This window comes from Malus domestica, chromosome 07 (assembly GCF_042453785.1).
Source record: "Malus domestica chromosome 07, GDT2T_hap1".
Taxonomy (NCBI): Eukaryota; Viridiplantae; Streptophyta; class Magnoliopsida; order Rosales; family Rosaceae; genus Malus; species Malus domestica.
Window position 1 is genome coordinate 22,929,869 of NC_091667.1, and position 72,089 is coordinate 23,001,957.

Consider the following 72,089-nt stretch of genomic DNA (forward strand, 5'->3'; position numbering starts at 1 on the left):
ATGAACTTGCAGAAGCTGTTTAGCAACCCTTTCTCTCACAAAATGTATGTCAATCTCTATAAATTTTGTCTGTTGATGTTGAACAAGATTCAATGTTAAGGCTATAGCTGAAAGATTATCACAGTACAAAGTTGGCTTATCAGATACCTGCAGAAAATTCAATAACTATTTAATCCAATCAATCTCAGCTGTAGTAAAAGATAATGCCATATACTTGACCTCTGTGGATGACCGAGAGACTGTTTGTTGTTTCTTGGATGACCATGATATCGGATTCGACCCTAGAAAAACAACCAAACCAGTAGTGGATCACCTATCATTAGAATCCCCTGCCCAATCTGCATTACTAAAAGCTTTAAGATCCAAGTTTCCCTGAACATATTGAATACCACAGCTCTGTGTTGCCTAAAAGTATATAAGAATTCTCTTGACTACCAAAAAATGAGATTCCATTGGTGCCTGCATGAATTGACTCACTTGATGTACTGCAAAATTAATATCAAGTCGTGTGAAAGTAAGATACTGAAGAACACCCACTAGACTTCTATACAATGTTGGTTTGTTATACGGTTTCCCATCATCCTTCAATAACCTATTGTAAGGTAAATAGGGAGTGGCACATGGCTTGGAAGACAACATGTCAGACTTGGTGAGAAGATATGTGACATTCTTATCTTGAGACAAAAATATCCCATTTGGTTGCATCACAATTTGTTTGCCCAGAAAATAATCCAATGGTCCTAAATCCTTGATATCAAACTCATTTGCCAAGGCATGAATAACCTTACCAACACATTGACTTGCATTGTCTATGATGATGATATCATCAACATACAATAAAATGATCATAATAGAACCACCAGCATGCTTAACAAACAGTGAATAATCAGAATAAGTGGACTGAAACCCCAATGAAGGTAGAAACTTGGTAAATATGTCATTCCATGCCCTAGAGGCTTGTTTCAAACCATATAAGGACTTATGAAGCTTGCAAACATAATCACCATGTTTAGAATCAAGGAATCTAGGAGGTTGGGACATAGATACATCTTCTTGAAGAATGCCATGTAAAAGGGCATTTTTCACATCCAATTGTCTTAAAGGCCAGCCATAGTGTGCAACCAAAGCAATAACTAGTCTCACAATGGTTGGTTTTATCACTGGATTGAAAGTCTCCCCATAGTCTATTCCTTTTTCTTGATTAAATCCCTTTACAACTAATCTGGCCTTATATCTCCCTATAGATCCATCAGCATTTTTCTTTATTTTGAACACCCATTTGCAGCCCACTAAGTTTTTGTGAGGAGGAAGAGGTACCAAGGACCAAGTACCTTGATTATATAGTGTTGTGAGTTCTTCTTTCATTGCATCACACCACACAGGAGATTTCAAAGAAGATTTATAGGTAGCAAGTTCCACTTTGGTGAGATTAGCCCTTCCATGTTCACGTATCACAGACATGAATGCAATTTTTTTATAAATGCCACTCTTCGATCTAGTTTGCATGGGATGCAAATTGAATGTTGGAACAAGTATGGCTACTTAGAGTTCGTTAGGCTGGAATTCAGGTACCACAAGGATAGAAGAGGATAAGGACTAATCTGCAGTGTCAGTAATGGGTGCAGCTTTATTGAAATCACCAGTGAAGGAATTGCTAACTGATGTGGCAGATGGCATAGACAGACTAGATTCATTTGACAGACTGTTTGTAGGTATAGGGTGACTCCTAGTGTCCATTGAACTATTTGAATCAAACTATGAGGAACTAGACTGAATAAGGCTAGGAGAAAAAGCAGAAGGCACAACCATCACATTATCATTGTTTGGCACCAAAACAGGATGAGAAACCGTTGAGGTAATTACTGGAGAAGTGACTGGTTTAACAGAAGACACTAGGGTGGAATAAGGAAAGTCAAATTCATCAAAGATCACAGGCCTTGATATATAAACCTTTTTCTTAGTCACCTCAAAACATATGTACCCTTTAAACTTAGAAGCATACCCTAAGAAAATACACTTTGTAGTTCTAGGTTGGAGTTTGGTACTGTTATAAGGTCTCAGTAGTGGGTAACAAGAGCAACAAAAAATTCTAAGATGTTGAATTTCTGGATTTGCATGAAAGAGTAGCTCAAATGGAGATTTGTTATTCAATGTAGAAGATGGCATACTATTGATAAGATAAACAAAGGTTTAAGCTGCATATGACCAAAATAAAGGTGGTAAGGAAGCTGTTTGTAACAGTGTGATAAAGGTCTCAATGATGTGCCTATGTTTTCACTCGGCTAAGCCATTTTGCTCAAGGGTATGAGGACAAGACATATGATGAAGAATCCCTTTATTCAAAAGAAAAGCTTGAAAGGATTTCCTTATATACTCCCATCCCCCATCTATTTGTAATATTTTCACAGAGATGTCAAATTGATTTGTAATGTATTGATAAAAGAAACAAAAGTAGGGTAAACATCACTTTTATTACGTATTGGAAAAATCCAAGTATAACGTGTACACTCATCAATAAAGGTTACATAATATTTGAACCCTTCAATGGAAAAACAAGGAACTGGGCCTAACACATCACTATGAACTATCTCAAAAGGTTTTACAGACTTAAACTGAGACACAAGGAAAGGAAGTTTTGTAAAGTTTCCTTCCAAACAGGTAGAACACAATATAGGCAGTGAATCAGTACTACAAAACACTTTGGACTTTCTTAAAATTTGAGCTACTATAGGATTAGAAGGGTGACCTAGTCTGTTATGCCATAATCTTGAATTGACTTGTTGTCCAAGGTAAGCAGCAGCATAGGCACATTTTGAAGAAGCATTAGATGCTGGTGAGATAATAGGATACAACCCATTATTGCACATTGTAGATTATCCTCCCTGTGGTTTTGTCCTGAATTTAGAAACAAAATGCATCAAATATTAACCAACAATTATTATCCAAGCAGATTCGATGAACTGACAGCAGATTCGATGAACTGACAGCAGATTCTGTGTTAATTTTGGTACATATAAAACGGAATTTAATTTCAAAGAATGTATTGGAGTTTGAAGAACTTTGGAGCCAATATGAGATATGCCTAAACCTTCACCATTAACAGCTTGTATAGTCTCATTTGATGGGTAAGGTATGGCAAGAGACAAATTCTACAACTCAGTTGTCATGTCATTTGTTGCTCCCGAGTTGGTGAGCCATACTTGCTGAGATGGAGCAAATAGCTGTGGATAATGAGACTGAGGTCCAAAGTTGGTGTGAGCATACATGGCATTCATTGGAACATTAGAATTCTCTAGAAGCAAAAAGAAACAATATGATTAAGGTTCCTACAAATTTGACATCCTGAATTAACCCCAACATTTTGAAAACGACAAGTATCAGCAAAGTGATTATTTTTCCCACATATTTGGCAGCCTTAAGAAACATGAGCATTTCTAAATCTACAAGTGTCTGCAAGATGATTATGCTTGCCACATATTTGACAAGTCATTAACGAAGAAGAACCAAACTATTGTGGAGAGTTTCCCAAAATTCCAGGTCCAGAATTGGAAAAGAATGGCTTGTTATTTCCAATCCTGTTATTAGAATTAAACATGTCCCTACCTTTATTCTTGTTATTGAAGCCTCGATGACCATTATACTGATAATTGAGGTTAGTATTCTAAGATGGAAAACCACCAAAGTTCTTTGAAGGAAAAGCAGACTGTTAAGCAACCAAAATAGTAAGCATAGGGACAACATCCATACTTTCAACATTACTTCTTCAACAAGTAACTGGGAACAAAGATATTTCAATGAAATAACAGTATCTCAACCCCTAATGACTGACCGAATGGTATTGAACTCATAAGGTAGACCAGTATTGAACTCAGAAGGTAGACCATTTAATGTAAGAATTACAATATCATCATCTTTAAAATAAACACCAGCAGTTGATAAATAATCTCTAGCTTCTTTAATCCTTTGAAGATACAAAGTGATGTAATCATTACCTTTCTTGTCAGAAAATTGTTCCTTCAGACGGATCCACAAATCTAAAGAACTAATGCTCCCAATTGCACAAGAAATTGCAGGAGGCGAAAGGGTTGCAAAAATTAGCTGCATCAACGCTTTGTCATGCATTTTTCAAATCTTGTAGGCATCAGATTCCACTCGAGCAGTAGTACTATCAGAAACAACTTCAGAATCCCCATATATCACATCAGAAAATCGAGGAGGACAAGGAGTAGACCCATCAGCAAACCCCATAATTCCATAACCTTCCAACAAAAGTTGCATCTAAAAATGTCAGGTCAAGTAATTGGTATCATCCAACTTCATGATTACAAACTTAGAGACAGAGGAGATAAGAGATGTAATAGGCGGTTGCAAGATTTGCAACTGAGAGATGGTCACCATTGTTGTAAAATTGCTTCACTGAAATTGACAGAGAACAAATGTCGAACACTTGGTGTGCATAAAACCAAACACGAATTCAAGACCCCTAATTTGAGCAGAAAAACCCCAAATCAAGAAGCAAGATACAGAGAAAGAATTGCATACGTGTGCAAGCAGAAGCGGAAGCAGATACAGAATTCCCAGATCGATGAACCGTACTTTTTCCAGCGAATATACCATATAAAACAAGCTACACATATATCAGAGAAGAAGAAGATTGAGAGAGAGAGAGATGAGAGAGAATATTTAGAGAGAAAGATATATCTGAATTGTATTGAATGTTTTTCATCATCCTTAACTATTTCATTACAAGGGTATTTATACTATCTAAGGTAGCTTCCTAACTAAGCTATCCTCTAACAACCTTATAACTGCAAAACTAATCTATTGACATTTGGCAACATCTTAGCCATTCACTTAATACTCCTAACATCCATAAAAGGAGAGAAGTCAATACTTTAATTATTTATAGCCAAACCATGTGACTTGATTAAAAAATTCATTGCTGAAATTGAGCTACCACGAGAAATTCCATGACAGTAGTGTCAAAGTTTCTTTCTTGGTAAAGCCAAACTTCAGCGAGGAAATTCATGTATACATTCACTGGCTGAGATCCCGTGACGATCGTAGCGACGAAGCGATTTCCTCGCCAAACACCTCAAGCGTCGAATACGAACTTCTACTGAGGAATCATTTCGTCGCTGAAACGTTTATTTGTTGTAGTGTCCCTTCTAAAATATCAGTTGTATAAAAAAACAAATTGGCCTCTAATTCACCTCTACAAGTTGAAGGTTGAAAGGCCCACTCTGAGGCTGGGCCTGAATTTGATATGGCAAACACGAAGGCAGACCTAACATTGTTTTAAAAACCATTTGCCACTCAAAATGAGGGCATAGCCCAACCCCAACTGACTGAGAAAGGCTTGTATCTGATTGAAATACATCTTTTGCAAGAATTAGAGTTTCAATTCACCATCAAATTACAATTAAATTATAGTAATGGAGTATGAATTTGTCCACACAGAGAGCTTTGGCTATCCTTGAAAAGTTCAACACAAAAAAACAAAAACAAAAAAAAGGAGAGAGTGAATATCCTCAAGAACTGACATTCAAAGGAATTCAAAGCCGAAGAGCATGCAGTAGCATATATATTACTACTGCAGTAACCTCCAGGAAAAGCTTGTGTAATTCCCTATGAAAGCTTACATTATCTGTAGTCCCTTTAGAGATAGATTAATCAATAATATATCAGTGATTAGTACAAAGTACGTGTATGCATATGTTTTCCCAGCCTTTTTATTTTCTCGATCCAGACACCAAATTGACTTAAGTGTCAAAAAGCTTTCTCAACCTTTTCCTCTTTTTCAACTACTACCACCACCACCACCACCTTTGGTCCCTTTCTCTTTCACACAGTCATACACAGAGTCACACAGTCTCACAGTCAGTGTATGTCACACCCTAAAATACCGACACCACGTGACAAGCACGTGGATTATGCAGTGTAGTGAAGACAGTAAAACCCTAGGTCCAGGTCGTTTTTGTTATATCACCTGTCCTTTGTTATAAACATTTCAAATGCATTTGTAGTTTCTTTCTCTTCACAAGACGTCTGTTCTTTACACAGTGTCTCCATGATATTAATAAAGTATTGATAATGTTGGTAGATAGTATTTTAATAGCAAAACATATATTTTGGCGCATTATCGATACAAAATATGTCTGCACAAGAGACCGTTTCTATACATATATAAGAATCATACTGTTAATGTATATAAGCAAATTTATTATATGTATAGTACTGTTGTTTGAAGTTTGAAATGTGTGGATGGACAAGCTGGCTTTGAGAGAGGAAGCACAGGAGTAGCTAGGGGGAGGGATTTGACATTTACGTGTTGTTTCTTTCCTGCTGGGCCTTTCTGTGTTTCTCTTTCATTTTTCTCTCAGGGTCAGTCAGTCACACAGCTTCTTAATTTACACAACTTTCAAGACCTGTAATAGCTTTGAAATCTGGAGCCAGTATCGTCCTCTCCGTTTGTCAATCTGATATATACATGTACAGCAAATACACATTCAACCTTGAAAGAAAGAAGAAACAAAGACAGAGAGAGAGAAGAAAAAGAGCCAAATAAGAATAAGAGCTAGAAATTTAAAGGTAGGTCTGAGTCTCACTAGGGTTATTCTTAATCTGGTGGTGAAGTTGGGTTCACTAGGCATGGCAGCACATCTTCCGGACACCCCCTTTTAGATAAAACAAGGAGATCATCATGATTCCAAATTCTCGATTTTACTAATCAACAAATAAATTATTCTAATTACAATGTACATGATCTCATTCAACTTTTTAAGGGTAATTATTCCTCACCATGCCAAGAAACTACAAATATTATTACCAAAAGCTGAAAATAATGTCTCCCAAATTAAGGACCTTTGTCCTATGTGTTGAACTTTTTTTATTTGTATTTTCAATTTTGCATGAAAAATATTAGTTAAAAGAAATTTTGGAATAAATCGGCTCGTAAAATGAATCAGGTGAATAAACATCTCTGGATATGCAGCTAAAAGTTTCATGTTTAAGAATCCAGCTATGCAGCTGTCTGGTAATAAACATCTGGATATACAGCTCTAGTCTATATTAGACTAACTCCAATATTTAGGCCATTATTGTGTGAATTTCGTGCTTGACATTATCACTTGAATCTTACAAGAGCTAGGTAAGGTCATAGCCGCATACAGACCTAGGTATATCTATAGACTATATGTCAAATTGGTAGGTAGGGTTTCCATTTGACTTGTATTAAAACAAACCCCTTATATTATATGCAATTATTTTCTCTAGCTAGGGTTATAATTCAAATAAATTATCCAACCATGATACTGAAAAGCATGTGTGTTTAAATCAAAACTTTTACTCCAACATACAATGCTTCAATAAAGAAGTAAACATGAACATTACTAAGGACTAATTTATAAGTGTTTTATGACTGAAAAAGCTTTTAATGAGAGTGTTTTTTTATAAACTAATTCTTAGTAAAAGTACAAATGAATTCTGAAGAAAAAAAAAATACTTGAGGTACTTCATGCAAGAAACACATAACTATTATTTCTTCCAAAAGCACTTGAGTGCTTTTCGAACCCAAGAACAATTTCACCTAAGCATTTTCAATCATTTTAAAGAACTTGCAAATGAGCCCTAATACAATTATTTACAGCACTTTTAACACTGCAATGCATTTGTTTTCAGTGGTTTTTTTTTTTTACAAGTCCAACTTCTGCAGCCCCTAATTTATGTTTTTTTTTTTAATTTCCCACAGTTGTAATATAAAACATGCCACAGTGTATGGTCTATTGCCTGTATAGGCTCAGTACTTTTGCAGCTTGTGATGTAGGAAAAAAAAAACTAGGGTTCATAAATTAACCTATCTACCCATTATTCCCATCTCACCAACATGCAAATATCCTATATGCTTTCATACACCCAAATTTACGACAATTAATTAATTAATCATTCCGAAGCTATGTCAATTCCCCTTGAATGTTTGAATTGAATAGATGAATGCGACATGGAGTAAAAGAAAAAGGTAAAAGATGTAACCTAGGTGGTGGGGTGAAAAATAAAACGGCGTCGTCGAACCTAGGGCAACCATATATTCACACGCACCAAAGGGAGGAACCCAGAAAAGTCGCCGAGGAATTGGGGGTCGGCGAAAGGTAAAAACTAAAAAGGTTAAAAGGCAAAGTGAAAAATGAGAGAATGGACTCCCTCTGCCCCATCTGTCGGTCATCGCCTCGAAGTCATCGTCCTGCACTTCAGCTCTAAAGTGACACGCCAGCCGAGGGTCCCATTTTTTATTGTTTATTTTATGAATTAAAAATTAATCTTGTTCGAAACTAATTAATTAATTAATTAATTTTGTGATTTCGCATAAAAGTGACAAAAGTATTAAATGGGGTTTCCATCATCGGGCAGCTCAATCACTCAACCACTCCTCTGACTCGCTTCATAGCTCCACTGTTTGTTTTGATTCTTTTTTTTATTTATTCATATTTGTTGGAGAAATATTTTATAATAATATTAAAGAGATTAATTTTATAAATTAAATAACATAAAAATAATAAATAACTTAAATATTAATAACGTTCTTATTTTTTTATTACAGATACATTATTTAATTTATACATTTACTATTACTCAAATTTTTATATGTACCCGACTAGTCATTGTTATGTGATTGTTTTTTCACTTTTTGATCATTGTACAATGATAGTATCCTACGGTCAAAAATGGTCCATCGATCACTAGGCTTACACAGAGTATAGTCGTAGGCTCACTATTGGCTACCCTTGGTATCATGCTTGATGACACAATCAAACCCCCCCCCCCCTCCGGCCCTAAATGAAATGGTGAGTGTTTTTTTTTTTTTTTCACTTTTTGTGGTACTAATTCTCATGCTCCATGCTGTACGAGGAGGCTCATCTGCCAAATCCGACGGTGGATATCATATCATATCATTTTCATCCATCAAATCCAACCTAATAAATTGACCAAAATAAAAACCCTGGTATAAACATGTTTTTTTCTTTCTTTAATTCATTTGTGACTATACAATTTATTAGTATACTATATTTTTACTATGTTTGTAAGAAGTTTTAGGTCTGATCAATTAACAGATTTATCAAGGGGTCAACTTCGGTACTTGACTACGTGGCAGTTGAAAAAGTTTTCTAAAGAGTGCCTCTGATGACCCCTTGGTTGTTGGGGTATTCCACAAAGTGTTTGACAAAATGTTTGAGTGAAACTTAGCAACACTCGTCAGCACTTTGGTGTGTGTTGTTGTTGACATTTATCGACAGACTCACTCGAAAGTTGTCAACTTCTATTCAACATATGCTCAATATGGCTATACATATATATCACTTCAGCTCATCAACTGTTCGATAAAATGGCACCCTAAACAATTTACATGTTGTTTCCGCCTAAAAAATTTAGCACACTACCCCCTCTATTTCTCCAATGACCTCCCTTTTATGACGTGTTTGGTATCAAATTATTGTCTAACTCATTTTATCGAAAATTTGGAAAAACAATTAAATAAAATTTATGACTGTGGCTAGACACAGTAAAAGAAGAGAGAGAGAAGGAGAGATGGTGCATGGGGTCGTGGTCATTTCTGGAAGTGAGAGATGAGAACCCAGCTGGTAGGGAGTCTGCATCTATGTTTTTGTCTTTTTATAAGGCATTTATTATTCTACATATTATAAGGTTTTTTTTATATATATTTATAAGTCACCCCCTCCCACCCCATACCATACTAACCATACCATATCATCGTTCTCTACATTCTCATCATCATTATCATCCTTCATCTCTCTCTCTCTCTCTCCTCTCTCCTTCTCTCTCTGAACCCCCTTGAAGATAGGCGATACTCTTGGGGGACAAAGGGATAAAAGAGATCAGAGAAACAAACACACACATACATAAAAAGAGATACACTGACTCATGGATATATTATTGTAGCTAGGGTTTCGAAGATGTTGAAGGAGAAGAGGAGCTTTAGCTTTTGAGGGGAATGTTGTCTGGCTCGAGGACACTTTCCTTGATCTATAATCTCTAGATCAACCGTTATATACCTATACATATATCTATATATGTGTTTGTATATGTTGTGTGTATCATCTGCATACATAGATGATCAGGTTAAGTAGTGTCGTCGGACCAGGCTTCATTCCCCCCAATTCATGGCTTCCGATCCACACGGAGACCTTTTTTCCAGGGCAGATGGGTTCTTCATCAGAAGGTTTGATTTCTATTTTTTTTAATTATTTTTATTTTTATCGATTTGCTATTTTGGGTTTTATTTTTAAACTCAGTTTAGAATTCTGGGTTTTTGTTTTTAGAACAATTAAGGTTGTTAGTTATGTGCATATTGGTGTAATGAGGAGTATCTTGACTACTTTTGTTTTTCATGGACTTGCATGAAAGGTTTGATTGCTGGATCTCCTTTTCATTTATTTTTTTTCTTGTTTGAATCATCATGCTGTGATGATTGTAGCCTAATGATGCCTTCCAGTATCTGATCTGTCTGTTTCTGCCATTTTTTCAGATCTGCCCCCCTTTTTATTATTTTTGTTCATTAAAAAAAAAACTTTGGTAGACATTCTTTCCTCTCTTTCACGTTATAATTCTCTCTCTTAGGGTTTCGTGGGTTTAGATTTATTAGGCTACGATATATCTAAACAAATCTTTTAGAAAATAGCAAATTAATTTTATGCTTAGGAGAACAAGCAAAGAAATGACACCCTTTCTGACACTGTTCAAATGCCTATTTTCATCTGTCAAAAATATATAAATATAAAATTAGCTTCCCTGAACACCCATCTGTTTCTGACTCTTAATCTAATGCTATTAGTCAGTAATCCTTTTGCAGTCTTGATTATAAAGTATAATAATGCATAAATAGATTAGTGCTTTCCTATTTTCTCAGATCAGTCTATTATTCTCACACTTTTACCTATTAGCTTTGATAATGTTTCTATTAGACATCTCTTGTATCTTGAACTTGTTTCTTTACAAATGTGATGAGCATATGAAAATGTAGGTTCAGCAGAAAGTACGAATACTATAACTTTGGGAAAGTGCTTGTCCAAAAGGAAATCTGTTCACTTGCCTTTTCCTTTAGATTATTTTCTTTACCAATTGACACCAATTTGAAACCCTAATATTGTTTATCTTGGAGTTACTGTGAATGTTGTGAACTTGTGTTTCTCAAAGCATTAGTCCCCCACAATGATTTAACTCCACCTTGGTTTTTGCCCTTTATTATGGCTTTATATGACTAAACTGTGGTTGTTCAAAGAGTCAATGGAGCTTAATTAGAACCCAACCAGGGCTGAAAATTAAAGGTGAGTAGTTTGATTTTATGAACATTTCTTTTTTGTTTCAGTAATTTATATACTAGGCAAGAAAAGTTGTGCAGGTATCCAAGATGCTCCATCAAGTTACAAAGTATCATTAACTAATTTGATCAATTGTTTGTGAGAATTTTCTCAAGTTCAAGAATTCCCTTCGTATTCTTGAAGGGCAGCTGATTAATCCCAGTTTTAAAACTGTTTTTGGTTGTAGAGGAGAATTTCAAACCCTTGCTGGATTAACCCCAGTGGCTTAATCCCAGACTTAAATTGATGCGTAATCAGTCTAGTGTAATTTGTATCTCCGTTAATTGCTTTCCTTCATATTTGCATCTATAATTTGCTACTTGAGAGAACCTCCCAAATGAATAGAGAGAATTAAAAAGGTTGAATACAAGGTTCTGGAAGAAGAGTTGTCATGGTTTCTAAGAACACACATGGTAAATGCCACTGCTCTAATGTAAAATCCAAGGAAACCTCTCTCTCTCTCTCTCTCTCATGACACACTCAGAAAGGCCATCACATTCATCTTCAGATGCTTGATATTATTAATAGGGTCCTTGTTAATACATGGGGTCTGCTTGTGTCTCTCCTTTTAGAATTTCACTGTTAGTTTCCCTCTCACAAAACCCTACTTGTAAGAAAAGTCAATCCATGAAAAAAGCAGCTGGTTTGGAATCAAGGAAGCAATCTCAAATGCTAGCAATCAATTACTTTTCTTGTGGCTGCAATCACAAATCTATTTCCTTGTTTTCATTGCAGGATGCTTCTCCTTTTTCGTGACCCTTCTTAATTAGTGATAATTTCCCCGGAAAGGGATTAAGATTAACGTATGAATGCCGACTCACTGTCACAAGACTTCCTTTTGGGAAGTTGAATCTTTTTTGACCTTTGCAAACATAAAAGTAAAGCCTTTATTATTGCTTTCTTTGTGCCAAAAACTTTCCCCACACCCACAGACACAGAGAAAGAAGAAGGAGATGAGGTTGGAGTCATCAGCTGTCCTTTAGGGCGAGCTACAATGAAAGCTTTTTGTGCATGGCCACAACTTTCGATGAATAATTGGGGTGTGATTGTTCCACTTGACCAAGACTTCTTAGGTTTTAGTTAATTCAGTAATTAATTCAAGCTTTTGTATAGGAGTACTTTGGATTATTGTTCCTAGCTATATAGCTAGCTATTAGATCGATGTGCATGGGAAGTTTGGGCTATTGGTCCTAGCGGATGGGAACTTGTGGTGGACCTCGTATTCGTAATAGCGCCATACAAATATAGGTGCTGTAGTACTACTTACAGTTGTTCGAACTAAATAAATCCTCATTGAGTCATGTATTGGTAATAGGGTAATAATTGGAGACCACCTGTGTATCATGACATCACGTGTCTGTTCTCACATGTATTGTGATGTGAAAGTTATAGAATACTCCAACTTCTCTTGAATCATAAGATCCTTTCTTCTCATATATTTCTTTGTAATTTTGTACACTCACAAGGGAGTGCTAGAAACTAAACTCCGAGTGTTCTCTACTTTTGTTTTTCCTACTTTAGGGTTTCAATTTATCTTATTAGAACGGTTCCGATCATAAACACAAATATTAAGTTTTGTGCATCAATTACGAAGTGTTTTGAAGAGGCAAGTTAATACCTCTTATCGGGACCAGTTTTGAATGTCAGAGTCCAGTAAATAGTTCTGAACGCTTTTTGGGGCATAGATTAATTAATCATAATGCTAACCTGGTTAGAGGTATTCCCTTTTACATTCATGGCCGTAGATTTGTACAAGGAAAAAAAAATCCTTATTTGTTAACTAGTTTGTCGGATTTCCATTATTTGGACCGTACAAGTCCAAAACTTGAGGGTCGAGCTCAAACTAAGCTTTAGGTTCAGAGAAATGCGCATCAAGTTAAGTCTGGGCTTAGCAAATAACGTTTTGAACTAGTAGAGAGGAATGCAATATGGCCAATAATATTTAAGAATAGTTCAAGTTTCTAGTACAAAACCATCATTCATAAAAAGCCCTGCTCAAAAAATGTATTCTCATATAGCCTTGTTTGACATGACAAAAAATATTGACACATGGAAAATGGAAAATATCGATACAAAATATCAAAAACTCAATTTTTCTTCAACAAAACACACATTAATTCTCTTAACAAAATCCACGATTTCCCCACACATGCATGAAAGGGAACTGATCCATGCTTCATATAAATGTAGAATGCATTGACCTTAATGCATCCGGTGACTAGCTACATATATCATTGTTTCCCTATTTTCGGCCGGACTGGGTGGCCTAGAAGGACTTTCGGTCCTTCTTTGGTTTAAATGCACAAGCATGCTATCACATGGCCGAGATTGGCCTACTTAGAAAAATGTAAAAGTGATTGTGTTTACGCCTTAGATTTGACTTCTAATCAAATCAAGGCTTTGAACGAACAACCAATGGCGTAGCCATGAATTATTCGATGGGTGGACTAAGTAAAAATTATTACTTTGAAATCAAATTTTTAATCTTTTTTTGCGTACATAAAGCTATATAATAGTAAACTTGAAAGTAATAATTGAAGAAATTTATATTGCCACTTAGTACTACGGTCTAATGGTATTCTTCTTCACTTGTAAGTGAGAGGTCTTAAGTTCAATTCTCGCCAAAGGTGAATTTAAACCACATTATTGTTAGTTTATTGTGAAGCTTAGCTCACTTCCTCACCCCTTAGTATATATAATATCATGTGTTCCAAAAAAAAACAAAAAAAAAGGTAAGAAATTTATATTATGTTTCTAAACTTCTAACCTTCAAAACTTTTAGGTGAATAAAATAAGGAACTATTTGTGGGATGAAAGTTTTAATTTATTACTATTAAGTTATAATATAGGTTAAAGTGATGAGTTTATTTAACATTTATTAGCTCTTATTTTCCTTAAAAGCAGTCTTATAATTCAAAATTTTCAATTGCTAAGTGGAATATGACAATTAAAAATCATAAAATAGCCCAAAAGATTAATATTTTGAAGCTTACAGATCTGAAACTCTCCCTATATATGCTATAGCCTAGGGGAGCCTTGTACTTGGCTCCGGCAGTGCGAACAACCAAATGATTGTTAATAATTTTGGAGTCCTTATTTAGGTAGGATTAGGATTTGTAATCTTTAGGATTTTGTCTTTTGTAATTACTTTCCTTGTAGAATAAGGCATGTGCCTAGATATTTGAACTCATATAATATCACTCTACACCCAACTTACTTTCTACACTCGTATTATTTTTAATTAAACTATCAATATCTATTTAAACTCTAGTTTACTACCTAAACTACGAGCACAAACTCAATCCAATATGTAAATTTAACTATATACCCAATTTAAAAAAAATAAAAAACCAAGTCATCCTCAGTCTCTGCAGGCAAAGAGAAGCATATCTGCAATCAGCCAGAGGAAAGGTTTGCAAAACTCAGAATATGCACAGTAGTTTTTGGATGAAATACCTTGCAATCATCGTGATAGTTCATTGTATGTATAGTAGTATAGGGTTCCATAAGTTTGAGTGTTTGAGGAATATGATCAAATCCCTATTAATTTACACGTGAACATTTAAAATACAAAGAACAAACTCTATTAACCTATCCAACAGCTGCTGTATATTTGAATTTGAATTACAGAGCTAGACTATGGTTTGACATTAGCCACCGAGAAAGATTGTAAGGGTTTGATTATTGGAGGGAAGTTTATTAATATATCTTAGTTTTAAAGCTAATTTCATCTTTACTTGATGGTCATTATTAAATATAACAAAAAAGGCAATTTACAAGTAAATTTTAAGCTGGGTGTAGAGTGAGATTATATGGGTTCAGATAAAGTTTACCTAAAGTAAATTAAATTAAGAACGAGTGAATGAAATAAAAGTGTTTTGAAAGTAAATAAATTTAAAAACGAGACGGAAAAGTAAAGTGCATGAAATAAAGAATTGAAAAACAAGTGTAGAATTAAAGTACGAATGTGTAAATAAAATCGCTTTGAAGTATAGAAATTGAAATACAAGTGCAGGAAGTAAGTTGCATGAAAATAAAATAATCTAGACTAAGACTACATTATCCTATATAGAAAATGAAGAAAATATTGAATAACGAGCTTTATGTTTCATCGGGGGATCCTTTTTTCTTTTTCGGAGCTCATATTTATCGGTTAATGCTCATCCCACCAGCTTGCCATTAAATGGCCGGAGTCAACTTTTGGAAAATAGGCTAGCCTCCTTGATTTGGGTCGGAGAAATGTAGATTTTATCAAATATTAGACTTGAAGCTTGATTTCATACCACAAACGAATCTCATCCAATTCCCACCAAATAGATTGATTTCATACCTATGGGTGCTTGGCCAGTTGGCCTACTTACGGTAGGAAACCCATCTCAATTTGGATGACTCGCGCCTTTTAACCAACTTGACCAAACTCATATTGATAGGCGTAGAGCCTTGGAGTTTAACGTTCCCACAGGCCAGTAAGCCATTAGACTCATGCTCATGGTCACACAGGTCATTTGACCCACAGTTAGGTTGTGGCCTTAATAGGTTGGTCGGTAACATCTTTGGCCTTGATATCATTATCGACTAGCATATCGGTCGTATGCCGTAATGACACCGATTTTGGCTTTAATTTTATGATGGCGTAAGTCACATCCTCGAATAAAGTTGGTATAGAACCATGGTCTAAGCCATATCTTGGCCGAAATTACCTTTTATTCTTGTATTGGGTCAATTCGACCACTAAATTAAAGCCGATAATCAATTAGACAAGATGGTGTAAATCGGTTAAAAACAATCATATTTTGATTATCTGAAGGTCAGTGGAAATTATGTTGTATGGAAATTATTCAAACACAAAGCAGCCCTCCAAGAAGAATTAGAGAATAACCTGTCATTTACACCCTTTCTCTTTTGCTTTCTTCAAAAGCAAACATTGATGGCTCACTCCCCCACTTTGGGTGGTTTTTCCATCCGCACTTCCTCCTTTTTTTTTTTTAGGGGGATAACTAGTGGCAAGCCACAGTTATCCACCCCTTCCAAGGGCCGGGAAGACTCACAGAGGCATTTCAGCCTCCTTCTGATCCACAAGTTTGGCTTCCACATCAGCAGTTGGTTTCGAACCCAAGACTTACAATTTTTAGTTTTAAAGAAGTCTCGTAATCCACTCTTTACCATTGAACCACCAGCTCATAGTTGATCCGCACTTCATTGACTTTGCATCTTTCTGAGGTCCAACCCACCATCTATTTATGTCTCATTTTGCTGGCATATTTTATCAAACACAATCACATACGGTGAGTATATAATAGTATATATATAGTTCGGGAGCATATAACAAGGATAATTCCACAATATCTCTAAATGACTTAGTGCATATACGGCATACCTAATTACTAATTAGTATACGATCCTTTTTTTTTTCTCTTAGTTTGACTTGTTATAATTTAGTGGTAGTACTTAAAAAAAACCGAATCTAGTTGCGTAGCACTTTATGACTTGTCAGATTCGAAAATTCAAACCCTAATAGGTCTTGCTATTGTTTGAAGGTCTCAAATTTTGAAAATGTGTTCAATTCTTTGTTCATTTTATTTGTGGTCACTAGTTAGTTTTCGGGTAAATTATACAAGGCACACATTTTCAATGAGGTGGATGCCAATTTTGCTTTTAGTAATAAAAATTATTTAGTTTATAAAAAATAATTTAAATATTAAACTAATCTAAAACAAACTTAACAATAACAAAAAGAGGGCCCACCCCCTTCCACTTCTCCAGCAACCTCACTAGGTTAATCAGTCATTGCAAAATCATGCCCTTAAACAAATTTATTTTGCCAATACCAAATAAGCCAGCAAGGAACAGAAAATACTAACCTCCACTCTAAACCTAAGGTTTGAAGTGATTTAGTAGTGAGATTGAAATGCAGCCAGATATGAAAATCAATGTGGTATGACTATTGATTATACATTCCCAACCTCTACCAGACTTCTCTTGCCTTAGGACTAGGCCTGGCAAACGGGTCGTGTCTGTCGTGTTCGTGTAACACCTGTTATCTTAACGGGTCGTGTCGTGTCACACCCGTTATCTTAACGGGTCCTTAACAGGTCGGGCCACGTTACCCAACGGTTAAAGTGACCCGACCCGTTATGACCCGTTAAGAAGATTATTATTTTTTCTTAAATTTGCACATACCACACATTGCCACATAAATATTACTTCAAAACATTAAAACACATTGTTGTTTAAGTACTACATCTACAGTCGAAAATAATTGCCTAATAAAAAAATAATACATACACTACTAATCTATTACAAATATTAAATGTGCAAGGATATGCAAAATAAAAAAGTTTCTGTTTTCAAGGTTGTGAAGTCTTTCTCAAAAGTTTAAACCTCAATTTACAAAATCATCAATTTACATCGATCATCATGAAATTGTATTGGAACTTTGGCTTGATCTCAGCCGATCCAATGGTCATCAATTTTTTAAATTTAATTTAATATATATATAATTATTATAGTTTTTAGGGGTATAAAATTGTTAAATAAATATATATAATTATTATAGTTTATTCATACTTTTATTAAGTAGTGTAAATATTTTAAATTGAAGATCGAATTCATTCTTTGTATTCATATAGGGTCAAGGAGTGTAGTTGTAAAAAATCATCAAAATCAGAGTTAAAATAACCGTTAAATCGTGATTTTTCGTTTTATAACCGTCGAAAAGTTTTGTCCCATTACTTTATCTCTGAATGTTTGTTTTTTGCAATTTTTGGCGTATGTGATCTCGAAGTATATACAAACATGTTTGACAATTGGATCGTTGAAACTAGTTTCATAGAATGCGTGTATCTCATCAAAACAATAGATTCACTAACACTTAAAAGTTTATTCATACTTTCATTAAGTATAACATAAGATTTTTTTGTATCCACTAGTGTAAATATTTTAAATTGAAGATCGAATTCAATCATTGTATTCATATAGGGTTAGGGAGTATAGCTGCAAAAAATCATCAAAATCGGAGTTAAAATGACCGTTAAATCGTGATTTTTTTTTATAACCGTCGAAAAGTTTTGTCCCGTTCCTTGATCTCTGAATGTTTGATTTTTGCAATTTTTGGCGTATGCGATCTTGAAATATATACAAACATGTTTGACGGTTGGATCATTGAAACTAGTTTCGTAGAATGAGTATCCCATCAAAACAATAGATTCACTAATACTTAAGAGTTTATTCATACTTTCATTAAGAATAACATAAGATTTTGTGGTATCCACTAGTGTAAATATTTTAAATTGAAGATCAAATTCATTCATTGTATTCATATAGGGTCAAGGAGTGTAGCTGTAAAAAATCATCAAAATCGGAGTTAAAATAACCGTTAAATCGTGATTTTTCGTTTATAACCGTCGAAATGTTTTGTCCCGTTACTTTATCTCTGAATGTTTGTTTTTTGCAATTTTTGGCGTATGCGATCTCGAAGTACATACAAACATGTTTGACGGTTGGATCATTGAAACTAGTTTCTTATAATGAGTATCCCATCAAAACAATAGATTCACTAATACTTAAGAGTTTATTCATACTTTCATTAAGTATAACATAAGATTTTGTGGTATCTACTAGTGTAAATATTTTAAATTGAAGATCGAATTCATTCATTGTATTCATATAGGGTTAAGGAGTGTAGCTGTAAAAAATCATCAAAATCAGAGTTAAAATAACCGTTAAATCGTGATTTTTCGTTTATAACCGTCGAAATGTTTTGTCCCGTTACTTTATCTCTGAATGTTTGTTTTTTGCAATTTTTGGCGTATGCGATCTCGAAGTATATACAAATATGTTTGACGGTTGGATCATTGAAACTAGTTTCGTAGAATGAGTATCCCATCAAAACAATAGATTCACTAATACTTAAGAGTTTATTCATACTTTCATTAAGTATAACATAAGATTTTGTGGTATCCACTAGTGTAAATATTTTAAATTGAAGATCGAATTCATTCATTGTATTCATATAGGGTCAAGGAGTGTAGCTGTAAAAAACATCAAAATCGGAGTTAAAATAACTGTTAAATCGTGATTTTTCGTTTATAACCGTCGAAAAGTTTTATCTCGTTACTTTATCTCTGAATTTTTTTTTTTTTGCAATTTTTGGCATATGCGATCTTGAAGCATATACAAACATGTTTGACGGTTGGATCATTGAAATTAGTTTCGTAGAATGAGTATCCCATCAAAACAATAGATTCACTAATACTTAAGAGTTTATTCGTACTTTCATTAAGAATAACATAAGATTTTGTGGTATCCACTAGTGTAAATATTTTAAATTGAAATCGAATTCATTCATTGTATTCATATAGGGTCAAGGAGTGTAGTTGTAAAAAATCATCAAAATCAGAGTTAAAATAACCGTTAAATCGTGATTTTTCGTTTATAACCGTCGAAATGTTTTGTCCCGTTACTTTATCTCTGAATGTTTGTTTTTTGCAATTTTTGGCGTATGCGATCTCGAAGTATATACAAACATGTTTGACGGTTGGATCATTGAAACTAATTTCGTAGAATGAGTATCCCATCAAAACAATAGATTCACTAATACTTAAGAGTTTATTCATACTTTCATTAAGTATAACATAAGATTTTGTGTTATCCACTAGTGTAAATATTTTAAATTGAAGATCAAATTCATTCATTGTATTCATATAGGGTCAAGGAGTGTAGCTGTAAAAAATCATCAAAATCGGAGTTAAAATAACCGTTAAATCGTGATTTTTCGTTTATAACCGTCAAAATGTTTTGTCCTGTTACTTTATATATGAATGTTTGTTTTTTGCAATTTTTGGCGTATGCGATCTCAAAGTATACAAACATGTTTAACGGTTGGATCATTGAAACTAGTTTCGTAGAATTAGTATCCCATCAAAACAATAGATTCACTAATACTTAAGAGTTTATTCATACTTTCATTAAGAATAACACTAGTGTAAATATTTTAAATTGAAGATCGAATTAATTCATTGTATTCATATAGGGTCAAGGAGTGTAGCTATAAAAAAAAATCAAAATCAGAGTTAAAATAACCGTTAAATCGTGATTTTTCGTTTTATAACCATCGAAAAGTTTTGGTCGATTACTTGATCTATGAATGTTTGTTTTTTGCGATTTTTTGCTGATACGATCTCGAAGCATATACAAACAAGTTTGACGGTTGGATCGTTGAAATTAGTTTTGTAGAATTTGTATCCCATCAAGTTAAATGGTATATATATATATATATTTATTTATTTATATTTATTAAGTAGATTTAAATATATTTATTTTGTACGTATAATTGACCGGTACACGGAGTAGTACATCACGTGTCAGTATATAAATAGTGGGATATGTCATATGTGTGATAAAAAGTTAATAACTTAAAAATAAAAAAATTTCTCACCACTTTTATTAATTTTAATTTTTCCCACTCTTTTTTGTTTCCTTTTCAGCTTTTCTTATAATTTTCATTTTTCCCTCCTTTCTTTTTCTTCAGAGGGCAACAACCTACCCATCTTTCCCTCTCTTTTTTTGTTTCCTTTTCAGCTTTTCTTATAATTTTCATTTTCCCTCCCTTTTTCTTCAAAGGGTGCGGCAAGAATGGAATGGAATTATGGAATCAATGGATGCATATTAATTAATAATTATTATAGTTTTTATAAAATTTAATTTAAAATTTAATATATATAATTATTATAGTTAATATTTTGGGGGGTATAATTATTATAGTATATATAATTATTATAATTATTATAATTAATATATATATAGGGGTATAAATTTGTTATATAGTATATATATATATTTATTATAGTTTTTAGGGGTATAAATTTGTTAAATTAATATATATATATATAATTATTATAGTATTTTTTTAGGGTTATAAAATTATAAAATTAATATTCTGCTTATCGTGTATCGTATTACCCACGTGTATACCCGAATCAACCCGTTATCTTAACAGGTGCTTATCGGGTTACCCGATAACGATCCGATTCGTTATCGTGTCGACCCGAACACCTGTTAATTTCGTGTCGTGTCGTGTCAGGAATTGCCAGGCCTACTTAGGACCATCTTGAAAAACATGAGCCAATGATTCAAAGCCACAAGCACATCTTTGACACCCAGGGTTAGGGGTGGAAAAAATTCCCGAAAATCCCGAACCGAACCAATCCCGATCCCAAACCAAAAATTTCCCAAACCAAAATTTCGGTACGGGATTCGGGATTGGCTTCTCTATATTTCGGGAATCCCATACCGAACTGCAAATATATAATATTAATTATTATATATATATATATATTTATACATATATATTATATATATTATTCTTTTATAATTGATGCTAGTAGTTTCTAATGCATGCTCCACAACCTGGAATGCCCTACATCTTGCATATTTTTCATGTTCTGTTTGATATTCATTTGGATTTTATTATTGCTGCTACCATGACTGATGATTTCAGAAGGCTTGCAAAAATGGTTTAATTAATTTTAATTTTGACTCTGATAAAAACAGTCAGACATGCCAGTTTTAGATTAAATGGTAGTGTGAATGAAATGACATTCCTAGTTCATGAATGTGTTCTTGAATTATATATTTGAACAACAATTCATAATTTCATATTTCAATTTGGGATTCCCGATTTGTCCCGAAATCCCGAAAATATTTTGCGATTCCCGAAATTTGGGATTCCCGAAAATTTGGTTTGTGATTGGTTTTTAAATTCCTATCCCGAAAAATTTCGGTTTGGGATTCGGGATACTAGTTTCGGTATGGTATCCCATACCGAACCACCCCTACCCAGGGTTATTGGTCATACCCCTTTAATTTTCATCTTTTACACATTAGTTAGGAGCTTATCACGAAAGGGTAGCCATAAGAACTTTTGAGCTTTGGAAGTATATGAAGTTTCTAAATGACATTTCATCGCTAACGCCACTAGAATTAATGGCCATCGTATAAGCATTTTTAAAAGAAAAATTACCATCACTTGTTTCACTCTATAGAAAACTCTGAATGTTTATTTTTTAAGATGAACATCGATGAATCGATACTAATCTATATTTTTACCCTAATCTTAGTTATAATGTATTGGTTATGTTGAGAGAATTTCAATACTTTGATTTATATTTCAATTGAAGGACATGTGAATCTATTTTGGGCATAAAGTGAAGAAATGAAGGAATTTTGGAGTAATTAATTCAAATTGAAGTGGATTCGGGAGTCTTTCAAGATAATTGCATCAAAATTCCAGATTCCATTTCCAAGCCGTTTGACTATGGCGAATAAAAGAACATTGGCTGTGTAGTGCTGACAGGTTGACTTTTTGGGCTTATTTGGGTTATAAGTTAATCAACATGGAGATTTTTAAGGAAATTTCATTCTGCAAAAGTGTGGGGGACGTTTTTATCTTTCTAACACTTCCCAGCAGCCCTAGTTTGGAGCGGATTTGGTCAGAAAACGTGTGGACTTTATGGCTACCCATATTACCCAAATTAGAATAGGAATATGTTTTTTAGTTTATTAATTTATTTGGTTTTCCAGATGTGTCGGGAAACCTATTTTAGGTAGAATACATAAGTATTAGTCTATGTATATGCCGAGTATTTAGCCCTAAAGGGCCATAACGTTTTTTCGGGTAGGAGCTTTTAGTGATTCGCAACTTTATCCTACAAGGGTGTTTTCTATATTTTTTTTTAAATAATATTTTTTTTTTCAATTATGACTTTTTTTTTTTAAGGAAGTACGATATTCATTGCAAATCAAAATGAACACGTACAAACTGAGGATAGTGTGCATAATAGGCCTCGATAAAATCTTGTCGGGGCTTTTAACCCAGTCGAAGGGAAAAGAGTGTCCCGTACGACAGAAGGAGCCTACCCTCAAATGACAATACATCAAAATTATAAACTTTCTTCAAACAATATATCCCGAATCAAATCAGGAGGGTTTTCAATTACAACTATGCATAACTAATTCTCTTTTGATAGGACGAGGCCACACTACAAGCTTTAGTATGAATATGTAGTTTCTTGTCAATTTCCATGTGATGTTATACCTGCATACTTTGAATTATCAATCACCATGTTTAGACTATTTATATGTCTTGATAATTGGCCACCATTACGATGTTTAGACAAGTAATTAGATGCATTTTTATTGGAATGACACCCTGAAATTGAATAATGCTTCTTGTGATTGATAATTGTAAGTTCACTTAAGGCAAATGCTATGCTCTTAAGGGTTGCATGGTTTTTCAAAAGGTTTTCACAAAACTTAATGAATCTTTTGTGTTTAGATTTGATCTGAATGCCACATACATATTGCATGTTAGATATACGTTCTAGCTTGAATGCCACAAGCAGAATATGCATTAGGAAAACTTAACCTTCAAAGTTTGTATGTGTTAAATCATAAGTAATTTTGTAGAACTACATAGAATTGTTAATGGCGACGGCTTAACCCTAATGCCTTTTACCCTTGATTTTCTAAATTGTGTGTTATTTTTACTTTGTGTGATTTCTATTATTGCTAAGTTAGCTAGTTTTAATTTCTTTTTTCAATATTTTAATTCATGATCTCAACGTTCTATATTTTGTATTGAATATTAATTAAGAATTTGTTTGAAATACAAGCTATTTGTATGAATCTCTGTGGAAAACGATCTTACTTCAGCTATCTATCCTACAATTACCGCATTCTCCTTCAAGTATTTCAATATAATTTAACCATACTTTCGCATATGGTAAAAATCCTATCAAACGCCTTGAATGAGAATATGAAAAAGAAAATTGAAAATAGGATTAAAACATGTTTTCTTTTCATATGAATAATACAATAAGTATATACAAATCTTTATAACCTGCACTCATCTTTGGAAATTCCTTTGCAACTAGACTTTTTTATTGGAACACAATAATTAAGGGTAGGTCTTTTGGTGTGCAAAGCACCATTTTTGCACAAGTCAAACCACCTGGTTTTTTCTTCTAAAAAAGAAAAAATATATTCCGTATAATATCTCCTGGTCCCAAAATAAGATCTCTTCAATTAATTGGAAGGATACTTCTAAGAATTTGTATTACACAAGAGCAAAAAAATAATAAAAGTTGAGGGCCATATTTGTGCGCTATACAGCACACATACTCCACACTCTGTCCATCAATTGATAGTGAAATCCAGCAACACATAAATTCATCTAATTCCAAACCAAAAAATGTTGGGACCTACTGCCTACTGGAATGGTATTTTGAGCCGAAAGGAGAGAAGGACCATTTTGTCATTCTGTAACCGATTTGATTCGACCCCTCCAAATTGTTGGAAGTATACATTTCATATGAGGGAAAGGGTGGGTTTATGTTGTGTGTCTTGTGCCTTGTGTCTTTTAACAAATGTATGTCAACATGGACATGTTCGAGAGCTGCCATTGGATGTCCCCAGAATTTGCCATCTTGTAGGTGCTTCAAAACTCCAACTCCACCCACGTGTCTCGCCTTCTTCCACTCACAATCTACGTGTCTTACCTCCCTACACAAGTCATTCCTATCCACTGTTCTAAAAATCCCCGCCTAGGCCGGGCCTAGGCGCTAGGCGGCTGGTTATCACCCTGATTAATGCTTAGGTGTTTGAAAATTAAGAAATGGCGCTTAGACTTGCTGAGGTGCCCGCCTAGACAGCCTAGGCACCCATCTAGCCCGCCCAGACCCACCTAGGTTGCGACTCACTTAGACAAAAAATAGATAACTTTCATTTTGCATCTTTTTTTTTTTTTTAATAAATTGTAAGACTTGTTGAATACTTAAATGAACACACATTATATGCTTGTTCCTCATGTTTTCATTATGTTCCAATACTTCATAATATATAAGTCATTCTATATTGTAATTTATGATGAAATTATATATATTTTAAGTATAAACAGACACTTATTTACACGAAATATAATAGATTTACTTAAATCCCCCTAGTCCGCCTAGGTGCCCGCCTAAGCCCCACCTAGCCGCCTAGGCACTACACCCTAGCCTACCGCCCGACTAACGCCAAGTGTCTTTTAGAACCTTGTTCCTAGCCTATTTAATTTCTACAAAAAAACAATTAAGAGAACAATTTCCCAATACCTGTATAAATAATGTAGTACTTTATCGTCTCACTTAATATCTCACATATAATCATGTACTCTTCGTGCCAAAAAGTATTTGATTTAGTGATAGACAATTTATGATTTGTTAAAGGAGGTTCTTAAAGGTTGAACAATAAATTGTAAATCTTGTGAGCAATAGCTGCTGAATAAATAGGTTTCAGAATACGAACAAAATATGTTGAATAAATCTTTGTCATAAGGAAAGAGAGCTTAGAGCAAAAATCGTCACATGAGGAAAAAGGAGAAGCACCGATCTCCTTCCCCCAATACTCTCACCTCTTTCTTTTCACGACTAGTGTGGTGAATAATGATCCCTTTGTGGTGATAATATTTGTCTAAGCCAAGTTTAGATTTGAAATCTCTTTCACTTCTTTTCTACATTTTAGTTGCTAGTTCAGTTGGTGGTTTTGTATGAAGTGATTGAATTTTCAATTGTCAAGGTTGAAAATTTCTTTTGTTTTTTGAGTGATGATTACAACTGACCCAAGTCTTGGACAACTTGTGTGGTGTTTCTTCTTCATTGAATTTGGCCGGCTGATGATTACAGGATTTGTTGCGTTCCTCTGTTTCTATCGTGGTTAACACGTCCAGAAATCTGCCAATACGTTGGTTGTTTAGACTGACCAAGGTGACCTTATTTTATGCGTTTGAGTCATTTTAATTTGAAGGTCCTTAATATTACCATCATTACAGTTTCTACTTTTCTTTTATTTTTCTAATAAAATTGCTATTATTTAACCACGAGCTGGTGGTTCAGTGATAAAGGCCGGATTGTGGGGCTTCCTTCAAACTAAAAACTGGAGGCCTTGAGTTCGAAACCCGTTGTTGGTGTCCAGACTTGTGGCTAGGAGGAGGCTAAAATGCCTCTGTGAATCTTCCCAGCCCCCAGAAGAGGTGGATAACCGTGACTTGCCATCAGCTGCCCCTCCTTTTTAAAAAATAATAAAAATAAAATAGCTATTATTTCACTTCAAAATCGTTTCCCAATTGAATCAACTTATGTAAGTTAACACAATCTTATTCTATGCATGTGATGGATAATGCATTACTTTTCATTCTCATGCATTTCGAGTTCAATCCTCTCCCCTCCTTATATTTAGATAAATTTAATATTGTAAATTATTATATCATTTCTCAAAACAAAAAATAACACAATTATGTTCCATATACCGCATGGTCAAACAATCCAAGTTCCCCTTGTGTGAAGGACTAGAAAGTTAGAAACCCAAGTCTCATACGTTACAGCACCCCACTTAATTATCTGATTGGTTTCAAAAGATGAGGATGATATCATCGTCAACTAAGACTTGCTTTAAAGGAGCCCACTTACGAAACCCTAGTTAAATACCTAATGAAAGCCCAGATTACATTTGGGCTCTCTCTCTCTCTCTCTCTCTCTCTCTCTCTCGATATATATATATATATACACGTAGATATAGATTATATTATGTATATATCTCAAATTCATTCTCTGGTTTGTATCCGTTTTGCATTATAGTAGTGTAGTTTATCAAAGATGACCAACGTACCAAGGTCTCTGAGTTACTCTTCTCTAACCCTATTCAAGCAAGCCATCGCAGCCTCAGATATCCTTGGCCGTTTTCCTTCATTTTCTTGTAAGATTTTCTCTAGGGGAGAAGATCAACAGCCCTAGGGTTTGTCTTTGTCTTCATTTTCTCGCCCTTGTTTGTTGGTTTTTCTATTAATATTTTTCAGATATGGGTAGCGGAGAGAGAAGTCTGAGAAATTTCCATCTGCACCTGCCGCATCTTCACCACCACCATCATCACGGTGGGAAGAAACAAGTGATTAGAGATGTTCCAAAAGGGTGTTTGGCAATCAAGGTGGGCCAGGGAGAAGAGCAGCAGAGGTTTGTGGTGCCTGTGATTTACTTCAATCACCCACTCTTCATACGGCTCTTGAAGGAAGCGGAGGAAGAGTATGGGTTTGATCAGAAGGGCACCATCACCATCCCTTGCCATGTGGAGGAGTTCAGGTCCGTTCAAGGCATGATTGATAGGGAGAAGTCCCTCCACCACCATCACCACCACCATGTCGGGTGCTTTAGGGTTTGATCGTTATCCAAGATTGTGGCTTGAATCCCACTTCTCTGTAAATTTCGAGTTTTTGTGTTTGTCTCCTTTTTAGTTGGAAAGTGATGGCAAATATGACGTGATGATGATGAAAAAAGAAAGTGGCTTGCAATTGTAGTCATTTGGTTACTGTTAGGAATCTTAATAATGATAAAGAGAAATCAAAATGCTTTTCTTTTTCTTTTTACTTTCCTTTTTCTTCTCTTTATTGTTGATGAGTATTTCAAAAATTTTGTGATAAGGAGGGTGTCAATGGTACAATATTGAGAGGGAGAGAAAAGACAAGGCCAAACGCTCGTAGGGTCAAAGCGGTTCGTTTAAGCGATTAAAATTACTAGGTCAATGGTGTATTGTTGAGAGACAATATTTGCATATAAAATAGGGCAATTAGCAGTTATGATTACTGATTTAGTTGTATAAACGATCATATTTAATAACAATGAAATATTGATCATATAACGACGGTACAACAATGATTATTTTTAGGGAAATTTTATTTGAACCCATTTGTTTTATTTCTACAACCAACTTAACAATTATGTCCAACAACTCTTAAATTTGCCCTTTATAAATAAGAAAAAGAAAATAAAAATGGGTGTTTTTCTGTCTACCCCCAATAACCCTAAACCCACCACACCATTGCACCTTACCATTATTTCCGGCGAATCCAAATCAAACTTCCGCCAAAATTTATCCCCATGTCATCAACAATTGTCAACTCCTTCCATTCTTTTCCTTCTTTTCCTTCTTTTTACCCTCCTCCCTCGTATCATAACCGTGAGAAGAATATGAACCATCATTTCCTTTTGGTGCCATCGGTGGGCATCGAACATGACTCCTCACTTCTCCGTCAACACTAATTCACACCCGCCTTTCTTTCCCGATTGATTAGACCCAAGTTCGCACAGAGAAACAAAAACAAAGGATAAAGGGAGAGCATTAATTGGATTGTTGGAGCTTCAATTGTGTTTGCCAGAAAAAGGGGTGTCGTGGCTTGTTGGGGAGTGTGAAAGCCTCCCTTTGTGTTTTCCCGATGGGGTTGGTTGGAGCATATACAAGTTCTAATGTTTTGAAATTCTTTCTATTTATTTCAAGGCACATTGGAATGTTATTAAATAATTTTTTAAGTTGGATGTAAAGATAAGATAAATGAGTTCAAATAAAATTTCTTTTATTTTTAATAAGGACAACACAATATTGATAACCAAATATCAAGACCATTCATGTTAATTGTCTTATAAAATATATATCAACAGAAGTCCTGTCAACGATATGATTCCTTCTTCTTTTTTCTCGAATTTCAACAATATTATTCTAGATATAGCATTAATTTATATAAAACTTATTAAAATTTTGAAAATAAAATTAAAAAAAAATAAAATAAAATGGTTGCTAAAACTTTTTTATAACAACCTTCAAACAATTTTTCATCATTGAAGAGGTTGTTCATACCTTTAGTCACTGTTCTTGAATAACTATTTCGTCACTAAAAGATTATTTTATTTGTGAGAAAAACATGGAAGAACAAATTGGGACAACTATATTGCCTATAACCTTTATTTTATGTTTAATTTATTATATTGCCCATAACTTTTATTTTGGTTATTTTCTTTAATTTTATTGACAAAGTTAATTTCATCTTTTCACCTTCTTTTAATTGAGGAATAGTACTTTGCTAATAGGCATCTCTTTCTTTAACAATTGGTGGTTAAGAAATGTAATTTTTTTTAACAAATAGTATTAGAGGGAGAGTGGGTTTAGTCTCATAATAGGCTAGAAATAATGTGGTTCAAATTTATTTTTGGCGAGAATCGAACCTAAGATCTCACACTTACAAGTGCAGAGGAATACCATTAGATCGTAGTACTAAGTGGCGTAATTTTTTTAATTAAACCATTCATTGTGAAATGGTTATCATAATAATTAAGGGAGTTTTAATGAAATACTCCCGATACTGTTCACCTTTAACGAAAATGACATTTTTACTCTAAAAAGTCACTTCTGGTACTATACACTTACAACACATTTTTGTCATTTTGATTAAAACTCAAAGTTTTCAAGTCATTTTCATTAGTTTTCCAAATAATTAAACAATGGAAAATGTCCCAACATCAGAAATTTCCCAATGAGTAATTTTATTTACACCCATTGAACCTCTCTTTACACCCACCTTACTCTTTATACCCATTTTATTTTTAATTGAACTATCAATAGCTCTTTAAACCCAAATTTACTATCTAAACTACCCTCACAAACCTAATTTAATGTGTAAATTTATCTTTACACCCATAAAAAACCAAAAAAAAATCAAAGCATTCTTTCCTCTGACATTCTCTCCTTCCAACAATTGCTTTTGATGGAATCTCCATCACCCTCTGTAGTGTTGCTCTCTCAACTTAGTTTCGTATTTTTTGAGACTTGATATTGGTCAATTTTCTCATTAGATTTGTTGAGAGAGGGTCCTTGAATTACTGCTTAATCATTCATTACACTGTCAAAGCTAGTTTCTAATATGATTGCAGCACAATGCATATTCTTATTTGACATATCCTGGGTAGAATTTAAAGACTTAAGTTGTTTAAGATGTTTTTGAAATTAGGCTCACATGCATCATATGTGCCGCATACAAATTTATGTTCCCATGTTTACAATTTTTATTTGTTTATTCCCTCAAACTTGTCCAATATTTAAGTGGTTGAATATGATGGGTCTGCATGCACACCACACCCCTCCACTCTTACTCTGTACAGAAAAGGAAGAGAAAATCCTTCCCTTTTCCGTCCACTCCATGTGTTTCCATCTCAGCCGAGTGTAGGAGAAGGGGCAGTTGCCTTAGTATAGATTGTCGATAGTTCAAAATTATTATCCATCCGTAGAAAAGAGTTCGTTTTTTCCTATGAGAGCGTCTTATGATTTTTGTCATAATAGAATGTTGGAGAATGATACGTGATGGTGATGGTTAGGTTTAATTATTGAGTGTGGATTTATAATATTATTTTTATTATTAGTTTTATCTTGGTTGTAGCTTATTTTATCTGACAGGGAAGGGGGCCGGCGGCATAGAGAAGGAAAATAGAGAGAGATTGGAGAGAGATATGTGTTTGTAAGGTTATGTAGAGGAATGTGTAGATGATGTGTTATTCCCCCTACGTAGTGCCTTTATTTATAGTAATAAGAGAGAGAGAGAGAGGAAGAGAGAAGAAATCATTCTCCTCCAAGGAATACAAGTTCATATAGGAAAGAATAACTAGAATCAATTCTAATCTAGGATTTACACAATCACACTTAAACTAGAAGTTTATAACACTCCCCCTTGAGTGTGTAAATACTCAAGTAGATTCGGCATCATGTAGAGGTTGAAGAAGTCGACTCGTCAGCACTAATTCTGGGAACAAGTTATTCTCAATAAGGTAGGAACTTACATAAAGAACTAAGTCTCACTAAAAAAAACCCTATGGCTATGGTAAAAACCCAAGTAGGGACAAAACCTATAGTCTAAAGAAAAATGCATGAGAAATGCAAAGTTAAATGAAACGTCTACGGGACGTTATTAGGGATATGATCAACCTAAAGTGGGTGCCTCGTCAAAACCTGGTTAGGTAACAAAAACCTAGTGGGAAAAATGCTCTTAATCGTAGAGAAAAAGAGTACATTAAGATCAAACAAGTATACTTCAGGATACTTCAGGTTACTTCCCCTGAGTTTGACATAATTCCAAAGAGAACTAGCAATGTTACAACTCAGAAAGTTTACGCATACCAATTCCTTGAACAAGCTTTTGAAACATCACCTTCAATAGTGATTTGGTGAAGAGGTCGGCCAGATTGTCTTGTGAACGGATTTGTGTGACTTCAATCTTCTAATGCTCTTGTTATTGATGTGAGAAGAATAACTTTGGCACAATGTGCTTGGGGTTGTCTCTTTTGATGTAACCTTTCTTGAGCTGTTCGATGCATGCTGCGTTGTCTTCATAGATTATCATCGGGACATCAACATCGGGGTAAAGATCGTAGGAGCTTCGAATATAGACAACTGCTCTTAGCCAAAAGCATCTCCGAGTTGCTTCGTGTAAGGTGAGAATTTCAACATGGTTAGACGAAGTGGCAACTAAGATCTGTTTAGTTGACCTCCAAGAGATTGCGGTGCCTCTAACGATAAAAACATAACCCGTTTAAGAATGCGCTTTGTGCAGATCAGATAAGTATCATGCGTCGGTATAACCAACAAGGAGAGAATCAACTCAAGATGAGGGGGTGCAACATCACTCGAGGATCCGTAGGGATAGAACAAGCCCAAATCCGTAGTACCCTTAAGGTAGCGGAAAAAGTCTTTAATACCAGTCAAATATCTGCGTGTTGGTGCATTACTGTATCTTGCCAAAAGACTAACAGCGAATAAGATATCGAGTCTAGTGCATTAAGATAAGTACAATAAAGCGCCTATCGCACGTAGATAAAGAACTTCAGGCTCCAAAATTTCTTCATCATCCTCTTTCAGACGGAAGGGATCTCGTTTTACATTTAGCGATTGAACGACCATATGAGTACTCAAAGGCTTCGCTTTATCCTCATTAAAGCAGCGCAATACCTTCTAGTGTAGTTCGTTTGATGTACTAAGATTCCATCTGAACGATGCTCTATCTCGAGATCGAGACAATATTGAGTCTTTCATAAATCTTTCATTCAAATTCCGACTTCAACTATGCAGCAATTCTTGTAAACTTTTCAAGGGTTCCGATGAGATTCATGTCATCAACATATACTACAACTATCGCAAAATCGGAATGTGACTTCTTATGAACGCACAAGGGCATAGTTCATAGTTCACATATCCCTGACTAGTCAAATACTCACTCAGACAGTTATATCAAATTCTTCCGGATTGCTTCAAACTGTAGAATGAACGTCTCAGCCGAATTCAGAGCGTGTTCCGGGGTTTGAAAATATTTGATCTAGTCAATGTAAGTCCTTCGAGAACTTTCATATAAATTTTCGTATCAATATCCCAATAGAAATACGCCATTACTATGTCCATCAACTGCATACTCATTTTTTCGGAAACTACCAAATTGATAAGGTAGCGAAAAGTAATCACATCCATAACGGGTGAATAAGTTTCGTCATGGTCAATCCCGAGGCATTGTGAGAAATCTTGCGCAACAAAACGAGCTTTGTAATGTACAATTTTGTTCTTCTCATTACACTTCCGAACGAAAACCCACTTGTAGCCAACGGGCTTCACATGTGGAGAAGTAAGAATGACAGGTCCAAACACCTTATGTTTCGCAAGCAAATTGAGTTCGACTTGGTTGCTTGTTTCCAGTTTGACCAATCAGTTATACGTCGACATTGATCAACAGAATGAGGTTCAATGTCATCGCTCAACATGATCTCAATAGCTACTACATATGCTAATGCATCATTGATGATCATCTCATTTCTACACTACATATCATCTAAGCTAGCATAATAGACTGAAATCTTACGATTCTCGGGAAGTGGATTCGTCTCTTCAAGGATGCTTCTGTAATCTAGAATTTCCTCATGAGTTAGATAGAATAAGTCAGCGACAATCGGATTCATTGTAGGCTCTTCAGGTGCCTGTGTCGTGGGTTTCCTCTTCCAGGGGTGTAAATCCTTTGAACCAAGAGGTCTGCCACGCTTATGTGTAGGGGCAGAGGATTGGTTAGCTGCTAATGTACGTGGATCACCAAAGTTGGCGTCCCAGGCCTCCAGGAATGAAGTTCGTCGTACATTTGGTACATCCATCTTTGCAGGCATATTCACAGCTAAAATATGTGATCTTGTCACTCGCGCTAGATTGGTGAAAGCATCTAGCATGCTCTGAGCTATGCTCTTGAGATCTAATATGCATTGCACTTCAATTTTAGATTGAACGGTGCGGGGATCTAAATGAAACAAAGTGAGAGTTGTCCATGATAACTCACGTTGTTCTTCAAGAACGTTAACGTTCTTATCTCCTCCTAACGATAAGAAAATTATCTCATCGAAGTGACAATCCCCGAAACAAGCGGTAAACAGATCGTTTGTCAAAGGTTCTAAGTAGCGAATAATCGAAGGAGAATCATATCCGACATAGATTCCCATCCTTTGCTGAGGCCCCATTTTTGTACGTAAGGACGGTGAAATCGGCACATAGACCGCACAACCAAAAATGAGCAAATGTGATATGCCGCGTTCGTATCTGGTAACCAACTGAAGGGTGCTATACGGTTGGGTCGCAACAGGCCTTAGGCGGACCAACATGGCTGAATGCAATATTGCATGGTCCCAAGTAGCGATCTGAAGCTTGGTACGTATGACCAAGGTATAAAATATCAATGATATCGGAAATATCGGTAGTCCAAAAACACGGAAATATCAGTAGTCCAAAAACACGGAAATATCAATGGAAATATCGGGATATTATCGATATCGATAAAAATTGAATAAAAACCACGGAAATTGTAAGAAAAACTTGGAAATTTTTATTGAAACTTTGCAGGATGTTTATTTAGTCAATTATCTATTAGTTTATCACAAAAAATTGGAAGGAAATGCATTGCATGATGGATTTAACTGATTTAAGTTGATTATATAGCGAGCTGGCAAACATTGTGAGTGTAGAAAATATGTAGTAATTAATGAAAGAAATTTAAACACACCATAATCATTCATTTATAATGAATTAGTACAATATTTTACACTTTATACATTGCATGGTAAGATACATGAGTGACTTAGTACCACATAGAGTTCCTATAAGGTTCGAAATTTTCATTATCTTCATCATCTCTATGTGTAGAGTAAGTGTATTTTAGTATATTTTCACAAAAACATAAGTGATATGGTGGTCAAGGTATTGAAGGAGTAAAATGGGAGGGGTTTGAATCCCCTTGGTGTTTTTTTTTAAATATAGAAATTTGTCCTAGATAATAAATATTAGCTTGCAAGCCTTGCAGACATCTTAACGACCATATAAATATTACAGGCTGAACATGTAATCATAAACACATATGTAGCGAGTTGGATGAGGCCCAGGTGCGTGGTTGACAAAGGGAGGGGTTTGAATCCCTCTATGCGCAAAAATGAGATTTTTCAGCATTTTTCAAGTATTTTTGGGTTTCATCTCGCGATATTATCGATAATATCCACGATATTCAAGGTTCTAAAAAACTCTAGGCGCTAGCCAAGGCGGATTTAGGTAAATTTCTTGTATATCTTGTAAATAAGTGCATATTGACACATAAAAAATAAAATTATATTTGTAAGAAATCCCTGAATAAGATAATAAAAGAATATAATTTAAGCATATGTGCCATATAACTTAAGACATTTTTAATGATTATATCTAATTCTTGAAAAGTAAAAGTAAAAATCCCACCTATATCCAAAACTGGTCAAAACCTATATACTATTATACCAATTGATTTGAAAGTTAGAGTTCATAAATCATAAAGAGAGGTGCATGCACCCTTCCCCATTTCATAAAGCACCACACACGTGGTATGATCCCTCCCCTCCACCTATAGTCCAAATCACTTACATCATCCTAGAGACTTCCAAATGCCTTGAAACTGGAAACTTTTATTCTTTTATATTGTTTCGTTTTCCTCATCGTCTTCATCTTCTTTCTTTCCTCTTCTTCTTCTTTATTTTCCGTTTCCCTCTGTAAATTGTCCTTTTTGTTTTCCTCTTCTTCTATTTTGAGCTATAAGTTCCTCTTCTTCAATGGATTTCACGGAGAGGGAATCGCGACAACTAAGAACGTCGTGGTGCATAGAGAAAGGAAGTCGAAGCGGCGAGAAAGCTTTTGTGTTTCTGGCTGGGTATCTGTTTGAAATTTCTTCCTAGGAAACCGTTTCACTCCGTCTAGATCTCCGTCCACCTAGACAACCGCCTAGACCGTCCAGGCCGCCTAAGAGCGCCTAGGCGGACGCCTAACATCTCCCCGATTTTTCTTAACGATTCAGACCTAATCGGATCGGCACACTTACAACCCCAATTTTTAGAACACTAGCGATATTATCGATATTATCAATAATATCATGATATTATCGATAATTAAGTGGATAAGTGTAAAAATATTGTCATCTAAAAAAAACGATATTATCGACGAAATATCGCCGATAATATCGATATTTTGGTCATTGCGTATGACCAACGATCAAGCAATCATTTGTAAGCGCTTAATGAATACCTCTGCCAGGCCATTCTGGGTGTGAACATGGGGTACTGGATGTTCAACTTCAACCCCAACCAACATGCAATAGTCATCAAAAGTTTTAGATGTGAATTCTTCAACATTATCTAATCGAATAGATTTAATCGGATAATCAGGGTGGTGAGCCCTAAGCTTGATAACCTGAGTCAACAGTTTTGAGAGTGCAGTGTTCCTTGTGGACAACAAGCACACGTGTGACCAACGTGTCGAAGCATCAACCAAAACCATAAAATATCTAAATGGTCTGTATGGAGGGTGAATCGGTCCACAAATGTCCCCTTGAATCATTTGTAGAAAAATAGGAGGATTCGAATGAAGCTTGTCATGAGAAGACTTAATAATAAGTTTTCCCATGGAACAAGTTTGCATGCGATTCCTTGAATCGAACCTAAACTTTGGGTTAGTGGATGACCGCGTGTTGATTTTGAGGATACTGCGCATCGTTGTTCATCGAGGGTGTCCCAAACGATCATGCTAAAGTGTAATTTCGTACGCGGTCCCAAAGGTAAGGCCGGCCACATAGTGGTTTTCTATGGGGCGTATGGTCATAGTATACAGACCACTCTAGATACACTTCATCTTCTCTAGAATACGCTTCTGACCATATTCATAGGAAGTTAGGCACAAAAATTCAACTTCGTTTTCTACATAGGTTTCAGCGTGGTAATTATTATCTCTAATGTCCTTGAAACTCAACAATGCTATTCTGGAACGCGGAAAATAACGTGCCTCAACAATGGTCAAAATTATACCATTTGACAACATTATACGTGTCGTACTGTATCCTTTAATCAGATTAGATGGGCCTGAGAGGGTTGTTAGAGGTGCATTCTTAAAAGTTAGTGAAATAGATGCGTTCACGCAAAACGATGTGCGTGGTTGCACTATCTGCCAGACAACTAACTTTCCCACTAGCCATACCTAGAATAAAAATTAATTTGAATCGGTCACGTGCATAAAAAGTTCTAAAAACAAATATCCATTCAAAATAATTTTAAGTATTCAAGGATGGTACTTAATAAAAACTTAATATCCAAAAAACAAATCATCAACAAATAATCCAAACATAAAGGAAAATTGTTCAAAATAAACCACAAACACAAGGGGGTTTGGCCACTAGGTGGAATTCAGCCTCATTGTCTAAATTTCAATTAGAAAAATAGTTTATATCTAAGATTTTAATCTTCCATAGGGGTAATGGCCTCTTGAAAGTTAGAAACCTCCATCTTGGTACTCTCCGCATCTGTGGTTTCGGGTGCTTTGCCCTTATTCTTGAAGTTTGGGGCTTTTGGAGCGAGGTTAGGACATTTCTCGGCTTTATTTCCTCACTTAGATGGGCCTTGGCTCCATTGACCTTGTCGGGCTGGCTTCTGGCTGCCCCTACCACGCCTCTTTTGGCGTTTTGGGTGTTGGTTCGTGCTATAGTGTGCTTCAAGCACAACAGTCGCCCCAGTAAGTCGAGCTTGATGAGTTTTTATCAACAGCTGATTCTGCTTTTCAGCAAGAATTAAAACAAAGATCAAATCCAAAAATTTAGTGAACTTATGAGCTTTATATTGTTGTTGCATGACAATATTAGTAACAGAGAAGGTCGAATAGTCTTCTCCAGGAGATCATTTTCGGTCAAGGTCTCGTTACAGAACTTGAGAAGTGATCAAATTCAACAAACTTCATAATTATATTTATTCACAAATTTAAAGTCTTGGAAGCACAAATGTTGCCAACCATATCTTGCTTCAGGCAAGAAGATGTCATTTTGGTGATCAAAGCGATCAGCCAAAGCGACACATAGTGTTCGTGGATCCTCCTCAGCAAGGTACTCAGTTTGCAGTATGTCGTGAACATGTCTTCGGATGAAGATCATGGTAGTGGCTTTCTCAACTTTGCCAACCGGGTTTTCCGTCTCATCTTAAATGGTGGGACTCAAATTCTTTGTAGTGAGGTAAAGCTTCACATCTTGGACCCACTTAAGGTAGTTCTTTCCATGGACTTCCAAAGCAGTAAAGTCGAGTTTGTTCAAATTCAACATGTTCCTATCACAAAATAGATAGACAAGATGTGGTTAGAGTAATGGAGAAAAAATCAATCCATTCACATAGGAGTAAAACATTCAAGTTCTAATAGACATGTATTGGTTTAAATTTGCATGAAAAACTTCGGGTATTCATGGGTGATGTTTTTAAGGAAAACTTCATGTTTTCAAACAATACATCTTTCTAGAAACTTCAAGTGTCGAAATAATTATGAACTTCAGGTTCATATGTTCTTACATGCAAACACAAATATATATACAGAAATACGCAACAAGAAAATATGCAAATAAAACTTCAGATCTATAATTATAATTGAATTAATTATTTGGATTTCAAGCCAAATTCAAAGTGTGGGTAAAAAATTATAAAACCCAAATTGTCTAAAAAAATAAACAATTAAGCTCAGGGCCCAAAGGCATGGGCTGAGCAAATTGGAACCATGTGGTCCAGGCCTAAACTTGGGCTAGAATGGGCGGATCAGGCAAACGGGGTTCAAGCCCAAGGCAGCAAATGGGCTACCAAGGAAAAATCAGTCCCAAAATAAGCTCAGGCGAAGGCGCTGATCCAATGCAGCGCGGACAGATGAACCTGGAGGGACGCAATCCAGTGCGTCGCAGGACACGGAGACACCATAGCCACTGGCTGGTGTCGTGCGCAGGCCGAGATTCCAATTCATCCTTATGGGCTATTTGGAGTTGGAACATGGCAGCAAAAGCAAACAGCAAGCCCAAAAGGGTGTTGTGTGATGCAAGCCCAAAAAGGTGTTGTGTGATGCAAGCCCGAGGGTTCGAAGCCCAGTATGGCTCGAGTTTGGAAACCCAAAACACCCCAGCAGCGCTGGGTGTTGGTTTTGAATATGAAAAAGCTTCGGCGCCGCTTCAAGCGACTTTCCTTGGGTGGTCACAGCACGACAATGCATGGTGGTTCAATTGGGAACCCTAGGTTTGGACGAAAAATCAAGTTTCAATGTTTGGGGGTATAAGAAACCTTTGAGGATTTGAAGAATCTATTGAAAAATTCATCGATTTCCATCAATTTTTCCCAGAAAAAACTCATCATCGCAGATGATGGTTTGGTCCTAAGCACGACTACAGGTCATGATTTCCTAGGGAAAGTAGCGGTGAGGCTGTGGCCGACTACAGGCGGCGCTAGGTCGGGGTTTCGATGCCAAAAACAGCGTTGTCTCAGATGGAGCATAGGGTTTTGCCCCGGTGCATCGCGGCTCAAAGGCTTGCATGAGCTCAGGTTGTGTCACAGGTCATGGGTTCGAAGAACCTTAACAGTTTTTTTTTTCTTTTTTTTTTCCAGGTTATAATTCAATGCATATTGACAAGTAATTTTAATGAATAAACATATATTTGATGCAATTCATGGCAAATACCAAATTCACATAATTTAACAATTATGATTATAATGCATACACAATTTATGTACAATCTAAAATTCGAAAAACATAAGTTGGGTTATGCATTATGGTGAATGTTCATGCTATCAGGGCTGCAAAAATATTGAGATAAGAACCGTTGTTTTGGAAGAATATGATTGCGTGATGATATTGATGAACTAGTTTAATGCAGAAAGTTTCCACGTCAAATTCCTAAGCGCAGTGGTATGAGCGTGCTGATAACGTATTGTAGCCTATTTTATCTAATAGGGAAAGGGGCCAACAGCACATAGAAGGAAAATATAGAGAGATTAGAGAGAGATATGTGTTTGTAGGGTTGTGTAGAGGAATGTGTAAAGGATGTGTTATTCCCCCTACGCAGTGCCTTTCTTTATAGTAATAAGAGAAAGAAGAAATCCTTCTCCTCCAAGGAATATAAGTCCATATAGGAAAGAATAACTAGAATCAAATCTAATATAAGATTTATACAATCACACTTAAACTAGAAGTTTATAACATCTTGTACTTTATTGTAATTATACAATAGGGTAATAAGGACATTACACATTTACAATTTAAGTTGGGTGTAGAGAAAGATTGCATGGGTTTAAATAAAATTTCCCTTTCCCAATTATTTTCTCTTTCGATCACTTGGTAATAACATATTGATTTGAAAGTTATACAATTGTTATTATTGAATGAACAGAGTAATACTGCATAAGGAGATACCAACACTTTGGCGAAAAGCAATTATTTATATACACTTTGGTGCGAGTTTGATTTTCACCGATTTTTTTTTTAACATTAATTATTTAGCCTACTAACACTATCGTTTGTTAAAAAATAAAACAAAATAAAAAGTTATTTACATGAGATATTATATGTATGACTAAAGATGCCAAAACTCCGGAAAACTGGAACCAGTAGTGATGGGCCATAAATTTAACACATGAGTGTGGAGCATTCTCCCTGTGCTCATCACATCACTGAAAGTGAATACTCTTTGTTATCGTTTGCGTTATATATCACTTCCGTTTTTCTTTTTCTTTTATTTTTGTTTGCAAACTTCCTGTTATTGTATCTGTATTTTTTTGTTTGGACCGCATTAAATTGGGTCGGTCATGGTCTTGGAGAAAGACTACCGATACACAAAGAGAGAGAGAGAGAGAGAGAGAGAGAGAGAGAGAGAGTCCGGTCGGTGCATGGCATCCACGTTTATGTTGTTCACATTTTTCAGTTGGTGTGTCGTTCAATAGAGGTGCCAAACAGAAACTAATTTGGGACCTTTTTCAGATGGTTGTTAATTACCAGGTCTCACTGCCATTTTTGATTAATTAGCGCCATTTTTTATTTATCTTGGAAGTTCTTGAAAGGCACAGAGCTAGCATGCAGTCGAGGTTCCAGGCTTTGAGTTCGGGGGGGGGGGTGTTGGTTGTTAGGTTCGATTTTTTATTTTTGGTTGTAGGTCTTCTGAGGTTATGCCTTTTCTTCAAATTTATATACTCTATTAGATAATATTGTAGCTACACCCCATATTAAGACATTACACATATATATGTATGTGTGTGTGTGTGTGTGTCGGAGCATTTCCACCGGGGTGCAAATGTGCCAGCATCCAATCAAAAAACCAAGTTGGGGGTTAGTCCCTTCACTCCAGCCCACAAACTTGCCTGGCACCCAGCCTAAGCCAGGCAACAGACCAGCCCATTTTTGACAGACCCAGAGACTGGCCTATTTGGCTGGCGAGTGCAATTCACTCGCGAGTGGGCACGAGTAGGGGACATGGGTACAAGCGACGGGGCCCGCTGTCAACCCACTTGTTCTTCACCCAGAAGTAGACGACGTGGCCCTCTCAATGTCGTTGGATTTCCAACAACTAGTTTTTCTAGACCGTTGGATTTCCAACGGTAAAAAAAATTTAAACTTTACTTTTAAACTAGACCGTCCGATCACAGATCAACGGTCCACGTTTTTTCCTCCAAAAATAAAAATAAAAAGGCCCAACGGTCAGAATTATGGTCGTTGGCCATGTGGTAGCTCCTTGGCTCTTGGATTTGAATATTTTTCAAATCCAATGGTCCAGATTAATTAACTGCATTAAAATTTATTAAAAATTAATTAAAAATATATAAAATATATAAAAAAATACAAAAAAAGTTTTAAAAAGTTTTTTTTTTCCTATAAATACATAACCCTCGTCTTCCACCTTACACCACATTTCAATATTTTCTACACTTTCTACCAAAACTTTCATATACTCATTTGATGAGTTTATGTAAATTTGTTTTAGTGTCTTTTTTTTTTTTAAGTTTATTTGATGAGTATGTAATTTTATTTTAGTGTGTTTTTTTTAAGTTTATTTGAAATTTTATCCGAAATTGGTTAAAAATCTTATCCGAAATTAAAACTATTTTTTTATTTATTCTTTTAAAAAAATATAAAATATTTTAAATGGGCTGGGTGCTAGCACATTTTGTAAGGGTGGAGATCGTTTGTGACAGCGCATTTTTAGACTGGGTGCCAGCACATTTTTTTAGAGGTGGAGATGCTTTGGCCTATTACTGTTCACTGGGGTCTATTACTGTTCATTTAAGTGGATAAATGCGCTGGGGTCTATTACTGTTCATTTTGTTAGGTTCAAATTTTTTATTTTGGTTGTAGGTCTTCTGAGGTTATGCCTTTTCATCAAAGTTATATACTATATTAGATAATATTGTAGCTACACCCCATATTAAGACATTACACACACACACACACATATATATATATACCAAATGGGTGCGGAGCGTATATCTAGTGATGATGATAGAAATTATGAGGACAACAATCAAGACTACAGTCATTATGTTCATTGGGAGTGCAGATATCATACCAAATGTTATAAACAGTAAGAAAGAAGATAATGAACGATTGGTCGGTATTTACCTTGAATTTGAGATACTCAATGAATTGATTCTGAGTAAGAATTTTATGTCATTCAAAATCAGTGGTTATAAAAATATTTTTCATAATGAAATTAATGAATTTAAATTAATGATGCATATATGAGTTTAAAAATAATTTTATTTCAAATTGGAAACCAACTTACAATTTCTGCTACTGAAGATTGATAAGAAAAAAAGTGGTGCTCGCAGGCATCCTTGATTTAAAATAAAATACAAGTGTTTGGTAATTTTAACTGGATATGAGATGGAGCTGAATAATGGCTTCTGTTCTTGAGAGAATTCGCAGAAGTCTCAACTATTTTCGACCAAAAGTCCCTTTCTTCTGAAAATGAATTCTGCTTTTGTAGAGAGAAATGAGATGATTGAGGCCAGGAATCCCGCTACTATATGTCGCTTACATGTGCCAAAGACTGTAAAGGCTGGCAAATGATGATGTTTTCACTGTGGATTCACGCTGCTGCTGGCTAAAATGATGGATAAATAGTAAAAAATGATTTTACTATTCGTGAATAGTGTTATGTCTAAATGGTTGCTGCTACTGCTGATGCTGCTTTCTGTGAAAATCACATGGCTTCTACTATGCAATTTACATAGGTAAAACCCTGAAATGATTACAATTCATTACATTTTTAAAATTTCAAATTTCAAATGGATCTTGGGAATCCGGGTAATCTACCCACTTGAGAGGTTGAGACAAAGTGTCTGATGAGTCTGAATTTGTGTCTTTTTCGTCATTGTGCAGTAAAGCTGCTTATGCCATAAGCTTATCGGCTAATTCCTTGAGCTGTGAGGATTTCTCTTTTTTTCTTTGAACTTGTTGTGTGTTTTCTAGAATTTCTGGCAATGCCGTTGTTGTTGTTGGTGATACCATTGGAACAGGAACAATAGGAAATTCTGATGAGACTAAACTGATAATTTTTTGGTAGTCAAATTTGCCCCCGAGAACGGTAAACTTGTCTTGTTTCAACTTCGTAGTTCCATTTCATGATCCAAGGGACCTTGTATTTGGCCATGAACAACGGTAGAAAAGTGATTCTGTCGTCGAACCGGCTTCGATCAAAACTTTTCTAGAAACCAGATGATAAAATCTGCATGAGATCTTCAAGTAGTAAGCTAGCTGTTGGGTCATGCACTGACCACCAATTGGGAAACCATGCTGGAAGGTTTAACCTGAAACTTTTGTCAAATGTGATGAACCAAGAGTGACAAAAATCAGATGTTTGGTGTAGGAATATGTTGGTCCATGCTTGAATGTAATCAAGGTTATTATAATGGTTGTTGGGAATGAGAACATTTTGGGTATGGAGTGATTTAGTGTGATAAAGGGGAGTCCCCATTCTTGTCTGTAAGGAATCTTCCAATATGGAGGGAATGGTAGAGTATTTTGTTTTCATGGGTGGTAATGTAAATGGGTTTGATAGCAATGCTTTCGGTTTCACTAAGAATTGCTTGGTAGTATTTGAGGGTTTTGAAAGATTCAGTTGGTATATGATGGAAATTCGGAGGTAAGATTGTTTTGGCTAGTTTTTCTGGGGTTTGTTTTCCATCAATTTGGTTGGGGATGCTGAAGAGGTATTCCATTGGATTTTTCTTGACATAAGGGGATGTTTTAGCAAAGCTAGGCGTTCTGGGTGTTGAAGGTGATGACATTGATGAATATGGATCATATGGGTTGGATAAAACCTTTTGGTAATTCGGTCGGACATGTCCTACAGTGGATCCTAAGGGAGTAAATCTGTTGGTGATGGCTAAGGCCAATGAGAAATCGGGAATAGATTCCTTTTTTTACTGGTGGTGGAGGTGGAAGAGTGGCTGGAAGCCTTCTCTGGCTATTGTTGTTTCCTGACATTCTTTCCGTGCATAAATTCTCTTGTTAAAAAATCTGGAATGCAATTGTGGCTACCCTTAATGTACTCAATATCAAAAAAAAAAAAATGCTTAATATGGCTTGCCACGGTGCAAAAATTTGTTTGGATGCAATATTTTGAACATCTTTTTGTAAAACATGTTTTGCAGATTTGCAATCAACTCGGACTAAAAAATTTTGATTTAATAAATCATCTTGAAACTTACTAATGCATAATACAATAGATAATATTTCACAATCATCTTCAACATTATATCTAAACTTATCTTTAAATATATATCTAAACTTAGATAAGAGTTCTAAGGAACCCTTTTGAATTAAACATATATCTAAACTTATCTTCTACAGTTTAGATTACTTATGAAGTGGATATAACACCAAACTAACTGCAATTATATTGGAGTTATAATGCTTGTCACTTAATTATCTCATAATTTTTGGATAAAAATCATTATTGCTAATTTAATTCCTTCTCCCATTGTGCACTGCTACACGCTATAAGTGTTAATTATTCAACTCTAATATTATTTTTTCTTGACAATTGATAGCTCATACATAAAGTTTTTTTTTTTTTTTGAATAAACGATATTATCTAAACTAACGGGGATGGGGGAGTGAGCTAAGCCTCACAATGGGCTAGCAATAATGTGGTTCAAATTTGCCTTTGGCGAGAATCGAACCTAAGACCTTTCAGGAATACCACTACACCGTAGTACAAAGTGATATATACCCTTTTTGTTTGAGAAATGATAAATGACAACATACAATTGACGCATAAAATGTGGAAAAAGTTTATAGAATTGATAATTATCTCTAACAAGAATCCTATTTGTAAACTAGCGTTTGATTTCAACTATGGATGATGAATTTCCTACTTTTTATTTCGTAAAAGATAATGAATCTCATGCTAATCTTCAGACTTCACTCAACGAATTTGGATAAAGATTCATATTCTCTTGCTCACCTAGTGATGTAGAATTTATGATCACTTATTTTTTTACATCAAGAGGAATGAAGAATAAATAATTTTTTCTTTATTGTTTTAATCTTAACCTTTGATATCAAGTTCAAGAATCCATGAGTGATTATCCATTTCTTGGTCATTTGGTGAATTAAAGCATGCTATATAATATGCGAGTATATATAGTTGTGTATTGTAATTGGAAGAATCCATGAGTGATTATCCATTTCTTGGTCATTTGGTGAATTACAGCATGCTATATAATATGCGAGTGTATAGTCGTGTGTTGTAATTGGAAGAGTGAACTAATACGAACTATTAAATACTTCTTTTTTATGTATTTCTCTTTTAATTGATAGTTACTGTCAACTAGAAAAGAATTACAGTAATGTAGGGAGAGTTTCGAAACTGGATGCAAGGGTAGAAACTAACACCCTATCGATTAGGATATTGGACCATATGTATATATAATTTTTGCTTGAAAATTGATAATAATCTCTAACAAAGAATATCCTATAGTTAAACTATGTTTTCTACAAGTTCAACAACAATTTCTTCCAACTCTGTTAAAGAACCATTGTTCCAGCAAAGCTTCACCGGCACCCCCAAAAGCTTAGTATCCATGTGACCATGTGTAGTTTAATCTTAAGATTTAGCTAGTTAGATTTAGAGTAATTAAATAGTTCAAAATAAATAGGTACTTTTAATTTTCCCCTTGTCGTTGGTATCCGTTAGGGTTTTTCTCAAGCATCATGTTTAATTAGCCAGTTGGAATTAAATAAATCTTTTTTTTCTTGAGTTATTTCTTGTTTATACGACTAGTTTATGATTGATACGCGCTACCATCTACTTTCTTAATAACCAAGAAAATGATTTTCTGTAAATATCACAATTTAAACATGTCTATTTACCGTTTGTACACTTGTTTATTTTATTTCTTTTGTGACACACTAATGTATATATAATTTTGGGTGTATAATAGAACCTCAACTTCCTTTGTTGATCACAATAGGACAGATGTAGGGCATAGCCCCCTCTTTCGTTCATGAATATGCTTAATTTGACATTGTATTTTTCTGTTTCCTTCAAAGCAACTTTTCCATTTAATTAAGAACTTAGTTTGCTAATCTATCAATTTGTTAACATCGGGCGTCCAAATAATCGAACGCAGCAAAGAGACGAAACCTTCAGATTTTAAGGTGGCTCCTGATGAATTATTTCCAACAAAAAGAGTCCGGGACTTCCTTGAGTGGTCTTTGCTCAAACAGAAACACCCAAATACTAGTTCTAACGGATGTGTGTAATATGTTTGGAATTTATTAATTCCAAGAGTTTTGTTTTTCCGTACACTCGTGTTTACTTATGACTTTTGAATTGAAAATCATTTCCCTTTCTTGATTTGTTTATTTAAATTGATTAGGGTTATTGTAAGAGAGGGATGCTGGTTCATAATTTAGTGATCCATCGAATCGAACTTGATCGATCGAAACTACTGGGACCATAAGAGTGCACGCCCAAAAAGGGGGGAGAGGCTACAAAATCCCCAGAACAATGATGTGCAACAAAAACTCAACCACACGAGAGATCTAAATAAATAAAAACCATATCAACCGCCAAAATAGGGAACGAGAAGGGAGAAAAACATTAACTTTATAAAAATTGGCTTGAAATTCCCCACTGGATTCACTAACATGTTCATTTTTTTTTATACACATTTTCCTTTACCCCCCCCCCCCCCCCCCCACCTGCCCGAAGAAAGCGAAATTAAAATTCCCGCAAATCATCCGAAAAACCCAAGAATCTTACAAGAAACTATATGTTGAAAAGCTAAAAAGAAATAGGGTAAAAGAATAAAACTAATGGTGTCTGGTGTTGGAGCTACGGATCGTCACACCATGCAAAAATTTTGTATATCCAAGGAAATTGAGCTTTCCGTCTGCGCTTCTGATCCAATCTCGGAGGATAGAGTAGGCAGAAGGGCCGAGATTCAATTCCTGCATTCACAGGTAAAGCCATTTTGATTTAAAATCGGAAATGCAGCAAATATTGACTGTAAAAGAGAAGAATACATAATTGGACATACTCTTGCCAGTTCTTCAATTGATATGACTCGGTTACCCTCCCGTTCAAAATGCTCAAAAGCAGTACAGGCTATCTGCTCCCACCCTTCAAGGGCCTCCAATTGATGGGTACTGATTGCGGCTGCGCAAAATTCTTCAAAGTCCATTGTTCTATAAGCAAGCGGTTCCATCTGAAATCAATTATAACAGGGAATTGAGAAACTGATCATTGCTGACCTCAAATGTCATGGCATTAAAAAGGATAAAATGTCAGATAAACTATAGCATAAGTTACGATAGCCTACACATGCTAGCAAACTTCTGACTCGTTTTGGAAGTGCTCTTAAATGACTGAAAGTGCTTTTAGAGAAAATGTTTTTAGAACCAATCCTTGGTAAAAATGCAATTAAATCTGGAAAAGCACACTTCTTGCAGGAATCACTTCAAGTACTTTTGGAACCCAAAAACATATCCTCAAAAGCGCTTTCAGTCATTTAAAAGCACTTCCCAAACTATCCCTTCAACTAAAACAATCCAAAAGCAAGAACACTTACCGCACTTAGGATATCAACAACCCTTGACTCCTTCATCGCATCAGTTGAATTTCTTTGTAGAGCCTGCAAAATGTATTTCTCCCCATAAGCCCCTCTTCAAAATATATATATATATATATATATATATTGCCTGGAAACTCAAATTAGAAAAAGTAGGAGTAGTAAATAACCATTTTGAAATTATGAAGAGAGACACGCTCATCATTATCTGGTTCCAAAAGCATGAATTGTGCTCTTAGATATATCAGCTCATCCTCCGTCAAAGCTTTGGAAAGAGACTGCAATCACGCCATGAAAAAACAGGAACATGATTTTAATATAGAATATATGTACGTATAGTCAAAAACAATTTATACCTGCCTCCATGAAAAGTGAAAGAAATTGCAGATTATTGATCACTAGATTACTAGGATTTAGCTAAATGGAGAAAACGAAAGGTAATTAGAATGTCTCTACTCTCTATGAACCATCACTCTGCCTACTTTGTAGAAAGAGTTCAAGAGAAAAGCTAAAGGTTTTACCTTTTCTTTTCACTTCCATTAGCCATAGAACCGAAAAGTGGAAACTCAAATGGAAATTTAATAATTTTCTTTCCTCACTAATTAACAAAACAAAGGTTAAATTTTCTGTTCACTTGCCAATTAAGTTTCTTAAAAAGTAGATATTGATTATATAAAAAAATATATATCTTCCCATGTAATCAAAGACATCTCAATATTGACATTTTATAAGCATCATTTTCAAGGATGCCATAGGGTGAAGGTAATGATATACTATACAGTTGAAGATACATTCTTCGAGACCCAAACAGAAAAGGAAAAAGTTAAGATACATTATGCATTATCAGAAAGGATAAAGAACACATCACTCCGATACCAAATTAATCATCAAGTAAAACCAAGAGATGAAGTTTTGACATTTAAGAGCAGACACGACCAAGCTATGTGTAATAGGCATAATTAGGAGATATCAAAAATTTCTAATACTGAAAAACGAAATGGGATGAAGTTAGAAAAGCCATATTTGGAAATGGTAACAATACCTTAAGTGCTGCACGTTTAAATGGCGTAGCTTGGAGATATGATTTGACTAATTTATGTATCAATATATCCAAAGGAAGAGGACGACTGTCATCTCGCAACCATGGGTGACCTGCAATTATGAGTGTCATTATTAGCTTTGAAAACCAAATGGAAAAGATCACTTATCAGCATTACCAAATAACAATGCCAAATCAAATAGTATTCAATTTAAAGTCACTCTTGCTTGTAAATGAATATTTGGTATCAAACTAACAATCTGTAGTTATAACCACACTTTTTGAGAAGAATGAACAAAGGTATTTCAGCAGATGACACAATATAGATGGATGTTTAGTTCAAATATGATTGAGCAACCAAATGGAAACCTCTCACCCGCTCCCCTGATATCAACATTTTATTTCGATTGTGGAAGGGAAGTACAAAGACCACCCAGACATGATTAAGAGCAAAGCATATCATCTAAAACTGTCCACCAATTTTTTATCTCCTGGGTAGTACTTTAGACAGCAATAGAAAGAAATCTGCTTACATAAGGCTTGGACAGCAGTCATTCTTTTTCTGTAGTCCTTGTTCAAAAGTCTTCTTACGAAGTCCTTGGCTTCTAGAGACATAGTAGGCCAGGGTAAATCATCAAAACTAGGATCAGCTCGTAGCACTGCACGGAAAATTCCAGATTCAGTTCGTGCCCAGAAAGGTCGGCTTCCGCATAGCAGGATATAGGTGATAACACCAATGCTCCATATATCTCCCTCAAGACTATAAGATCTATGGAGGACTTCAGGCGCAACATAGTATGCACTTCCAACAATATCATTAAGTCTTTCATCTGCACATAAATGCATACATGGATAAATAATGAGGAAAAAAGTTTCCTCCTATAATTTTAATAAGTACAAATAAACAAAGTATGAATTAGCTCAAGCAATCAAAAGAGGGGAAACACTCATTAAATATTGAAATTGGTTAGTTGAAAAAGGACTTCATGTTTTCCACTACAGTTCTCATAGTATATGGTTTCTTTTTTTTTGGTTTGTATGACCAAATATTTTTTTTAAATGATAAACATCTAAAAGCTTTTTTTGTTCTTTTCAAGAGGGGTTAGATTAGATGAGACGGGTTGCACAGAATTAGACTTGACTTGATACTAGTGTATCCACAGATTTATCGGAATTAGACTGGACTTGTAGAAGACATTCAACAAGTTTCTTAAAAATTCAAAAAATGGCGGAGAAAACAAAACAGTTCTCTAAGAAAGAATTTATTTCATACACCATTACAAATACAAAAAATATGTGTATTATTATTTTTTTTTTTTTTTTTTTTTTTTTTTTTTGAATCTAGTGTCTCCGGGTCTTTGACCCGACTACTCACTAGGCCACCCGCCTGACCCCACAACATTTGGTAGGCAAGAAACTCTAGCAATTGCTAAGTGGGTACCTTGAGAGGTGTCGAACCCCAGACCTCTTGGTAACAAACCAAGGGCCTGACCATTAGACTAAACACTATATATAAAAATATGTGTATTATTAATCTTCAAATTTCAACCAATTTAACTTTTGAGTAGATAAAAATCATCAAACTTATCATATGGTTCACTGCAGGGTGTTCCATTCAATTGAAACATCAAATGGTCGAGAAAATTGAATGTTGTCCATTTTAAAAGGAGAACAATAACTAAAACCAAGCGGCACTTGAAACTGCAGCTCTAATGTATTTATTGAGTCAAGGAGAGAAATCAACTTCAACTATTGAGAGAGTAGGGATGATCATTATTAGATACCTGGTCTGATAAAGTCAGAAAGACCAAAGTCAATAAGCTTCATATCAGCATCTTCACTTCTAGTAGCGAAAAGGAAATTCTGTTAAGCAAGAATCAGAGAAGGAGAGAGAATACATTTAGCACTGTGTTTGGAGGTAGAAACAGATAAGAACTCATAAGTAACTTAAACACATAAGTTGACAATCAAAACCTCTGGCTTTAAGTCACGGTGCACAACGCCTTGAAGATGACAAAATGCAACAACACTTAAAATTTGCACAACTATGTGTTTTGCATCTTCCTCTGCATACCTTCCACCTCTGCAGTTAAGGTGAGTTTGTCAACATACAATACACCATTGGAATGAAATGAGTAACATTTTAATACTGGCAAAGAAATTACCTAGATAAAATTCTGTCAAGAAGTTCCCCCCCTTCACACAATCTGGTAAGAGAACACAAATCCACAGATGTCATACCAAAGGAGTAGGAGACATGGCATATGATGCCTCAACCAGAAAAGTTTAATACTTCTTCATTCAACAATCATGCATGCAACTGACCCTCCAAATAAAAAGGATGAATAGAAAACAAGGTATACATACTCCATGACAATGTAAACATTATTGGCGTCTTCACATGCATCATAAAATTTTACAAGATGCTTATGCCCAGATAGAGCTTTCAATATCTTCACCTCTCTACGAACATCTTCAATCGATATTGCTGTCGTCATCTGCCAAATGAATTTGGTAAGAAACAAATACAATGCATTTAAATGGGAGCCATTATTTATAATATCCCGTACCGTTACAACTAGAGAAATTTGAGGCCTAAGGGAAAAGGAAACAGAATATGAGGAAGGATGACACATGTCCAAATCATCGGAGCACGGGCGTTATCATACTTGCTATGCACTCACACACAGATCATAGACCAGATTCATTTCCAGCTGTAAATTACAACTCCAGACAAGACATCGTAATCGATTATAATGCTGTCCTGTTATTAATTACCAAATTTGACATGTGAAGAAAGGGTAAAAATCTAGCTCTGGACACAAATATTCAATTTGAAAAATAACACAATTTACACTCATAACAAATGTCAGACCTACACCGTTACCTAGCTTTGGCAAGTCATTAAAAAACTTCAACAATTCTGACTCGTGTTTTACAAGAGAAATGAATTAAAATACGTGGAGCAAGAGCTTCAGTAACAGTTTGCAACAAACTTGTCGTGCACCCCCTTTTTGAACTCAGATGATCACATAATCATTACAGAGACACAATTATCATGCAATAATGCAACCTAGAGACGAGGACACGTACAGCTACACTCTGCAGACATAGCAACGTGGCCGCAGTGCAAGAAGCAACGTAAGATTTAACGATCCCTGAGTTGAACACATCATTTTCACGCAACATATCCCACGTCATTGTAGGATACTGCGAACTAAACCACCGTAATCTTTTCTACTTAAGTAAGTAATAACATTCAGTATCTAGTTCATAAATTCTGCTTGACTATAACAATTTCCCTCAATGTGGTTTCTCTATCCACACCCATCCATTCTTTTTCTTCCCTAACGAAATTTACTCGCCACCACCAATTTACAAAGCCAAAAACAGGAATCCCCTAATAGTAATAGATGGAATACCAATCCCTCTACATTTCCCACAATGGTTTCGAAATGGCGATAATCGCATTACTTGTACATAAATGTGTTAACTTTAGCACCCTCTACACTACATTTTCTATATAAACACGATTGAATTTCCGAAAAGAATCACGAAACAAGCAATTAAAAGGATTGCAGAATTGATATCAGAACTCAATTGTACCTTGGCTTTCGAAATGATCTTAACAGCCACAGGCTGGTCCTTGAGCTCACCCTTCTTTCCCCTACCAGAGCAAGTATGACCAAAATGCCCTCGCCCCACCTCCTTCCCGAGCCCATACTTAGCTCCAAAATTCTTCCCATACCCGAAACTCTTGTCCAGCGACTGCTCCGGCTCCGGCTCCGCCCCGCCCTCCTCCGGAATCGGACTCGCCTTCGGCTTCCCGAACCGCTTCGCTAGCGACGCCTTTATGTGCTTCGCCGGAGACGGAGGCGCAAACCTCCGCCGGAAAAACCTCCCCGGAGTCGACGACCTCGCCGGAGACGGCGACACTCCTGCAGTTAAAGGGCTGGAAGATACGCCGTGCGGGTACGGGCTCGGCCATGGGCTAGGGTTCGACGACCGGGCCGGCGTGTTCTTTACGCTGAGGGCCCCGTTCTGCCCGGCCTGCTGCGACGGCGTCGTTTGAGGTTGGTGGACGGAGGTAGTGATTGTAGTTACGTTGATGCCGTTGGGGTCATTTTCGGTGGTGGGAATGGTTTTGCCGTAGCACTGGCCCATCGTCGAAGCTCAGTCTCCGGCGGTGTATCGGATCAGGAGCCCCGAGTTAAAGTCCGCACATCTGACGGCCCCTATCGAATCTGAGTCGTCCCTCCGCCGGCGAGAGACGACAAAATGAGAGAAATGAGAAGTTTGAGATCTACGGCGAGAAAACGATAAACCAAGAGAATGGAAGAGAATTTGAGTCAGGGGAGGGGAGAGAGAGAGAGAGAGAGAGAGAGAGAGAGAGAGAGAGGACTGAGACAGAATGAGTAAGGCGCTGTTCTTCTGAGACACAATGGAGCCAAGTGATGAGGTATTATAAGCTGTTTTACTCCTCACTAGGTAAAAAAATGTTTGACAGATCATGGGCCGTTGAATGTGATTAATCATACGGATGGATTGTCAAAATCACGGTCGTAGGACTATAGGAGATTTTTTCTTTTGTCAAATAGGACCATGGGAGTTAGGAGGGATGTTTTCATATAAAATATTTTAGCAAGCGTTTTCACTAGAAACACGTCTAGCTTCTTAATAATAAATAATAATTTAGGTTATTTCAGGAAAAGTTCGTGGAAGTTAGGAGAGATTGTATTCCTATAGAATACTTAAGTAATTATTTTATTACAAGTACCTCAAATTTTTTAATAAAAATTGAAGTTAATTCTGAAAAAGTTTATCAAAATGTGAAAATTTTATCATGCTTCAATAAATGATTTTACTAACTCCATAGGACTTATAGTATCTTCAAATGAAATATTAAAACTGTCATATAAACATACAACAGTAAAAAATGGCAGCAAGCTCTCACCAATCAAGCCTTCAATTTCTTACATGATGCCGACTCAATTCAAGACAAAACCTTTTGCTGTCAAATTCGACTGCAACTGTCAAATTTATTAAATGATATTTTAATAGATTGATATAATATATAATAAATGTTCTTATGCTTTTTAAATATTTGATTAGTTGCCTCAATCATGAACCCCACAAAAACGTTATAAAAAAAAATATTACTAAATGATGTCAAATTGCCACATAAGTCATTAATACTATTTTGATGTTTAAAATTTCACACTTTCTTTGAAGATGCTCTTAAGCTTTTCTCATAAAATATTATTATTAGCATTTTTAAGCATCTGAAGCACTTTTAAATATCTAAAAACGCTTTTAGTAAATTGTAAATCCTCTTCCAAGCAGGTGGTATGATATATTGTATCATAGAATTTATGCATGTGTTCTTCTGTTTATAACGCCTTTTGATTTTGTCCTTGCTTATGTTTTGGCCGTTTTGTAATTTTAAATTCAAACAGAAGGCTTTTCCGGGAAAGGAGGAAGTATTTTGGCTTGGTGTACGGTGCAGGTGGTGGACATGCTTGGGCTTTGACAAGGTAAGGGAATTGGAATTACTAGATTACCCTCAGTTTGACAGGTGGTATGGTATACGTGGGGCGGGAGCATTGTCGTTCAAGGAGTGCGAAGCAGGGAATGAAATATTTGAAAGGGTATTGAAGTGAGTCGGGCTGGCGAACATGCACAGTATGGTCTGAAGGTTCGAAATAGGCGTGGATCAGGTGTGAGTCCAGTCCACGGAAGTATGACTGCTATATGATCATTTTTTTACCACCACCTGCCATTTGTTTTAGCCAATCCACCACTAGACCAACCCTTAACCTGCCAAACAACACATGGTGTTTATCTCATTTTTCAAATTTTAGCATTATGCAACCACTTAGTATTACGACATTGTGATATTTATCTTCACTTATAAGTGAGAGATTTTATGATCGATTTTCGTTAAATATGAAGTTGAATCACATTATTATAGTAAGTTTATTGTAAGACTTAGTCCGTTTCTCACATTTTATTATAAATACTATAGTTTGTTTTTTTTTTTTAATTGCTAAATAAATATACGAAAACCTACTACACTGAAAAGAGTGAAAAACCCTAATATTCCTATTTGACACCTTAAATTTAAAGACTGGGGACTGGAGATTGGGGTATATGTAAAGGGTGTGGACTGTGAAAGTAGTTTTGAGAAGTATGTAGGTGTATTAAGATAAATTTTAAGGAAAAGGATCCTTTCTGGATTTCTTCCATCAAATCCACCCAATCAACCAACTGAGGCCCTTGAAATTTGATCCAACGACTAAAAACAGGGGCTCACTTTAAAAGTTATAATAACTTTAGCCGTTTGATCAAATTTCAAGGGCCCGGATTGGTGGATTTGGTGGAAGGGATCCGGAGATAATCTCTTTCCAAATTTTAATTAAAAAAGTAAATGTGAAATTTATTAGGTCTGTATGATGTAGTCAACAGACACGATGTGTGAATAAAACAAGCCAGAAAATATAGGTAATTAAGAAGTTAAATGGATTTTCTCTAGTTTTCAATATTTCCCGCTTAGAATTTAAGGAAAACTAATGAAAATAACTTGAAAACTTTGAGGTTTAATGATAAAGACAAAATAAAGGGTAAAGTGAATAGTACCATGATTGACTTCTTAGTGTAAAAAATGTGGTTTTTCGTTAAAGTGAACATTACTGGAAACTTTTCATTAAAGTTCTCTAGAATTTACCACACTAATAGCATTTCCACACTTGAGTGAGCAAATTTGCATACTAAAACAAAGTGGGCAGTATTGCCTACCTCAACATTATTAACAAATCGGACCTCATGTTTCTTTTTATAATAAAGTTTTAACTACTTGTTTGCTTATTTCCTTGGAGTGATATATTTTTTTCATGAAGTAATTAAGTATGTAATTTGTCATGTCAATTATTACAGTACAATTTTGTCTATTTTGTTGCCTACTTTATTGGGGATGCTCTAATCTTAAGCATCTTCAATTGTGTAGGGAAGCAAAGTAGGAAAATTTGTACTATCCTGACTTATGTGGTCGTTAGTAACATTTTATTACGTGGCTCATAAAGTAAAGTTTGCTTACCGAATTGTCCATGCTATTGGAGATGCTCTAAGTAATGTGGTATGTTACATCTCACATCGTCTAGGGGAGTGGATCTTGTAAGCCTTATATGGATATTCTCATCTCTACCTAGCACGAGACATTTTGGGAGCTCACTTGCTTCGGATTCCATCGGAACTCCGAAGTTAAGCGAGTTTGCACGAGAGCAATCCCATGATCGGTGATCCACTGGAAAGTTCTCGTGTGAGTTCCCAGAAACAAAATCGTGAGGGCGTGGTCGAGACCCAAAGCGGACAATATCGTGTTACGGTGGTGGAGCGGGTCCGAGATGTGATGGACCCTAGGGCGGGATGTGACAAATTGGTATCAGAGCCAATCCATGGCCGGAAGTGTGCCGACGAGGACGTCGGGCTCCTAAGGAGGTGGATTGTTACATCCCACATCGTTCAGGGGAGTGGATCTTGTAAGCCTTATATGTATATTCTCATCTCTACCTAGCACGAGGCTTTTTGGGAGCTCACTGACTTCGGATTCCATCGAAACTCCGAAGTTAAGCGAATTCACGCGAGAACAATCCCATGATGGGTGATCCACTGGGAAGTTCTCGTGTGAGTTCCCAGAAACAAAACTGTGAGGGCGTGGGAAGTTCTCGTGTTACGGTGGAGTCGAGTCTGAAATGTGGTGGGATCCAGACCGGGATGTGACATGATATTTTAAATTGTTATCTATTTCATACGGTCAAAGTCGTTATAAGACAAAAATATTATCCTAACTTAATGAAAATGAAATGAGTTAAAGGACGAATAACTTCTCAACCGTCCTTATGAGGACTAGGTATTGTCATATCATCACACACAAGTACTAGCAATTGTCAGGTTAAATATTTACTTAAAAATGGCACAGGTGTCATTGTGATTATATTATATTTCTTATGATTCTTAGGCCTCATTTGGTATTTATTTTTCATCAAACACTATTTTATTTTAAAATTAGCAATAAAAATGTTATTAGTAAAAAGAAAATATTATGCTTATTTAATGAACAGTTTCAATTCCTGTAATATTTTTATTAGTTTTAAAAAATGATATTATTTATTATTATATACATATTTTATCCTTTAGATAACACAGTAATGGCCAACACCTATCACTACAACATCAACCTTACACCACGGCCATTACCACTACCACAATCTTCACCACCGCCACCAATCCCACCACAACCATAACCAACACCACTACCACCACAACCAGGGGCGGATCCACAGTGGGGTCGTCGGGGTCGCACGACCCCTTGGAAACCATGGAAACAACCTTGAAGCTCCCATACGCGACCTCTTGGAGCTGGGGTCGTCGGGGTCGTCGGGGTCGGAGTCGCACGCCAAGTGTTCGACAAAAATCCTGAACGAAGCTCGGCACTGCAGGAAGAGGAAGAAGAAGCTGCGCGCTTCTTTTTTTTCAAAACATACGGGCAAAACGGCGTCGTTTTGGCCCAGGAAATTTTTTTAAATGACCTGGCCAAAACGACGTCGTTTTGGGCCAGGTCTGAACAAAAAACAAATGCCCAGCGTGTCCTGGGCAGGTCTGAACAAAAAAAAAAAACCCAGTGTGTCCTATCAGCCCTATTTTGCACAGATCCGAATCCCTTCTTTCTAAAACCCCCAAATTTCTTTTGTTTTCTCCTCCTCCTCCAACCCTAATTCATATTTATTTTGATTATGTTGGTGGTTTGTTTATATTGTGAGTATTTATTTTGAATATTTTGTATATGTAGAATATATTTAATTTAATTGAAATTCAATTCATATTTATTTTGATTATATTGATGATTTGTTTATATTGTGAGTTTTTATTTTCATTATTTTTTATATGTAGAATGCAAGATGAGATATTTAATTTAATTGAAATCCAATTCATATTTATTTTGATTATGTTGATGGTTTGTTTATATTGTGAGTATTTATTTTGAATATTTTGTATATGTAGAATATATTTAATTTAATTGAAATTCAATTCATATTTATTTTGATTATATTGATGATTTGTTTATATTGTGAGTTTTTTCATTTTAACACCAATTATTTTGTTAAAAATTATTAAAAAAATTTAGTATTGTTCCATGCACAGATTAATTAGACACTGCACCAAATGCCCGACTAATGTAGTTAGTACTATCCGACGACTATTTATCCTATCCGACTGAAATAGTCAGTACAGTCCGAAGTACCAAACGAGGCTAAAAAAAAATTTCGCGCTGCGCGCGCTATGACCCCACAAACGTTATTTCCTGGATCCGCCACTGACCACAACCATAACTGCCACTATTGCCATTGCAACCACCATAACCACAACTGCCACTACTTCCACCACAACCGCCACCATTGTAGTTTTCGCCCTGCCCACTGGCGGATCTACTAAGAGGCAAGGGCATCAACTCACCCTCCGAGCTCTGGTGAATCTTCGTGGATGACTTGGGTGTTGTCTCTTTGAAGGTTAGAGTTATCCTTCATAGATGCCCTCTAACTACTTGATAAAATGCTCAAAGAGGAGTTGCCTTTCTTACCATTTTTTCTAATATATCAACTTGGCCATTATATTCTTGATATGCTAAAGTAGTGAATTTTCTCAAATGAAAGGAATTGGTAATCTTGCAAAAAAAAAATAAAAAAATGATGGAGACGAGGAGGAATAGAGTATATAATGATGTGTATTTGCTAATTAGATTAGCTTTAGTTCTACTTGTTGGCACTGCTTTAGTAAAGAGAGCCTTTTCTCTATGGGTACAGTGAAAAGCCCATTGTGTAACCGAATGAAAGATTAATGGTTGAGTGATAGCATAACAAAGTTATAACGCAATGTTTCCAAAATATGAAAAAACGTTGTGGACAATTGTAACTTATATAGTTATTTGTTTTATAAATTATGAATGATGGAACTATAGTTTAAATTTTAAAGTTACTATATGCTAAAATTTACTAAACTTTTTTACACAGTTTTTCATACTTACAGACTTTTAAGAATACAATTTAGCAAACACATGTACATCTGATTATTCTTAAAGCACAAGTTATAAAAATAAAAATAAATTAATACACATGGCCTTATAACTTATGGAATTCTATAATCTCATTGACCAAAAGAAAATTCAAACTTTTATTTATCTGGTCGTGTCCTATCATCTTACACTTGATATAAATATATAAATAAATAACGCCTATGTGAGCCTTGAAGAATGTTGTTATATGAAAGAGTTATTTATGCATATTCAGCAATAATCATTTTATCAGGGGTATTCGACTTTGATTACGTGTATTTTGACTTTTTAGACGAAATGGTTTTTAAAATTGACATAGTTTTTTTAATATAGTCCCGAACAATTAAAATTGATAGAAGAAGTAATCTCTAAGTTTGTCCATAATAAATCATTTTGGCTCCTCCATAAAAAATCTATCAATATTCTCGTCAAATTGTCACGTGAACAATCACGGAGACCACCTTTTTAATAGTATTTTTGTCAAACTAACTCCTATACTTAATGAGAATATTGACAGAATTTTCACAGATTGACCAAAATTATTTATGATGAACAAACTCAAAGATCATTCCTATCAATTTTCATTGTCAGAGATTAAAGTGAGAAATTATGTTAATCTCATGAATCATTTAAGCTAAAATGTAAAAAATATTATAGCTATTTGGCAGAATGGAAAACTGATTTATGATGTAACTCCGAAATTACATAATTGACTGAATGAATGACAGCATATTAGGCAATCAAGATTTGATTAGTGCAAATAGGAGCTGACAACTGATTATTATTTTTTTAATTATTAGGGGAGAGGAGGGTTAAAAGCTATTATATTAATTTTGGAGATAATATGTCAGAGTCTCGAACGTGGGACACATGAATAAAATTTAACATCTTATTTACTAGAATATTTGATCACTTTCTGTGTCTTACAATATTTTCTCTCTCATGTTAAGCAATAGTTGAATTCGTAACAAGTAATTTACTTCCCTAGATAAAATAAATAAAATGTCTTTTTTTTTCAATTTTTCTCTGACCACTATCATGTGATTCACACCGTGCTAGTGAACAAACCCAAAACTTATTGTGTGAAATACAAATTTCGAATTCGTTTAGTTCACAACCAGTAAACCATCGCGTAGTAGTTAACATCAAGAGCTGAGATATTAAAACAGTGAACCACATACATCAATTCCAATATAGAAACCATGAGAATAAAACGCAACAAGCGAACAAACAATATTATCAATGCTACTGACTAACTATCCTAAACTTTACTGCATTGATGTTGTAATTAGGAAACCTACTCTTCCGGCTCTATTATATTATATACTAATTAGAAAATAGATTAAGATTCACTAATTTGCGTCACGTTTTTGAAAGATTACATTTTTGAAACAGCACATTTTCTACTTTTTCAAAACACAACAACATAGTACTACGGTTTAGTGATATTCCAATTTACTTGTAAGTGAGAGGTCTTAAGGTTCGATTCTCGTCAAAGTCGAATTTATACCACATTATTGCTAATTTATTATAAAACTTAGCCATCTCTCTACTTTTTTAGTAGATATAATATCGTTTACTAAAAAAAACACAATATTTTAAAACTAGGCAATGAAAACACTAAATACCAAACCTCTCAGTCTCATGCATATTTTCAAACTATTCCACGCACGCATGATGCGTCTTCTACTTTGGCGTCTAATCACACACAATATTTAGGGTTTTCAGAGGGATATCGTGGATGTTGTGAAACAACTCACTACATATTCAAATAGGTCGATACGTATTAATGTCTTTTCAATAGAAAAAAGGACCAAATTTAAGGGAGTGGTTGAAAAACTATAGCCATGAGTTGGGGATGTGATCGATGAATACTTACACAACTCAAACTACAAACTCTTATATAAAACGTCACATTATTGTTAACTCATTGTGAAACTAAATTCACATTCTCCTTTTTAGCGTATACTATTATTTGTTCAAAAAACAAATGTCATGTGCTAGAGCAAGAAAAAGAGGTTTATCAACGGAAACAGCCGCACAAAATTCACTCCATAGTGAGTTAAGGTGGCCTCCCCAAATTGTGAAAGCAACTTGAATAGCTCGAGTACATCGCTACAATAGTGTCAAAGTGCTAGTGAATCAAATTATACACGGAGACGTAAACAAAAACTGGCACATATTCTTATATTATTAATACAAAATGTCATCATAACGGTGTGTACCGGTGTCATATAAATTTCCTATAACTTTAACCCTTTTAATATTGTAAAACAATGTATTCATCCCATGTCTTCTCTAGAAACATGGAATAATAAAAGATCTATAATCTATGATATGATGAACTACAAATTCGAAAGATGGATTTAAGTAGGAAACTTATATGTGATTGATTTTGTGTTTAACATTGTACAGTTAGAATATTGGTTTTCCTCTTGTACAAGGAACCGACCATGTATATATTACCCAATACATCAGTGAAATTATTCATTCAAGCCAATTACAATTTTCTACAATCGCAACTTACAAGTACTTTTCAAATTTAAATTATTTAATGGATTCAGAGTTATGTTTTTTTTTTCCCCTTCAAATGAGGAGAATCGATGAAAATTGAACCCACACCAAAGTGCATAAGCATAATTATTTCTGTCATTTTGAGTCTCCCTTTTTATACGTTGCTAGGATTACGTCCTCATGAATATATGTTATTGTCCAGGGGATACGGCTTCGCCCTGAAATCTAATTATTCCCCAACAAGCCTTTACTGTTAATTATACAATGCCACAATTCTAATATTAATCCCACGATTAACCTATTAAAAGGGTCTTCAGTTTGGTAAAAATATAGTTGTTTAGCAACTGACTTATATAATTTAGAGTAGCAATATTGCTTGTATTAGAAAGAAACGTTGTTGGTTAAAAAATAAAAATAAATTCTCTCTCACAAGGAGCTCAGTTGCATCCTTCATGTTTAGGTGGTGGGGGTTTCAACTGAAATCTCTGCAGTATGACGGATGATTCTGGTATGTTCTTTAATTATACCATATATAATTTTTACATGATTTGCAGTCGATATCTTAGTGGCAGATGCAATTTGGTAGCTGAATCAAAAGTTTTATCCATTTATTGGTTGCGCTTGATTCTCCACTCTGATCATATCAGTTTTGCATTCAAAATTATTTGTTTCGAAAGTTATGTTGAGATTGGTCACTCGTTGACACAAGATTGTGTTGTAAACTAAATCAAAACCATCAAGCAAAACAAAACACAACACACGAATTTTAGAGTTCCTCCAATATAAGTAGAGCTGGTTCGGGTCGGGATCCTATACCGAAACTCATAATCCGAATCCCGAAAATTCATTTCTGGATGGGATCTCAAAAATCGAAACCGAACCGAAATTATGGGATTCCCGAATAATTTTCGGAATTTCAGTATAGTTCGGGACAATTGCAGAAATCAATTGCAAAATCCTAATTATAGAAACCAAATCCAAATCCTAGAACCCAATTTTCACACACCATAGAAATCTAATCTTAATTGGAAACAAAATTGCATCAACTAGAGAAAATCAATTCGAACCAAAGCTGCTTCTATTTCTGATACTAGTGAGTTTGTGCTTGGGGCATCCCTTTCCTCCTCATTCCTGCTTGCTGGATCTGATGAACCTAATTTGCATGTTGTTTGTATGGTGGGTGGAGTGAGATGAAAGGGTATTGTGTGGTGGCCGGAGTCGAGACTCGGAGAAGGTGGTGGTGGATTGGGTTCGAGGTCGACCGACGAAGAATTAGGGCTGGTTTGGTATTACTGTGCTTTGAAAAAAAACTGCTTATGTTGTGCTGTGAGAATAAGCGACTGTGAAATAAAGCTGTAGAGTGTTTGGTAAACTTTTTTGTAAAAATGCTTTTGAAAAAAAAAAAAAGCAGTATTATAATGTTTGGTAAACTTTTATGTAAAACAGATGTGAAAAAAACCGGTTTTTCAAAGCTGGGTTTTGCAGCTTCTTGTTTTTTGCTTTTTTTCACCTAAAACTGTGAAAAAAAGCTGAAGTTGAATGTTTACCAAACACAAAAAAAGCTCCTAGCTTTTTTTTATACTAGCTTTTTTCATAATCATCTCAGTACCAAACCAGGCCTTAGAGACGAGGACTGACAGAGGTGGAGAATAAAGGAGGAGGAGAGATCGACAGACGAAGAATTAGTGAAGAGGTTAGGATTAATTATAAATGAACGGTTGAGATTAAATCTCAACGGTCTATAATAATTAAAACTATATATTTAATTATATATAAAATTGTCGGTTCGGTTAGGGATTCCCAAACTAAGGTAGGTTGAATACTAAAACCCGTACCGAAAGTTTCGTTTTCTATTCGGTATGGGTTACTGAACTGTTCAGGATTTGTCTGTTTGGGATTTTTGGGTTTTGGGTTTGGGATTTTTCAGTCGGGATCAGGAAATTCGAGATTTTTTTTTTACAGCCCTAAATATAGGAGTACATTTCTAACAACAGAAACTTTATTGATTACCAACGAATACAAGAGAACTTAAACTCAAAGTGTTCTCTAGTATACAAACTAATGCCTCTCAAACTCACTCATACAAACACTATCCCACAACTATCTATTTGTAATAATAGATGTCGTGGGTTTTACAAAAAGTCCCAAGAATATAGGAAACAAAATCCTAAAATGAATCCAAACCAAACTAGGAAACATACATATTGATATTGATATCTTACGTCCAAGATATCCCAAATTCCCTAAACCCTAAGCATGTTCATTTAATGCTAAATCCAACAGATTTTAGTCTAAGGAATTTTTTCTAGCGCACATTTAAGTTACATAGCTGAATAAAAATCATTAGATCTTTTTATCTAACAAAATCTAACGACTCTTGTTCAGATGTGTAACTTAAACATGAACTGAAGAAAGCCCCTCAGGCCTTATGTACCTCTAACTTGTCACTTGTGTTTGTCGTTTAGGTCCAAAGTTTTGAAACATTAGTCCGGCCCAAAGTTATCTTGGTCTTGGATTTCAAACCCTTAGCCTTCAATCAAACCCAACTTAAGAAGAGTGACCAATGACAAACTTTGATTATGTTGCCAACAAATTGGGGTACCTTTGGCCCAAACCTTTCATGTGATCGGGTTTCCATTTTGTAATTTTTTTTAATTTATAAATTTTCCTATTATTAGGGAGTGGAAGGATTCAAAACTATTACAATAATTTAGGAGATAATGTAGTTTCAAATCCGGGACACATGGGTAGAAACTCAAAACCTATCCACTTAAATATAGGATCACATATCGCGCTTATATTATTTTATCAAAGTGTTACCTAGTCGAATGCATAAAATACAAATGTCCTTAATCTTATCCATGATAGCAAAGATTGACAAAACAGCAACCTAGCCAACCAACGAATTCTTATTTTACTATATGCACTTGAATACCAGAAGAAACTTAAACAAATTCATAAAATAAGTTATCAGTTGACTTAATCTTTAATCTGCAATATATCTTAAGGTTTAATTAAGTTTGATTTATGTGCGATTTTTTAAGTAAAGTGTATTCTAATTGGGTGGTTGGATCAGTTGACGAGGCATTACATTACGTAATCCTTCACCTAATTGCTCATGAGTCTTGACCTTCCAAATCCAATTAGGGCGGGCAGCCACCATGCAGTTGATGGTAACTGATGAGATTCTTGGAGTAGCTTCGAAGGGAAATCTGAGTCAGTGCAACACTAAGTGCATATGGAAAATATATATGCTTCTTCATCGATCGGTCGCCTCCTTTCATTTAAAAGAAAGCACATGATTCTCACTTTGAATGGAGTTGTTGGACTGGTAGCTGGGATCAATCATGGTAATAATCCTCAGTTTTAATGATCATCCAGTCATATGTGAGTGTGTGTGTGTGTGTGTGTGTATGCAGAGCTTTTATCCAAAGGAATCCATTTCTTTTGTAAAAACGGGGATTAATTGTGGGGTTCACTCCACATCGAATTTCAACGATCCCAACCGTTTAATTTTTCAAGTTGCACTTTATAGATCGTCCTGTCAAATATCAGCCAAATCGAAAATATTTAAGGCATCTAATTGAGTTCAATGAAATTGATGAAACACTATGTTTTCAGAAACATTGAAATTTCATTATGACAGTCAAATAAGTAAATAATTTTGAATTGAATTGATTTTTTATAAAAATAATCTATGAATGAAGACTTAAAAAATAGATTGTTAAGCTCATTGACATTTGATATTTCATGTATAATGAGTCCCATTACTGATCCCCGTTTAAAGAAAAATGGAATCCTTTAGATGAAAGACCTGTGTATGTATATGTGCTATATGATTGTGGCATCATATATTTGGTGGACTATTGATTACTACCATATATGCACTGCAAACTTTTTTGAAATGGCAGGTCATCTTAAAGGCCTTTGTTCATGCGCCCGAGTATAGTATTGTAAAGCATAATAATGTTATTTAGATACGTAAAACTAATGATATTGTTGATATAGTTTATAATATAATTAGTTAGATTCAAGATAAAATAGTAGGTAATATGTCAATAATGTGATCAACGTTGTGTGTCTAAACAACATTAGTGAATCAGAAACTACTCCATTGTATCGACAAACTTCTAGAGTTAAATGAGAACCAAAACAAGTCTCACCATTAATTGTCATGTCAACTTTTTCCGTTTTAGCTAGGAAATTGTTATGAACACTTCAAAATAGTCATCTTACATTCTTCCAAGTTTAATTTCTCCCTTCATAAATCCTTGAACAATTTTTCTTGCCCATTATACTTGCATACATAGTGTGTTTGTCATTTTCACCGCACGACATATTACGTTATTTGTTGAGAAAAATTTACACATAATAATATACAATTAGTTGCGTAAAACTTACTTATGATTGAGAAGTTATGTTAACTATTCAATTTCACATTGCTAATTGGAGAAATTAAAAGGCAAGAAGGAATGCAGGATCCAGATTTTCTCAACTAATTTAATTATGAAAAGCTAGTTTAAATTTTAATTAAGGAATATAAAAAACATGATACTTGGGACCTTATGGTTATATGGGCATGAGTCTGACAAATTGTAAGGGCGTCTACATGTGATTGGTGTGGGGACCAGAAAAGGTCCACCGTTGGATCAATATCCTGCGGTAACACAGTAATGACAGATACCTGCATCGCATGGGTATGTTCACGTGCCATACCACCTTGCATTTATTACTCGGGCCAGTGGGCCACCCCGATGCTTTAGGATCGGGCCTAAGGCAAGGTTCATTTGGGCTTTTAATTTTTTTCATCATATAAGTGAATTATTAAAAAAAAATATTTCATAAAAAATGGTTTTTGAAAGATTTTATTTAGGCCTTCGTATGGGAAAGGTATCATCTTCGGATCTCTTCTACCAAATCATTCCTATCAATTAATTTTGGACATTTAAAATTTGATCTAACGGTTAAAAATAGGGGTTCATTTTAAAAGTTATAATAACTTTAATCATTCAATTAAATTTTAAGGACTTGGATTGAATGATGGGAATGATTTGGTGGAAGGGATCGGAGAGGATCCCTTTCCCTACATATGCACGGCATTGACTACAATTTTGAAAGCCATTGTTTGTTTTATTCATTCCTTACATATTACTTACATATTGTTGAACGCACCCTAAACCTCTACACACACTCCACACCAACCTCCTCACGTAGTCGGTATCTATGTTTCAATATTTAGCTACGTTGATCAAAGCCAAATTAAAGAAGGGAGTTTTAACCAAACACTTTCGGCATTGTTCACTTTAACGAAAAATCACATTTTTACTCTAAAAAGTCAATCCTGGTACTATTCACTTACAACACATTTTTGTCCCTTTTGTTAAAACTTTAAGTTTTCAAGACATTTTCATTAGTTTTCCTATTAAAAAATTTAATTTGGAAAAATTATGTTCGTTTCTATTATGTACTGCGTAGTTCATTCTTAAGCAAATGAACAATGATCAACTCAATAATGAAAAGAATGTAGTCTATAACAACAATAAAGTCATATCTCATTAAGTTGGATTGACTGTATGAATTCTATAACATTTTGTGCTTGATTTTACGTTAAATCTTATGTTAGTTCCAAGTGCTTCAATTCTTTTTTTAAAGTCTTTTTCCAAATTTTCATAGGTAAAGTCAGGATGACTAATCAACCAATCTTTGAGAAACGGTCTCTTATTAACTCTCTAACTCTTATACATAGAAGATGAAAATCAATCTTTTTTACTACGAATTCATATATAAGTTGTTTTCTTCCACTCATATAATTATTTGATTTAATTCATCAATCCAAATAATGAATAAAATAGAAAATATCTACCTATTTCATTTATGATCCGAGTTTATTTTGTTTTTACCATGAATAATTTTCTTTTGTTACCGCTAGTCATAGTTTTGTCATATCAAATTGATGGAAAAAAAAAAGAATATCTTTATATATGGATCATCATAAGACTTTGACCGCACTTAGGGTCCTTAAACCAATTAATAAACGATATCGAATTAACTCTACCTCTTTTGTCTTGAGTCTTTATCTTATAATTACATTTTTTTAACTGGAGCATCGGTAAGTTTTTGTTTCACATGTCCAAACTATTTTAATCGATTTTCTCTCATCTTATCTTCAATTGCAGCCCTCCTACTTTACCTCAGATACTCTCATTTTTAATCCTGTCATTTCTTAGTCCTGTAATCATCGCTCATTTTTTGTACATACTGATAATTAACCATCCAGCATTCCGTGTCCTATATAGGATTATTACCACTACGTACGCGTTCAGCATCAAGAATTGCCTACAACAAAACGTAGTGGAATCTCAATACCCAGCAAGTTGTGATCCAGTCTGTAAAATCAAAATTCAGCCTAAAAAGTAATCATTTTGTTGGTTACGATAGTCTTCTTTTGAACAAAAATAGAAGATCAACACCCAAGCCAAAACCTCCACGCCTCCACCTCCAAAAAACATCAAAATCTCCTCTGCTTCAGGTGTTTTTGCAGCTACTGTAATCTTAACAGAATTCATGAAATCAACACACGATCGCTTATTTGTTAGCTATTATGCAATGCACGTTCAACATGATTTGGGGAGCGTTTATAAAATAATTTTCCTTACTAAAATTTTATGAGATTTAAATAGTTATTTTATATTAGAATATATAATACATTTAGTAACAAATTTTATGTAGGATGTATTTAACAATATATAGGGTGCTAATAAATAAACACTTTTGGAAGCTCAATAATTTAGAGAGAAAAAAAAAAGTGATGATAAACTCACACCACTGTCTTATTTCTCCACCCACCTTTTAATAAAAAAATTTAATACCAAATTCACTCTCTTGTAAAATGACATCTAAGACCAAAGAAAATAAAAACCCCTGCTTTCTAGGTTGACAGGTTCGTTTTTCCCCATCTTCTAGAACAACCCACCTCTCTAAATCTTCAAAAAATTAAGCCCCATTACCTTTGGCCATTTTAATTTGATATGTTTGTTACAATATGAAGTGGAACACGGTGTTCTTGGGGTGGGTTGAGTGCTGGAGGATGGAGAAGACGCTGGGAATTGTGTAAAATGTATTGGATAGATGAGATCCTTGTTGTGCATCTTGATCAATTGAGTCGTGTCTTTGTCGATTTTGTTTTACTCAATAAAAATAAAAATAAAAATAATTTCAATATAAAGGTTATTTTAGAAATAATAGTTTGTGGGAAGATAACATTTTAAGTTTTTAACTTTTTGTGGTGGGTGAGATTATAATGTGGGTGGGGAAATAAGACACTGGGCTGGGTCTAGTAGCACTAAAAAAAAAATTACCTTGTTACACTATAAAAAAATTCACTTCTAAAAAAAAAAAAATTTACCTTGAATTGTTTTTTTTTTAATAAATTAAAATAATGGTTGTTCATCCTAATTTACGAGTTTATCTCTTTTTTATTTTTTTATATTTTATTTTAAACAAACGATATTAAGGTCAAAATTAAACTTAAGACCTCTCACTTTTAAGTAAGAGGATACCACTAGACCGTAGTACTAAGTGGCTTTTTCTTCTATTTTGAAAACATATTTAGCAACAATTTTGACACTTATCTTTTAGTTTTTGCAATTCAAACTAAATGACCGTACGAAGATAATTCTACGCACTTATGAATCAAACATAAATTTTAAGATAAACCCTAGATGGTTACGTAATTGTAGACTACGTTATTAGATAAACTTCAAATATTATGTCGTCATAAGGATTTAAGCTTAGGTTTTTAATCACTTAATACTACGATCTAATAATATTTATTTTAACTTGTAACTAAAATATTTTAAATTTGAATCTCGTGACCATCTCATTTTCTTTAAAGTTAGTTTTAGTTTAATGGTGGTGTAAGTACTCATTAACCCACACCACTAAGATACATTAGTAGTAGATATGGAACATCACATGTGGGCATGTGACTATCGTGGGGACTGTCATGCAAAATACAGAAACAACTAGTCCACACCCTTCTTAATATTACTAAATAAATCCAAAGCCTCGATTCCAAAACTTGCTTCCTTGTCCTACCAAATAATTCCAACCTACTCAATTGCCAACATCAAACGTTAAAAGTGAGTAGTTTCTCCTTCCCTCACCTCATCTTCGATTATTTGGAAAGTTGATTGAGCTACGTAGCTGTTTGTGGAGTTAGATTATATCCCTCCCTTGTGGACGAGGGAACATCCAAATAAAAAAGTGTACCACAAGAATAAGCGCGTGGGTTTGATAGATATAACCATGTTTTATTGATAGATATAACCATGTTTTATTGATAGATATAACCATGCTAATATGCTATGTGTATATACATGTTTATTGATAGATATAACCATGTTAATATGCTATGTGTATATACATGTTTATACAATATATAGCTAATCCAACCTAAAACTTTGGGTGCAAGAATTAATGGTTCTAGCCGCTTAAGCTATAAGCCACTTGCCAAGGGTTGAAGAACGTAAGAGATTTTCACTAAATCACATAATGCGCCAACCATCAAACTTGTCATCATAGAAGTTGAACTTAAGACCTCCCATATACAAGTGAAATGATACAAGATTGTGTGTTATCTTTTGTTGTATCATAATGTCTAACAAGTTACAATGAGATTTGTTCCTTTATGGTACCTTTATTACTAATTAACTAGCCCTTTTTAGCAAGTGGTGGATTGTCTTAGGCCCTGTTTGGTATTGTATTTTTTTTTCATCAAAAGCTGCTTCACTTGAAAGTTAAGAAATAAAAGTGTTTGGTAAAAACAAAATATCCTACTTATTTTAAAAGTAATGGCCTTCATACAACTTTAAATAAGAACTTGTAGGTTGCTTTTATAAAAACCAGAGTTGAGTCTTTAATGAATATTTTCAATTCCTTTAATACCCTCATTAGTTACAAAATGACATTATTTATCCTTCTATACATTTTATCCCTTGGAGAACAAAATGACTGCCACTAACACCATAACCACCACCACCGTTGTGGCCACTGCCACCACCACAACCGTCGTTGTTGTCATAGCTGGTACTATCGTTGTCGCCACTGCCATTGCCACCACAATCGCCATCTCCACCGCACCTACCACCATTGTTCCTTATGCACCCCAACCACCACACCCCACTATCCCACTATTGACACCACCAACATACCCCCCACAATCTCCGCTACCATCATCATCACCGCCACCACCATCACCACCACTGCCACCATCATCACCACCATTGCCACCACCATCGCCCCCACTACCATGTCCAATTTTTCCATTATACAATTATATCACTTTTATATTAAAATTTACCAAATGCTTTTCCACTTCTTTTCGTACTCACAACACTTTTAAAAATACAGTTTACCACATGCCAAACTACTGGTTTTAGAGTTGATTATTTTTAAAGTACATCCACTTCTTTTCGTACTCACAACACTTTTAAAAATACAGTTTACCAAATATCCAATTGCTGGTTTTAGAGTTGATTATTTTTGAAGTACATCAGAGCAGTTTAAAAAAAAAATGCAGCAATCCCAAACTTGCTCATAGTGGATAAGGACTTACTTTGCAACCCGCTGCGTCTCAAGTTCAAACCTTCCCCCTTTTCTTATTTTAGTTTAGATTAGTAATATTGCTTATAATAATAAAAAAAATTGTAACATTTATCATGTCAATTAATGGAAAATCAATAATAATAATGGGTAACAAACATAAATTTTTCTAAGGGATTAGGGCATGACAAATGCTAATCAAGGTGATTAATTAAGGTAACATAGTCTAAGAGGTCTAATTTAGAGGACAATCAACAATTCATACCATATGTTAGCGAATCAAAAGTGATCGAAGATTGAAATTAAACATTAAAGACATAATGTTTCACATTTTGTAAGCGTCTGTTAACCATTAGTGTACGTAAAATTTATCACTTATTAGCACACAAAACAAAAGAAGATAGTATATTTAATGACATATAATATTTCCTAAGTTACTTATGTATGCCTTATTTGGTCGGATTATACATAAACAACATAATTTAATAGAAAAGACTAGGGACATTAATTGGTATTAGAATTATTCACTATAAAGTAAGAGAGATTCTTGACAAATGGATAGCTCTTGACATGAAGGCTGAAGCAGTGGCCCCCCCGTGTATGTTCATGTCTTTACTTGTATGAATAATTCTTTAAAATAATACCTACATTTTAACTCACTTGAGTAACTTCCAAGACACACACTCACTCTCATATCTGGTTGTCTCGTGGTCAATTTCTTGTGACATTACCTTCCTCTCTCTCTCTCTCTCTCTCTCTCTCTCTCTCTCTCTCTCTCGGGAATAAGAAGTTGCAATATAACTCGAACAAAAAGAAAGAGAGAAAAAGGTCTCGATCACCCCACCATTCACCGCCACAGCACCACCACCACACCCTCCTCAAATTTCAACGCCAACCCAATAATAATCACTCATCCCTCTCTTCAAAGCAACCTTCTTTCCCCCCCCCCCCCCCCCCCACCACTTCGTCACCACCAAACCAAACCCACCTCACCTTCTCTCTAAATAACCAAACCCCCATTTCACCTTTTCTATTATTCCTCTCTCTCTGTTGCTTCTTTCGTTTGTTTTAATATTATAGTTCAGCTCACAACAAAAGCAGCATGGCTCGGCTCTTCCGATCCAAATCTTGCGATCTCGTCGGACTCACTGAGTTCAACATTC

General features: G+C 35.1%; 3 protein-coding genes, 1 long non-coding RNA gene and 1 other non-coding gene across 5 annotated transcripts in view; 4 read left to right on the forward strand and 1 right to left on the reverse strand.

Annotated features, from left to right (window-relative positions):
- The first annotated feature begins 9,739 nt into the window (after positions 1 to 9,739).
- On the forward strand, positions 9,740 to 12,785 carry LOC139197422 (uncharacterized). Its single transcript, XR_011582812.1, has 2 exons — positions 9,740 to 10,234; positions 12,108 to 12,785. It is a non-coding gene; the product is annotated as an uncharacterized lncRNA (long non-coding RNA).
- On the forward strand, positions 9,998 to 10,172 carry MIR166G (microRNA MIR166g). Its single transcript, NR_120889.1, has one exon. It is a non-coding gene; the product is annotated as a microRNA MIR166g (primary transcript).
- A 14,168-nt stretch (positions 12,786 to 26,953) lies between the features above and the next one.
- On the forward strand, positions 26,954 to 27,825 carry LOC103439397 (auxin-responsive protein SAUR32). The gene has a single exon (XM_008377966.4). The coding sequence runs from the start codon at positions 27,264 to 27,266 to the stop codon at positions 27,618 to 27,620; it is 357 nt and encodes a 118-aa protein (XP_008376188.1). The 5' UTR covers positions 26,954 to 27,263; the 3' UTR covers positions 27,621 to 27,825.
- An 18,845-nt stretch (positions 27,826 to 46,670) lies between these two features.
- Positions 46,671 to 53,136, reverse strand: LOC103439398 (CDPK-related kinase 3). Its single transcript, XM_008377967.4, has 11 exons — positions 52,311 to 53,136; positions 51,072 to 51,202; positions 50,870 to 50,911; positions 50,679 to 50,787; positions 50,489 to 50,567; positions 49,238 to 49,534; positions 48,708 to 48,817; positions 47,836 to 47,943; positions 47,666 to 47,728; positions 47,135 to 47,302; positions 46,671 to 47,045 (listed from the first exon to the last, which is right to left on the reverse strand). The coding sequence occupies exons 1-11, from the start codon at positions 52,866 to 52,868 to the stop codon at positions 46,908 to 46,910; spliced, it is 1,803 nt and encodes a 600-aa protein (XP_008376189.3). The 5' UTR covers positions 52,869 to 53,136; the 3' UTR covers positions 46,671 to 46,907.
- An 18,436-nt stretch (positions 53,137 to 71,572) lies between these two features.
- Positions 71,573 to 72,089, forward strand: part of LOC103439399 (rho GTPase-activating protein 3) — a 4,405-nt gene continuing 3,888 nt past the window's right edge. Inside the window, exon 1 of the mRNA XM_008377968.4 lies at positions 71,573 to 72,089. This exon is cut by the window's right edge and continues 433 nt beyond it. Within this exon, the coding sequence (XP_008376190.3) occupies positions 72,029 to 72,089 (61 nt within the window). The 5' untranslated portion in view covers positions 71,573 to 72,028.

Bases quoted from the DNA above. Each gene is read 5' to 3' on its own strand.
- LOC103439397 (XM_008377966.4), top strand. From the start codon at position 27,264: ATGGGTAGCGGAGAGAGAAGTCTGAGAAATTTCCATCTGCACCTGCCG.
- LOC103439398 (XM_008377967.4), bottom strand. From the start codon at position 52,868: ATGGGCCAGTGCTACGGCAAAACCATTCCCACCACCGAAAATGACCCC. The intron at 49,535-50,488 runs GTATCTAATAAT...ATTTATGTGCAG, and splicing joins TTCTGACTTTATCAGACCAG to ATGAAAGACTTAATGATATT. The intron at 47,303-47,665 runs GTAAGTGTTCTT...AATTGATTTCAG, and splicing joins TTGTTGATATCCTAAGTGCG to ATGGAACCGCTTGCTTATAG.